General features: G+C 48.7%; 1 protein-coding gene across 1 annotated transcript; it reads right to left on the bottom strand.

Annotated features, from left to right (window-relative positions):
- Positions 1–16198: 16198 nt before the first annotated feature.
- SAMD10 (sterile alpha motif domain containing 10) lies at positions 16199–47307 on the bottom strand. The gene is made up of 6 exons (XM_070956508.1): positions 47177–47307; positions 45381–45472; positions 38757–38941; positions 31762–31930; positions 19814–19954; positions 16199–16308 (listed from the first exon to the last, which is right to left on the bottom strand). The coding sequence occupies exons 1-6, from the start codon at positions 47305–47307 to the stop codon at positions 16199–16201; spliced, it is 828 nt and encodes a 275-aa protein (XP_070812609.1).
- Positions 47308–55677: the final 8370 nt, after the last annotated feature.

Here is a 55677-nt window from a genome sequence, read left to right as displayed (position 1 = left end):
AGGATTTGATTTTCAAATGTTTTCCGGCTGCAGAACCAATTAAAAAATAAATCCCAAGAGACAAAACTTTAATGATAGAAAATTTAAATCTTCCTTTTCAGCTTTGGTTTCCTACAGAACTCCATTAACTTCTCATGCGAACCCAGTTTAAAACACCCTGATGTAGATCCTGCATGTTGAAGATATATTACAAATACAGATAGTCCTCGACTTACGACCATAAGTGAGCCCAATATGTCTGTTGCTAAGCAGTGAATTTTTCCCTGTTTTACAACCTTGTTCAGTGAATTTTTCCCTGTTTTACAACCTTTCTGGCCACAGTTGTCAAGGGAATCAGTGCAGTTGTTAAGTTAGTAACACGGTTGTTAAGCGAATCTGTCTTCCCCATTGATGTTGCTCGTCAGAAAGTCGCAAAAGGGGATCACATGATCTGGGGGACACCGCAAACCGTCATAAATATGAGTCAGTTGCCAAGGGTCCACATTTTGACGACATGACCTTTGAGGATGTTGCGTTGGCCGTGAAGTGTGAAAAAACAGTCATCCGTCACTTTCCTCAGTGCCCTTGTAAACTTTGAACGGTCACTAAATGAGCTGTTGTAAGTCGAGGACTACCTGTCTAAATGTAAGAAAGGCAGGATTGGAAGAGAAGAGTTAAATGCAGGGGTGGGCTGCTGGGGGTTCGTAAGGGTTCAGGAGAACCTCTAGCTAAAATTCTGCACAGCTTGGAGAATCTCCAAATCCCACTCCTGGCTGGCCCCGCCCACCCCTCCCCTCCCAGGAGTCCCCACGTGGCCCGTTTTGGATGCAGGTAAGGGCAGGGTGCGCACGGAGGCTCAGGGTGGGTGAAAAACAGGCCTACCGGAACTTCTGGAAAGCCGGAAATGGGTCCATTTCTGGCCTCCAGAGGGCCTCGGGAGCCTGGGGAGGCCGTTTTCGCCCTCCCCGGAACCTGAAGGAAAGCCTCCGGAGCCCGGGGAGGGCAAAAAGCCCCACCCCCCCCGCCATGGTGCAGGAAGCTGACTAGGCCACACCAGGGGTGGGTTCTAACCGGCTTTACTACCGGTTCTCTTTGTGTGCGTGCTTTGTGCGCGATCGCCTCTTCGGGCTCGATCGCCACGCGCATGCTCAGTTCGCTCACAGGCACACCAAACGAGCGCTTCGCGCAAGCGCGTTGCAAATCTGCCCAGCTGAGGTGCGGCAATCCACTCTGCCGCGCCTCTCAGCTGGGCGAAAACAGCAGAAATACAAGGTCAGAATAACGCAGGGGCGGGCGGGAGGGCCCAACTCCCGAAGAAAGAGAACCGGTTCGGTGATGTAATAGCGTCACTGCTACCGGCTCACGCGAACCGGGAGGAACCCACCACTGGGCCACACCCACCATGGCCACCCACCATGGCCATGCCTACCGAGCAACCGGGCAGAGAACCCCTTGCTTAAATTTTTGAAGCCCACCCCTGGTTAAATGCTAATCATTTACTATTTACTAATCCTGCTCGGCAGACGCTGCTCCTTGCAAAACTGAAAGAAAAGGAACGTTGAGGAGCTCATTAGAAAAGTCAACATGGAAAATCTGGGTTAATGCAGAAGAATAAAAAGAGGACAAAGATAACGTCAACCAGCAAAGCTCCCTGGGCTGACCGCCAATCACAAAAGAGTGAGACTGGCTGGTAATTTAATTTAATGGGCCCAGGAACAGATGGAAAGAGAGAGACAGGCAGGCGTGCTGGAGATTGCAGGTAGAGAGGACAACAATAACAGGCATGAAGGAGACTTCAAGGAAGACAAAGTGTGGACTAATTAAAGGAAGTGATAATGTAGGCTGGAAAAGGTACAAAAAGCAAAAGAAAGGCTCTCTTTGAATGATAGATCAGAGCCAGCTCCTATGACAAGCAAGAAGAACTGATCAATCTGTGCTATATGCCATGTTTCCCAACCTTGGCTCTTTTTGTGAGGACTTCAACCCCCAGAATTCCCCACCATCAATTGATGGGAGGAATTCTGGGAGGAAATCCACTACATGCTGATGGGGAATTCTGGGAATTGAAGTCTACTACATGCTGATGGGGGAATTCTGGGAGTTGAAGTCTACTACATGCTGATGGGGGAATTCTGGGAGTTGAAGTCTACTACATGCTGATGGGGGAATTCTGGGAGTTGAAGTCTACTACATGCTGATGGGGGAATTCTGGGAGTTGAAGTCTACTACATGCTGATGGGGGAATTCTGGGAGTTGAAGTCTACTACATGCTGATGGGGAATTCTGGGAGTTGAAGTCTACTACATGCTGATGGGGGAATTCTGGGAGTTGAAGTCTACTACATGCTGATGGGGGAATTCTGGGAATTGAAGTCTACTACATGCTGATGGGGGAATTCTGGGAGTTGAAGTCCACTACATGCTGATGGGGAATTCTGGGAGTTGAAGTCACTACATGCTGATGGGGGAATTCTGGGAATTGAAGTCACTACATGCTGATGGGGGAATTCTGGGAGTTGAAGTCACTACATGCTGATGGGGAATTCTGGGAGTTGAAGTCACTACATGCTGATGGGGGAATTCTGGGAGTTGAAGTCACTACATGCTGATGGGGAATTCTGGGAGTTGAAATCCACTATATGCTGATGGGGGAATTCTGGGAATTGAAATCCACTACATGCTGATGGGGAATTCTGGGAATTGAAATCCACTACATGCTGATGGGGAATTCTGGGAATTGAAGTCACTACATGCTGATGGGGAATTCTGGGAGTTGAAGTCACTATATGCTGATGGGGAATTCTGGGAGTTGAAGTCCACTACATGCTGATGGGGAATTCTGGGAGTTGAAGTCACTACATGCTGATGGGGAATTCTGGGAGTTGAAGTCTACAACATGCTGATGGGGGAATTCTGGGAGTTGAAGTCTACTACATGCTGATGGGGGAATTCTGGGAGTTGAAATCCACTACATGCCGATGGGGAATTCTGGGAGTTGAAATCCACTATATGCTGATGGGGAAATTCTGGGAGTTGAAATCCACTACATGCTGATGGGGAAATTCTGGGAGTTGAAATCCACTACATGCTGATGGGGAAGTTCTGGGAGTTGAAATCCACTACATGCTGATGGGGAAATTCTGGGAGTTGAAATCCACTACATGCTGATGGGGAAATTCTGGGAGTTGAAATCCACTACATGCTGATGGGGAAATTCTGGGACTTGAAATCCAGTATTTGCTGATGGGGAAATTCTGGGAGTTGAAATCCACTACATGCTGATGGGGGAAATCTGGGAGTTGAAATCCACTACATGCTGATGGGGAAGTTCTGGGAGTTGAAATCCAGTATTTGCTGATGGGGAAATTCTGGGAGTTGAAATCCACTACATGCTGATGGGGGAATTCTGGGAGTTGAAATCCACTACATGCTGATGGGGGAATTCTGGGAGTTGAAATCCACTACATGCTGATGGGGAAATTCTGGGAGTTGAAATCCACTACATGCTGATGGGGAATTCTGGGAGTTGAAATCCAGTATTTGCTGATGGGGAAATTCTGGGAGTTGAAATCCACTATATGCTGATGGGGAAATTCTGGGAGTTGAAATCCACTACATGCTGATGGGGAAATTCTGGGAGTTGAAATCCACTACATGCTGATGGGGAATTCTGGGAGTTGAAATCCAGTATTTGCTGATGGGGAAATTCTGGGAGTTGAAATCCACTACATGCTGATGGGGGAATTCTGGGAGTTGAAATCCACTACATGCTGATGGGGAAGTTCTGGGAGTTGAAATCCACTATATGCTGATGGGGAAATTCTGGGAGTTGAAATCCACTACATGCTGATGGGGAAATTCTGGGAGTTGAAATCCACTACATGCTGATGGGGAAATTCTGGGAGTTGAAATCCACTACATGCTGATGGGGAATTCTGGGAGCTGAAATCCAGTATTTGCTGATGGGGAAATTCTGGGAGTTGAAATCCACTATATGCTGATGGGGAAATTCTGGGAGTTGAAATCCACTACATGCTGATGGGGGAATTCTGGGAGTTGAAATCCACTACATGCTGATGGGGGAATTCTGGGAGTTGAAATCCACTACATGCTGATGGGGAAATTCTGGGAGTTGAAATCCACTACATGCTGATGGGGAATTCTGGGAGTTGAAATCCAGTATTTGCTGATGGGGAAATTCTGGGAGTTGAAATCCACTACATGCTGATGGGGGAATTCTGGGAGTTGAAATCCACTACATGCTGATGGGGAAATTCTGGGACTTGAAATCCACTATATGCTGATGGGGAAATTCTGGGAGTTGAAATCCACTACATGCTGATGGGGGAATTCTGGGAGTTGAAATCCACTACATGCTGATGGGGAATTCTGGGAGTTGAAATCCAGTATTTGCTGATGGGGAAATTCTGGGAGTTGAAATCCACTATATGCTGATGGGGAAATTCTGGGAGTTGAAATCCACTACATGCTGATGGGGGAATTCTGGGAGTTGAAATCCACTACATGCTGATGGGGAAATTCTGGGAGTTGAAATCCACTACATGCTGATGGGGAATTCTGGGAGTTGAAATCCAGTATTTGCTGATGGGGAATTCTGGGAGTTGAAATCCACTACTTGCTGATGGGGAAATTCTGGGAGTTGAAATCCACTACATGCTGATGGGGGAATTCTGGGAGTTGAAATCCACTACATGATGATGGGGGAATTCTGGGAGTTGAAATCCACTACATGCTGATGGGGAAATTGTGGGAGTTGAAATCCACTACATGCTGATGGGGAAATTCTGGGAGTTGAAATCCACTACATGCTGATGGGGAATTCTGGGAGTTGAAATCCAGTATTTGCTGATGGGGAATTCTGGGAGTTGAAATCCACTACTTGCTGATGGGGAAATTCTGGGAGTTGAAATCCACTATATGCTGATGGGGAAATTCTGGGAGTTGAAATCCACTACATGCTGATGGGGAAATTCTGGGAGTTGAAATCCACTACATGCTGATGGGGAATTCTGGGAGTTGAAATCCAGTATTTGCTGATGGGGAATTCTGGGAGTTGAAATCCACTACTTGCTGATGGGGAAATTCTGGGAGTTGAAATCCACTACATGCTGATGGGGGAATTCTGGGACTTGAAATCCAGTATTTGCTGATGGGGGAATTCTGGGAGTTGAAATCCACTACATGCTGATGGGGGAATTCTGGGAGTTGAAATCCACTACATGCTGATGGGGAAATTCTGGGAGTTGAAATCCACTACATGCTGATGGGGAATTCTGGGAGTTGAAATCCAGTATTTGCTGATGGGGAATTCTGGGAGTTGAAATCCACTACTTGCTGATGGGGAAATTCTGGGAGTTGAAATCCACTATATGCTGATGGGGGAATTCTGGGAGTTGAAATCCACTACATGCTGATGGGGAAATTCTGGGAGTTGAAATCCACTACATGCTGATGGGGGAATTCTGGGAGTTGAAATCCACTACATGCTGATGGGGAATTCTGGGACTTGAAATCCACTATATGCTGATGGGGAAATTCTGGGAGTTGAAATCCACTACATGCTGATGGGGAATTCTGGGAGTTGAAATCCACTACATGCTGATGGGGAATTCTGGGACTTGAAATCCACTATATGCTGATGGGGAAATTCTGGGAGTTGAAATCCACTACATGCTGATGGGGGAATTCTGGGAGTTGAAATCCACTACTTGCTGATGGGGAAATTCTGGGAGTTGAAATCCACTATATGCTGATGGGGAAATTCTGGGAGTTGAAATCCACTACATGCTGATGGGGAAATTCTGGGAGTTGAAATCCACTACATGCTGATGGGGAATTCTGGGAGTTGAAATCCAGTATTTGCTGATGGGGAATTCTGGGAGTTGAAATCCACTACTTGCTGATGGGGAAATTCTGGGAGTTGAAATCCACTACATGCTGATGGGGGAATTCTGGGACTTGAAATCCAGTATTTGCTGATGGGGGAATTCTGGGAGTTGAAATCCACTACATGCTGATGGGGGAATTCTGGGAGTTGAAATCCACTACATGCTGATGGGGAAATTCTGGGAGTTGAAATCCACTACATGCTGATGGGGAATTCTGGGAGTTGAAATCCAGTATTTGCTGATGGGGAATTCTGGGAGTTGAAATCCACTACTTGCTGATGGGGGAATTCTGGGAGTTGAAATCCACTACATGCTGATGGGGGAATTCTGGGAGTTGAAATCCACTACATGATGATGGGGGAATTCTGGGAGTTGAAATCCACTACATGCTGATGGGGAAATTGTGGGAGTTGAAATCCACTACATGCTGATGGGGGAATTCTGGGAGTTGAAATCCACTACTTGCTGATGGGGGAATTCTGGGAGTTGAAATCCACTACATGCTGATGGGGAAATTCTGGGAGTTGAAATCCACTACATGCTGATGGGGGAATTCTGGGAGTTGAAATCCACTACATGCTGATGGGGAATTCTGGGACTTGAAATCCACTATATGCTGATGGGGAAATTCTGGGAGTTGAAATCCACTACATGCTGATGGGGGAATTCTGGGAGTTGAAATCCACTACATGCTGATGGGGAATTCTGGGACTTGAAATCCACTATATGCTGATGGGGGAATTCTGGGAGTTGAAATCCTGTATTTGCTGATGGGGGAATTCTGGGAGTTGAAATCCACTACATGCTGATGGGGAAATTCTGGGAGTTGAAATCCACTACATGCTGATGGGGAATTCTGGGAGTTGAAATCCAGTATTTGCTGATGGGGGAATTCTGGGAGTTGAAATCCACTATATGCTGATGGGGAATTCTGGGACTTGAAATCCAGTATTTGCTGATGGGGGAATTCTGGGACTTGAAATCCAGTATTTGCTGATGGGGGAATTCTGGGAGTTGAAATCCACTACATGCTGATGGGGGAATTCTGGGAGTTGAAATCCACTACATGCTGATGGGGAATTCTGGGAGTTGAAATCCAGTATTTGCTGATGGGGAAATTCTGGGAGTTGAAATCCACTACATGCTGATGGGGGAATTCTGGGAGTTGAAATCCACTACATGCTGATGGGGGAATTCTGGGAGTTGAAATCCACTACATGCTGATGGGGAATTCTGGGACTTGAAATCCAGTATTTGCTGATGGGGGAATTCTGGGAGTTGAAATCCACTATATGCTGATGGGGAATTCTGGGAGTTGAAATCCAGTATTTGCTGATGGGGGAATTCTGGGAGTTGAAATCCAGTACATGCTGATGGGAAATTCTGAGAGCTGATGTCCACACACCTTAAAATTGCCGAGGATATAAAGACAAGCTGCTCTCTTGAGATCATAATAAAAATCAGAACAGATGCCCAGTTATTGGGAATGGACGATGGGCTTGAAAAAGAACAATAAGGCTGGGCAGTCAAGAGACATATAAACAAGGAGGAGTCAGCAGACAGAAATTGCTGGAATGTTCTTGGAATTGCTATGATTGTCCGCAAGGAGAGGTGGAAATGGCAGACATCTGTCCGTATTGTCTCCAAGGATTGGACCCGATTTGATGGCCCTTAATAATAAGGCTAAAGTGGAAATTAAACCGAGAGCCGTCCTCCTCACATATTATTTCCAATTTTTTTGTTTTTATATATTTATGAATATGCCACATTGTTCAGTCCGGAAATCCTCTAAACCTGTGATGGTGAACTTATGGCACGCGTGCCACAGGTGGCACATGTAGCCATATTGGTGGGCACGCCAGCTGATTTTCGGGCCTTCAAGGCCCACTGGAAGTTGGCAAATGAGCTTTTTCCGGCCTACAGAGGGCCTCTGGTGGATGGGGTGGGGAAGGCCATTTTCGCCCTCCCCATGCTCCTAGAAGGGCTCTGGAGGCTGGGAAGAGAGAAAACCATGCCATCACATGCCAGGAGCGGGGGGGGGGGGGGTGTCGTATAAAATTATGGGTGTGGGCACGCATGCGCACAACCTTCCCCCCCCCAGCTCCTGACACACGATGGCAAAAAGTTTAGCCATCACTGCTCTAAGCGATGTGGAAATATGAATTTGGATGTCTTTGTGTGGTTTGCAGTTTTGCACTGTGCGTTGTATCTCAGTGCAACGTGTACCCCCATTGTTTAATGGTTGTAAGAGCAAAGCCAAGAATGAGAGTCGTATCGGTGGTGCGGAAGAAATGCATTTCCTCCCCGGAGGGAATTTCTTGCACAATAGACAGCTAGTAAACACACGGCCATCTTTGTTTTCTCCGAAAAGGGCTCCTGCGGAGATGTTTTCGCTGCTTTTCAGCATAAAACCAAATAAAAGAAAAATTCTACAGAGACGAACAGAGCAAACATTGCCCCAGCTGTTTAGGGACTCTTCAGACAGACGTCAAGTGATGTTTTTAGGGGGAGGGAAAAAACAGGCAAAACTGGATTTCGCAATCCTTGTTGGTGGGCTATTTATAAATCCTTACGATTTATATTGCTATTGTTTCCTGATTGCTTATTTGTACCCTATGACTATCATTAAGTATTGTACCTTATGATTCTTGATGAACGTATCTTTTCTTTTATGTACACTGAGAGCGTATGCACCAAGACAAATTCCTTGTGTGTCCAATCACACTTGGCCAATAAAATTCTATTCTATTCTATTCTATTCTATTCTATTCTATTCTATTCTATTCTATTCTATTCTATTCTATTCTATTCTATCCCATCCCATCCCATCCCATCCCATCCCATTCTATTCTAATTTCAACAGCCTCATCTCATTTCCTCTTTCCAAGGAAGCAGGAATTGGTTTTTTTGACAAAAGGGATTAAGAGGTTTGGTTCGATCAGAAGAGAGCTGGAAGGGACCTTGGAGATCTTCTAGTCCAGCCCCTCGCTCAAGCAGGAGACCCTACCCTGTTTCCCCCAAAATAAGACATCCCCTGATAATAAGCCCAATTGGGCTTTTGAGCGCATGGCAATAAGGCCAAGCGCTTATTTCAGGGTTCAAAAAAAATATAAGACAGGGTCTTATTTTCGGGGAAACACAGTATAACCGTGATGGCGAAACCTATGGCACGCGTGCCGGAAGTGGCACGTAGAGCCATCTCTCCGGGCACGTGAGCCATCGCCCGATGTTCTTTCGGATTCCAGCACGCCAGACAGCGGGTTTTCACGCACGTGGGAGCGCCGGAAACCGGAAAAGCAGCAGTCCGGTGTACATGCGCGTACCAGGAAGATGATCTACTGTTTTCCATTGTGTGCATGTGCACCAGCCAGCTGGTCTTCGCGCGTGCATGCGTGCCAGAAACCAGAAGACCAGGTGGCCAAGTGTGCATGCGCACGCCGGAAACTGAAAGAACATCTTCACAGCACGCGCATGCACTCCGGGCAGCTGCTATTCCGCTTTCTGGCACTCACGCGCCCCCCCTTCCCCTATTTCAGAACTCAGTGCCGAAAAGGTTCACCAACACTGCCCTATATCATTTCAGAGACGGGACTGTCCAGTTTCTTTTAATTTTTCTTTTAGCCTCATGAAACAATGAGTCTCCTTAGAGGGAAAAAAGGACATTCCCCGTATAGCATTGTGATAGGTTGGGGAAAATTTGGAGTGTGCCGGAGTGCGAATACAGACAGGTTGGGATCTCATTAAATTAGCCGTGCAATTCCAGGCCTGGTCTGGAAACGATATTTTCCTGGAAAGAGATGCGGCTGCTTTAATGAATCACCAATAGGTACTATCCATGTCCGAGACTGACCCATTATGTGTAGGCCAGATGTCAGTGCAGTAATGGGCCCACCCGCAGTACAGGTAGTCCTCAACTTACGACCACAACTGAGCCCAAAATTTTGAATTCTAAGCAGGTGAGTTTTGCTCCATTTGACAACCTTTTTTTGCCGCAGTTGTTAAGCGAATCGCTCCAGTTGTTAAGCGAATCATACAGTCATTAAGCGAATCTGGCTTCCCACATTGACTTTGCTTGTCGGAAGTCGATGGGGAAGGGTGCAAATCAGAGGTGGGATTCACTTACCTTCCCTACTGGTTCGCAAATGTGAGCGCATGTACTCGCTCGCTTTGCTTGCACGTGCCACCTCTGCACATGCCCTTGAAGTGATGTCCCGGTGCCTGGAGGCCATGCGGATCTGGATGGGGAGGAACAGGCTCAGGCTCAACCCATCCAAGACCGAGTGGCTGTGGTTTCCGACGTCCCGATATAGTCAGTTGACGCCATCACTGACTATTGGGGGCGAATCATTGGCCCCCACGGAGAGGGCTCGCAACTTGGGCGTCCTCCTGGATTCACGGCTGTCTTTAGAAGAGCACTTGACGGCCGTGACCGGGAGGATTTTTTATCAGGTTCGCCTGATTCGCCAGTTGCGTCCCTTTCTGGATCGGGACTCGTTATGCACGGTCACTCATGCTCTTGTCACCTCCCGCCTGGACTATTGTAATGCTCTCTACATGGGGCTCCCCTTGAGGAGCACCCGGAGGCTCCAACTGGCGCAGAGTGCGGCCGCGCGGGTGGTAATGGGAGTGACATGGCGCTCCCATGTAACACCTCTCCTGCGCGAGTTGCACTGGCTCCCGGTGGTCTTCCGGGTGCGCTTCAAGGTTTTGGTTACCACCTTTAAAGCGCTCCATGGCTTAGGACCTGGTTACCTACGGGACCGCCTACTACCACCAATAGCCTCCCACCGGCCAGTACGCTCTCATAGAGAGGGACTCCTCCGGGTGCCATCAGCCAAACAGTGTCAACTGGCGGCCCCTAGGGGGAGAGCCTTCTCTGTGGGGGCACCTACCATCTGGAATGAGCTCCCCCCGGAGATACGGAGGATCCCAGATCTGCGCACCTTCCGCCGCGCTGTGAAGACCTTTTTATTCCATCAGGCGGGCTTGGCCTAATCTCTTCCCTTTTTTAAATATGTAAATTTTAATCTGTTTTTAAATTATCGGGGTGTTTTAATCTGGCTGGGCCAAAATGATTTAATTTGATTTTATCTGGTTTTTAAATTTTTTGTATCTATGTATTTTATTGTTTGGCTGTTCACCGCCCTGAGTCCTTCGGGAGTAGGGCGGTATACAAATCAAATAAACTAACTAAACTAACATTACGTCTGGGCGGGTGGGCGGAGCCTCCCGCAGTCGCAGCTACCAGTTCGCGCGATCCGGACAGAACCGGCTGAATCCCACCACTAGTGCAAATGGTGATCAGATGACCCCTGGGACTGTGCAACAGTCATAAATACATGCCAAGCGCCCAAATTTTGATCACGTGACTGTGGGGATACTGCCACGGTCGTAAGTGCAAAAAAAAAATGGTCATAAGTCACTTTTTCCAGTACCGTTGTAACTTTGAACTGTCACTAAACGAATGGTTGTAAATTGAGGACTACCTATACTCTGGATCAAGAACATCCAACAGTTTCTGGTTGTGCCATTCCCCAGAAATACCCTAGAAATACAGCTCCTAGGGATGATCCTGCATAGATTCCCATTGCAGTAGTCAAGACTTAATACAACATTTTGAGACAAATTGTTATATATGAAATGTGTAAAATTAAAGGTAAATTGATAAAGTCTAAGATTTAAAGATTTGATGAAGGGGTCTAGAGATTAAGAAATATGGATAGAATTTTGACTTATAAATTGAAATAAAAAATAGAGCTGTAATCAACTTGAAACTAAGATGTGTGGTGATAAAACTGAAGGTAAATAATCAGATTAAGAGATTAGAATATTTTTTAAACTTTATGTTTTGATATTGATGCCAAAAGGTGTAATGAAGGGAGCTTGGGAAAGAACCAGATATAATTGAATTTATAAATGGATATAAAAATGAATTAAGCATTTTTTTTGGAAATTAAATTGGTGGTGATATAATAGAATGGTTCTGATTAAGATATTAGAATTTATGTTAATTTTTTTTTTAATTTTCTGATCTTTAATTTAAAAGATGTAATGGGAAATTGTGAATGGAGCTTTTTAAAATTTAAGCGATTGTACCTATCTATGACCGGATCGAAACTTCGCTCTTGAAAGATATATTTTATGTTTATGTTGGAAAAAAAATTAAAAAATATTTTTTTTAAAAAAAAGACTTAATACAACAAATGTTTCAAAGAACAGCTGGGAGGACACAATGGTGCTTTACATTTTAAAGAACAGTTTCTTTTAATTATTTATATTAGTGTCAAGTACAAAAAATCAACCAAATGAACAAAAAAAGTGCTTCGTTTTTTGTTTTTTTTTAAGCCCCCAATTCCAGGAACAAATCCAGCTCCTTTTCCCTTTCTTCCCGCAGCGGCTTGCCCCCCCACCCCCCGAAATGACACTCACTTTTACACAAACAAGACAACATACACTTGAGATGCCTACACTTCACTACAATTTTATCGTTGTGGCCTCTTTTGAAAGATTCTGGAAACGGTCCTTTGCAGACGTGACGAGATCTTCCTCGCTTTCTCTGCCAAATCTGCATTTCCTGGCATTATGGACTTCTTATTTAAACCGGGGTTACCTTTGTGGGGTGTATACATGCACAGAGGAAGCCCCTCGTAACTCAAAAACCTCAAAAGCAACAGGGGGGAAGTTCAAGAAATCCGATTTTCTTTGAGACTCAAACCATTTCCCAACTTTTCTTCAGATTGGTCCACCCAAGCCCTCGCCTTTTAGGGTGTGTGCACCTGTACAGGTAGCCCTCGACGTACGACCACAATTGAGCCCAAATGTTCCGTGGCTAAGCAAGACCGTTGTTAAGGGAGCTTTGCCTCGTTTTACAACCTTTCTTTCTTGCCACGGGTTGTTAAGTGAAACGCTGCGGTCGTTCCGTTAGTGAACATGGTTGTTACGCGAATCTTCCCCATCGATCACGTAATCACAGGATACTGCAGCCATCGTAAATATGAGGACTTAGAAACAATAGATGGAAACTAATCAAGGAGAGAAGCAACCTGGAATTGAGGAGAAACTTCCTAACTTCCTAGCGGAATGGCTTGCCCCCAGAAATTGTGGGGGCTCCATCAGTGGAGGTTTTTAAGAAGAGACTGGACAGCCATTTGTTTGAAATGATATAGGGCAGTGATGGGTGACCTTTTTGTCATCGAGTGCCAGGAGAGGGGAGTGGGGGAGGTTCGCGCGCGGCGCGTGCCCACACCCATAATTCTATGCGTCCCATCCTGCACATGCGCGCACAACCCCACCTCCTCCCCCGCTCCTGGTACGCGATGGCCCGGTAGGCCCGTTTTTCTTTCTCACCTGGCTCCAGATCCTCTCTATGCATCTGGGGAGGGCGAAAACAGCCTTCGCCATCCCCTCGGAGGCCTTCCGGAGGCCTGAAATGGCCCATTTCCCAACTCCCGGTTGGACAGGAAGTGACGTTTTTTGGTGTCCCCAGCCTCCAGAGACTCTCAAGGAGTCTCTCTAGGGGTCTCTGGAGGCTGGGGACAGCAAAAAAAGTCACTTCCTGTCCAACCAGAAGTTGAGAAATGGGCCGTTTCAGGCCTCCGGAGGGCCTCCAAGGGGATGGGGAAGGCTGTTTTCGCCCTCCCCAGATGCATAGAGAGGATCTGGAGCCAGGTGAGAAAGAAAAATGGGCCTTCCCCACCCACCCTCCCAGGCCCTCTGGAGGCAGGAAACAGCCCGTTTCCCTACTTCTGGTGGGCCCAGAAGGCCCGAAAATCAGGTGGCCGGCACACGCATGCGCGCCAGAGCTGAGCTAGCATGCCCACTGATATGGCTACGCATGCCACCTTGGCCCGTGTGCCATAGGTTTGCCATCCCTGATATAGGGCCTCCTGCTTGAGCAGAGGGCTGGACTAGAAGACCTCCAAGGTCCCTTCCAGCTCTATTCTGATTGATTGACTACCTGTAGGTGTCTGCATAAGGAATTAATCACTAAATTAATTAATTAATTAATTATGATTAATTAATCATAAAACGTATGTTTTATCCCAGCAGTGCGCATACATTTGGGCTGGTGTGAGTGCAGAAGGAAAAAGATAGGCGACAGGATTGTTTTGGAGAACTGAGGCAGAAGCCCACCCAACAGTTCTACTATAGGTGGTCCTCCACTTACAACAGTTCATTTAGCGACCGTTCAAAGTTACAACGGCCCTGAAAAAAGTGACTGGCGACTGTGTTTCACACTTACAACCATTAGGGCATCCCCGTGGTCACGTGATCAAAAGTCAGATGCATGGCAACTGACTCATACTTATGACGGTCGCAGTGTCCCGGGTTCACGTGATCCCATTCTGTGACCTTCTGACCAGCAAAGTCAACGGGGAAGCCAGATTCACTTAACAACCGCGTTACTAACTTAACAACTGCAGAGTGGTTCGCTTAACACCTGTGGCAAGGAAGGTCGTACAATGGGGCAAAATTCCCTTCACAACTGTCTCGCTCAGCAACAGAAATTTTGGGCTCAGTTGTGGTCGTAAGTCGAGGACTACTTACACTTACAATGTCTACTCCTAGACATCATACTCTTATTATGGTGTGTGAGAAAGACCTTAGAAGGAGGCAGGAGATGCTGCCCAAATAAGTCCCTTCCAACTCTGTTATTCTATTCTATATATATATGATTCTCACAATACACTGAACCATCGTATGCTCAGGTAGAGTGGATTTTCAGTTTAACCACCAAATGATCTAACCGAGGTTATTCCCAACCAATCCTAGCCTCCTATTGTGGCCCGTATGTGGCCTGTACAGCTAATAGCTGATTCAGACAGCGAGGAGGCTGGTGTGGTGCTGCGCCAGCAGCCTGTGCAGCTGGCACTTGAGTCGGACAGTGAGGAGGCTGGAGAAGATGTGGTGCCAGAGGCAGGGATTCAGCCAGGGCCTTCAGAACCTCCAGAAGCTCCCATAAGTGAAGAGGATGAAGAGGAGGAGCATCTTCTCGATGCACGGGCGCACAGAGCTGCCAAAAGGCAGGAGTGGCTCCTCAGGAGGAGGTCTCCTCGAGAGTAAGGCTTGGGGCTAATTGGCCACTCCCTTATAGCCTATTTAAGGAGCAACACCAACTGAACCAATTTGCAGGGAACAACTTTGTTCACATACCTTCGTGTCTTGTCTTGCTTATCTTATCAGCTTCCTGCAAATTGCTTCTGAGCATTCTGCCAACCACAGTAAGCTTTCAGTTATTATTCTTTGAATTCTTGGAGGCTGTTAATACAGTTAATTAACAGCCGTTGTTGTAAAAGACTGATTTATTTAGTAAACCAAGGTTTGAACGGACTTTGTATGTGCTGCGTTCTTTGGGGTCCGTAGCTGGGGCAGAACAGCCTCTGGCATTTTGAACTGATCGGGATCGTTGTGTCTTGTGAATGCAGCCGTACTCTCTCTCGTGATCTTCAACCCTACCGTGATTTGGGGCCGAGATTCTACCCTATTCCCTGCAATTTAATCCTTTTATTTAAAAGCATCCGGGGATTGACTCTGCAGTTCATCACATGTTAAGCAGGCATGCTAGTCCTGATCCTTCAAAGATGGCTCAGTGTCTAAGAGTCCTTCAAAGATGGCTCAGTGGCTAAGACACTGAGCTTGTCGATGAGAAAGGTCGGCAGTTCGGCAGTTCGAATGCCTAGTATAGGTCTCCTGCGTGAGCAGGGGGTTGGACTAGATGACCTCCAAGGTACCTTCCAACTCTGAATATTTATATGTGTAGGGAAATCACATTGGGACACACACACTTTCCCAGGATCCATCCAATGGTGGAATGGACACCCCTTCCCCCATTCCACCCCCCCAACCCCCCAAAGGCCCCTCCCCCATGCATCTGTTTCTCCCAGAGTAGCAACATGAAGCATTCCGGGCTCATCACTCTTATATCCTCCATAATAAGGAAGTGGGAGCATCGTGGTCCAAGATTGCCTCCTTGCAACGTTTGCCAACTGGCCCATTTTTTTAAAAACAACTTCGGCGCTCAGATCCGATTGGAGAAGGAGGTCCAGGCTGGAATTGCTTCACCTGATTGCACTCGTCCATCGTAAAATGCTGATTTTGAACCCACGGCCCCCTTTGCCAGGGGGCTCAAGTCTCTCTGCCTGTTGGGATCCACTCCTCGATCAGTCTGGGAAAGCCGATCTCTGCCCAGCTCAGAGATCGGAGTTACAATGTGAATCCCGGGTTATTTGCAAACTCGGTTGCTTGGCCAAGGCTTGGGTGTCCTCCCAGCGGGACATCCTGAGAAGTTTCTTCCGGCAAGCCAACTTTTGCTCAAGGGGAAAATTTCACGCTGCAATCGGACGTCGCCAACTTGTACTTGATTAGTCCTGAGGATGGAGTGTTGGCGGGTCGGGATTTCTCAACCAGAGGAGAGCTGGTCTCTACATGGACAAGGAGGGGTTAAAAGAGAGGAGGGAGGGGAGGAGATTGGGAGCACACCATACACCCCAAAGGAGACAGTTTCTGGAGTCGGTCCCGGTTCTAAACTCCCCAGCATGCGACTGAGCTGGCCATGCGCACAAGTCCGTACCATCCGGCACAACGAACAGCTCAGGGATACGTCAGGAGGGGTTAGGAGATACTTCCAAAAGAGGCTGGACAGGGACACGGGATGGGGGGGAGGACAGGGGTGGGGGGTTAAGGTGGAAAAAAGAAGAACAAAAGGAATAAGTACAGAAGAAGCTGCAGCGACAGACCAAGGCATGCAAAAGAGACACACGAGGGGTGGGGTGTGTGGGGCACCGTATTTCTTGCAATGTTAGGGGGCAGAACATCATGTGCCAGAAGCAAAACGACAGGTCAGCTGTGGGATAGATCTTCCTCGGGCCGGCCATTCCTGCAGGAATGGGGTACAGGTAGTCCTCGACTTACAACCACAATGGAGCCTGGGACGTACGTTGCGTTAAGCCAGGAATTTCGTTAAGGGAGTATTTTGCCCCCATTTCACGACTTTTCTTGCCACGGCTGTTTAGTGAATCGCCGCACGTTGTTAAATCAGTAGCGATAAGTTGTTAAGCGGATCTGGCTTCTCCGTGGACTCTGCTTGTCAGGAGGTCGCAAAAGGGGATCCGCGTGACATCCCAGCCCAGGACATTGCAACCGTCATAAATACGAGGCAGTTGCCGAACGTATCCGAATGTAAATCGTGGGACCGCGTGGGAATGCTGCAACGGTCGTAAGTGTGAACAACAGTCGTCAGTCCCTTTTTTTCCAGGGCCGTTGCAACTTGGAACGGTCAGTAAACGAAGTGTTGTAAGTCGAGGACTAAATGTACTTGGCCAAGGAAGTTAAACAGGAGCTCTCTGAGGTCCTGGACCAGCTTTCCCAACCTGGAGGATTGGCCCGACGAGTATCGATTTTCAACTCCCAGGGTTCCCTGCAAGGGCATGCGGCCTGAGGAATTCTGGGAAACGAAGTCCACTATCGTACTTCTCCCCTTGGTGACGCACAGCTCCATCCGGTGAGCTTTCCGAGCTGGGCGGCCAAAGAACTTTGAAGAAGGAGATCGATGCTGAGGCAATGGGGGGGACCAGCCAAACGGAAGCAGAAATGTGGGGAGCAGACGCCGAGGAGTGGGGGAACAGGAAGGAAAAATGGGGGAGGACAAGGAGCAAAGGAGGGAGAGATGGAGGTGGAGCAGAGAAACAGAGAAGGCAGCAGAGTTAAAGAGAGAAAAGTGTAGGGCAGCTGCCCCTAACTTTTCAGTGGGGCTGGTTTTCCCACAATGTTATAGTTTGCGAAGGATGAAGGGATTGCCCGCTTTCAAGTTAGATGTGGTTTGCCTTTGGACAGGAGACCACAAGGAAATCCCAATCAGCTTGGACAGGAGACCATGAGGAAATTCCCAGTTAAGATTGGGAAGTCAAAGACCCACCCGGGAAGCGGGGGTGGGCATGGCCAACCACTTCTGTGGTGCTGTTAAGAAAACTCTTATCGACTCAAGTCAAGCTCAACTCAAAGACTTTATTAAGTCCAACCACATCTGGAGGACGCTGCGTTGGGGAAGACCCTCCTACGAAAACACCATTCTTTCTTCTCTCCTGTTCTCTTTTAGGGACTGCTTTAGTGAGTTGCTACCTGTTACGCAACTCCCATCCCAAACCTCCCCATGAATTCTGTAGATAGATACGTTATACTCAGCTGGATCGGCTACCTCAGGGGTGTCAAACTCAATTTCATTGAGGGCCGCATCAGGGCTGTGTTTGACCTTGGGGGGGGGCCTCGGGTGTGTGTGGCCAGGGTGGGCATGGTTGACGTCACTCGTGTCGGGGGCACCTGTGGTGGCCCAAATGCTCTGCCAGCGAAAACGGACTCCTGATCTCCGTTTTCAGCTGGGACGGACTCCTGGAACCCTCTGTTGTGGCCCGCCAGCGGCCAATGGAGCTGGCAGCAGAGTCGGAGAGTGAGGAGGCTGGGGAGGTACTTGGGCCAGTCCTGGGGGCTGGTGAGTGCTCTGTATCGGAGGCAGAGAGGGGGCCAAGGCCATCTGATAGTTATGTGCAGCCTCCAGAGTCTGACAGCAGTGAGGCAGAAGAACAGCGGGAGCCTGTTCCCAGTGTGCCCATCCGCAGAGCTGCCGGACAACAAGAACAATGAAGAAAACAGGGTCGACTTGGGAGTAAGGCTTGGAGATGATTGGCCCTTTCCATAAGATATAAAAGAAGAGCGAAAGGGATGTGAGCTTTTGCAGGAAGCAATTAGTTCATCTGGCTGATTCAAGATTTGAAAATTCTGTTTGTGACTCTGTGCCAAGTTTGGCCTTGCTCTGCGTCTGGAAATTATTTATTTATTTATTTATTTATTTATTTATTTATTTATTTATTTATTTAATATAATTTGTATGCCGCCCTATCTCCGTAGGACTCAGGGCAGCTCACAACAAACCCAATAAAACATAAAATACATAAATATGCATACATAAAATACATAAATGTATAAATATATAATGTAAACATAGATTAAAACCCATTAAAATAATCAAAACCCCCTCAGTCCAGGCTGGGCGATGTGAACAGCCATGTTTTTAATTCACGGCGGAAGGTGCGAAGGTCAGGAGCCAACCGAAGCCCCAGGGGGAGTTGATTCCAAAGAGTGGGCGCGCCCACAGAGAAAGCTCTACCCCTAGGGGCTACCAGCCGACATTGTCTAGGGGACGGCACCCGGAGAAGGCCCTCCCTGTGAGAATGCACCGGGCATTGGGCAGCGTTCCACGTGAGATAAGGTGGGTGTTGATAACCGTCCTCTGAAAGACTGTTTATCAAGCCTTGCGGACTGTAAATGAAAGTAATTTACAGTCATATAAATAAAAGAGGTTTTGCGGGACTAAGATTGTGCTTTATACTTTCTAAGGAAGCCTAGGTCAGAAAAACCTTCTGTCGGTGAAAATAGAGCCCGGGAGGGACACGTGCGACCCTCCCGAGCTCCGTTTTCGCTGGCAGAGACACGATGGGCCAGGTCCTTTGTTAGTTCCAGGGCAGCCCCACTGGGCAGATTTAAGCACCCTGCAGGCCGGATTTGGCCCGTGGGCCTTGAGTTTGACACCCCTGGGCTACCTGATTCGTCTAGTTCAGCAGTCTTGTTTTCTAAGTCAATGTTTCTCAGCCTTGGCAAACTGACAATATGTGGATTCCCAGGACTTTACCTGGTTGTGTGTGAGTGGATTATTCGTGCCACTGAAGAGTTACAAAAATGTAAATCTAAAATAAACCAGGCAGGTAAAAGGGGAGAGAAAGAATGCGGTTTGCAACATCTGGGGAAAATGAGAAGCCATGGTCGCAACTAATCAGGGCAGGGAATGGCAGGATTATTAGCTCCATCTGTTGAATTTCTGCCCTGATGATTTTAAAGGTGGGCCTGAAGTCAGACATCTCTTTCTGGTTGTCCTACCTTGACTGAGAAGCTGTAAGTTGCGGACTTCCTCCCGCACCTGAAGCTGCAGCACCTGTTGGAGCACTTCCTGTCGCTGAGACTCCTGGATAATCCCCATACGCTGCAGCTTCTCCCCGTTCAACCGCAAGAGGGCCCGGCCTGCCAAAAAGGAAGCAAAATAATGGCTCTTCACACAACTCTTCCACCCCGCTCAAAGAAAGCTCTTGTTTGGTGTAGTCGATAAGGCTGTGAGTTCTAGTTCTGCCTTAGACAAGAAAGCTGGCTGGGTGACTTTGGGCCAATCCCCAGGAGATGGTGAGTTCTAGTCCCACCTTAGCCATGAAAGCCAGCTGGGTGACTCTGGACCAATCCCCAGGAGATGGTGAGTTCTAGTCCCGCCTTAGCCATGAAAGCCAGCTGGGTGACTCTGGACCAATCCCCAGGAGATGGTGAGTTCTAGTCCCGCCTTAGCCATGAAAGCCAGCTGGGTGACTCTGGGCCAATCACCAGGAGACGGTGAGTTCTAGTCCCACCTTAGCCATGAAAGCCGGCTGGGTGACTCTGGGCCAATCACCAGGAGACTGGAAGTTCTAGTCCCGCTTTAGGCCTGAAAACCAGCTGGGTGGCTTTGGACCAATCCCCAGGAGATGGTGAGTTCTAGTCCCGCCTTAGCCATGAAAGCCAGCTGGGTGACTCTGGACCAATCCCCAGGAGATGGTGAGTTCTAGTCCCGCCTTAGCCATGAAAGCCAGCTGGGTGACTCTGGACCAATCCCCAGGAGATGGTGAGTTCTAGTCCCGCCTTAGCCATGAAAGCCAGCTGGGTGACTCTGGGCCAATCACCAGGAGACGGTGAGTTCTAGTCCCACCTTAGCCATGAAAGCCGGCTGGGTGACTCTGGGCCAATCACCAGGAGACTGGAAGTTCTAGTCCCGCTTTAGGCCTGAAAACCAGCTGGGTGGCTTTGGACCAATCCCCAGGAGATGGTGAGTTCTAGTCCCGCCTTAGCCATGAAAGCCGGCTGGGTGACTCTGGGCCAATCACCAGGAGACTGGAAGTTCTAGTCCCGCTTTAGGCCTGAAAACCAGCTGGGTGGCTTTGGACCAATCCCCAGGAGATGGTGAGTTCTAGTCCCGCCTTAGCCATGAAAGCCAGCTGGGTGACTCTGGGCCAATCACCAGGAGACTGGAAGTTCTAGTCCCGCTTTAGGCCTGAAAACCAGCTGGGTGGCTTTGGACCAATCCCCAGGAGATGGTGAGTTCTAGTCCCGCCTTAGCCATGAAAGCCAGCTGGGTGACTTTGGGCCAATCACCAGGAGACTGGAAGTTCTAGTCCCGCTTTAGGCCTGAAAACCAGCTGGGTGACTCTGGGCCAATCACCAGGAGATGGTGAGTTCTAGTCCCGCCTTAGCCATGAAAGCCAGCTGGGTGACTTTGGGCCAATCCCCAGGAGATGGTGAGTTCTAGTCCCACCTTAGCCATGAAAGCCGGCTGGGTGACTTTGGGCCAATCCCCAGGAGACTGGAAGTTCTAGTCCCGCTTTAGGCCTGAAAACCAGCTGGGTGGCTTTGGGCCAATCCCCAGGAGATGGTGAGTTCTAGTCCCGCCTTAGCCATGAAAGCCAGCTGGGTGACTCTGGGCCAATCACCAGGAGACTGGAAGTTCTAGTCCCGCTTTAGGCCTGAAAACCAGCTGGGTGACTCTGGGCCAATCACCAGGAGACGGTGAGTTCTAGTCCCACCTTAGCCATGAAAGCCGGCTGGGTGACTTTGGGCCAATCCCCAGGAGACGGTGAGTTCTAGTCCCCCCTTAGCCGTGAAAGCCAGCTGGGTGACTCTGGGCCAATCACCAGGTGACGGTGAGTTCTAGTCCCGCCTTAGACATGAAAGCCAGCTGGGTGACTTTGGGCCAATCCCCAGGAGATGGTGAGTTCTAGACCCGCCTTAGCCATGAAAGCCGGCTGGGTGACTTTGGGCCAATCCCCAGGAGACTGGAAGTTCTAGTCCCGCTTTAGGCCTGAAAACCAGCTGGGTGACTCTGGGCCAATCACCAGGAGACGGTGAGTTCTAGTCCCACCTTAGACATGAAAGCCGGCTGGGTGACTTTGGGCCAATCCCCAGGAGACGGTGAGTTCTAGTCCCACCTTAGCCATGAAAGCCGGCTGGGTGACTTTGGGCCAATCCCCAGGAGACTGGAAGTTCTAGTCCCGCTTTAGGCCTGAAAACCAGCTGGGTGACTCTGGGCCAATCACCAGGAGACGGTGAGTTCTAGTCCCACCTTAGCCATGAAAGCCGGCTGGGTGACTTTGGGCCAATCCCCAGGAGACGGTGAGTTCTAGTCCCCCCTTAGCCGTGAAAGCCAGCTGGGTGACTCTGGGCCAATCACCAGGTGACGGTGAGTTCTAGTCCCGCCTTAGACATGAAAGCCAGCTGGGTGACTTTGGGCCAATCCCCAGGAGATGGTGAGTTCTAGTCCCGCCTTAGCCATGAAAGCCGGCTGGGTGACTTTGGGCCAATCCCCAGGAGACTGGAAGTTCTAGTCCCGCTTTAGGCCTGAAAACCAGCTGGGTGACTCTGGGCCAATCACCAGGAGACGGTGAGTTCTAGTCCCACCTTAGACATGAAAGCCGGCTGGGTGACTTTGGGCCAATCCCCAGGAGACGGTGAGTTCTAGTCCCGCCTTAGACATGAAAGCCAGCTGGGTGACTTTGGGCCAATCCCCAGGAGATGGTGAGTTCTAGTCCCGCCTTAGCCGTGAAAGCCAGCTGGGTGACTTTGGGCCAATCCCCAGGAGACTGGAAGTTCTAGTCCCGCTTTAGGCCTGAAAACCAGCTGGGTGACTCTGGGCCAATCACCAGGAGACGGTGAGTTCTAGTCCCACCTTAGACATGAAAGCCGGCTGGGTGACTTTGGGCCAATCCCCAGGAGACGGTGAGTTCTAGTCCCACCTTAGCCATGAAAGCCGGCTGGGTGACTTTGGGCCAATCCCCAGGAGACTGGAAGTTCTAGTCCCGCTTTAGGCCTGAAAACCAGCTGGGTGACTCTGGGCCAATCACCAGGAGACGGTGAGTTCTAGTCCCACCTTAGCCATGAAAGCCGGCTGGGTGACTTTGGGCCAATCCCCAGGAGATGGTGAGTTCTAGTCCCGCCTTAGACATGAAAGCCAGCTGGGTGACTTTGGGCCAATCCCCAGGAGATGGTGAGTTCTAGTCCCCCCTTAGCCGTGAAAGCCAGCTGGGTGACTCTGGGCCAATCACCAGGAGACGGTGAGTTCTAGTCCCACCTTAGCCATGAAAGCCGGCTGGGTGACTCTGGGCCAATCACCAGGAGACTGGAAGTTCTAGTCCCGCTTTAGGCCTGAAAACCAGCTGGGTGGCTTTGGACCAATCCCCAGGAGATGGTGAGTTCTAGTCCCGCCTTAGCCATGAAAGCCAGCTGGGTGACTCTGGGCCAATCACCAGGAGACTGGAAGTTCTAGTCCCGCTTTAGGCCTGAAAACCAGCTGGGTGGCTTTGGACCAATCCCCAGGAGATGGTGAGTTCTAGTCCCGCCTTAGCCATGAAAGCCAGCTGGGTGACTCTGGGCCAATCACCAGGAGACTGGAAGTTCTAGTCCCGCTTTAGGCCTGAAAACCAGCTGGGTGACTCTGGGCCAATCACCAGGAGACGGTGAGTTCTAGTCCCACCTTAGCCATGAAAGCCGGCTGGGTGACTTTGGGCCAATCACCAGGTGACGGTGAGTTCTAGTCCCGCCTTAGACATGAAAGCCAGCTGGGTGACTTTGGGCCAATCACCAGGAGACGGTGAGTTCTAGTCCCCCCTTAGCCGTGAAAGCCAGCTGGGTGACTCTGGGCCAATCACCAGGTGACGGTGAGTTCTAGTCCCGCCTTAGACATGAAAGCCAGCTGGGTGACTTTGGGCCAATCCCCAGGAGATGGTGAGTTCTAGTCCCCCCTTAGCCGTGAAAGCCAGCTGGGTGACTCTGGGCCAATCACCAGGAGACTGGAAGTTCTAGTCCCGCTTTAGGCCTGAAAACCAGCTGGGTGGCTTTGGGCCAATCCCCAGGAGATGGTGAGTTCTAGTCCCGCCTTAGCCATGAAAGCCAGCTGGGTGACTTTGGGCCAATCACCAGGAGACTGGAAGTTCTAGTCCCGCTTTAGGCCTGAAAACCAGCTGGGTGGCTTTGGGCCAATCCCCAGGAGATGGTGAGTTCTAGTCCCACCTTAGCCATGAAAGCCGGCTGGGTGACTTTGGGCCAATCCCCAGGAGACGGTGAGTTCTAGTCCCACCTTAGCCATGAAAGCCGGCTGGGTGACTTTGGGCCAATCCCCAGGAGACTGGAAGTTCTAGTCCCGCTTTAGGCCTGAAAACCAGCTGGGTGGCTTTGGGCCAATCCCCAGGAGATGGTGAGTTCTAGTCCCACCTTAGCCATGAAAGCCAGCTGGGTGACTCTGGGCCAATCACCAGGAGACTGGAAGTTCTAGTCCCGCTTTAGGCCTGAAAACCAGCTGGGTGACTCTGGGCCAATCACCAGGAGACGGTGAGTTCTAGTCCCGCCTTAGCCATGAAAGCCAGCTGGGTGACTTTGGGCCAATCCCCAGGAGATGGTGAGTTCTAGTCCCACCTTAGCCATGAAAGCCGGCTGGGTGACTTTGGGCCAATCCCCAGGAGACGGTGAGTTCTAGTCCCACCTTAGCCATGAAAGCCGGCTGGGTGACTTTGGGCCAATCCCCAGGAGACTGGAAGTTCTAGTCCCGCTTTAGGCCTGAAAACCAGCTGGGTGGCTTTGGGCCAATCCCCAGGAGATGGTGAGTTCTAGTCCCACCTTAGCCATGAAAGCCAGCTGGGTGACTCTGGGCCAATCACCAGGAGACTGGAAGTTCTAGTCCCGCTTTAGGCCTGAAAACCAGCTGGGTGACTCTGGGCCAATCACCAGGAGACGGTGAGTTCTAGTCCCGCCTTAGCCATGAAAGCCAGCTGGGTGGCTTTGGGCCAATCCCCAGGAGATGGTGAGTTCTAGTCCCACCTTAGCCATGAAAGCCGGCTGGGTGACTTTGGGCCAATCCCCAGGAGACGGTGAGTTCTAGTCCCACCTTAGCCATGAAAGCCGGCTGGGTGACTTTGGGCCAATCCCCAGGAGACTGGAAGTTCTAGTCCCGCTTTAGGCCTGAAAACCAGCTGGGTGGCTTTGGGCCAATCCCCAGGAGATGGTGAGTTCTAGTCCCACCTTAGCCATGAAAGCCAGCTGGGTGACTCTGGGCCAATCACCAGGAGACTGGAAGTTCTAGTCCCGCTTTAGGCCTGAAAACCAGCTGGGTGACTCTGGGCCAATCACCAGGAGATGGTGAGTTCTAGTCCCGCCTTAGCCATGAAAGCCAGCTGGGTGACTTTGGGCCAATCACCAGGAGATGGTGAGTTCTAGTCCCGCCTTAGCCATGAAAGCCAGCTGGGTGACTTTGGGCCAATCACCAGGAGATGGTGAGTTCTAGTCCCGCCTTAGCCATGAAAGCCAGCTGGGTGACTTTGGGCCAATCACCAGGAGATGGTGAGTTCTAGTCCCGCCTTAGCCATGAAAACCAGCTGGGTGGCTTTGGACCAATCCCCAGGAGATGGTGAGTTCTAGTCCCGCCTTAGCCATGAAAGCCAGCTGGGTGACTCTGGGCCAATCACCAGGAGACTGGAAGTTCTAGTCCCGCTTTAGGCCTGAAAACCAGCTGGGTGACTCTGGGCCAATCACCAGGAGACGGTGAGTTCTAGTCCCACCTTAGCCATGAAAGCCGGCTGGGTGACTTTGGGCCAATCCCCAGGAGACGGTGAGTTCTAGTCCCCCCTTAGCCGTGAAAGCCAGCTGGGTGACTCTGGGCCAATCACCAGGAGACTGGAAGTTCTAGTCCCGCTTTAGGCCTGAAAACCAGCTGGGTGACTCTGGGCCAATCACCAGGAGACGGTGAGTTCTAGTCCCACCTTAGCCATGAAAGCCGGCTGGGTGACTTTGGGCCAATCCCCAGGAGACGGTGAGTTCTAGTCCCACCTTAGCCATGAAAGCCGGCTGGGTGACTTTGGGCCAATCCCCAGGAGACTGGAAGTTCTAGTCCCGCTTTAGGCCTGAAAACCAGCTGGGTGACTCTGGGCCAATCACCAGGAGACGGTGAGTTCTAGTCCCACCTTAGCCATGAAAGCCGGCTGGGTGACTTTGGGCCAATCCCCAGGAGATGGTGAGTTCTAGTCCCGCCTTAGACATGAAAGCCAGCTGGGTGACTTTGGGCCAATCCCCAGGAGATGGTGAGTTCTAGTCCCCCCTTAGCCGTGAAAGCCAGCTGGGTGACTCTGGGCCAATCACCAGGAGACTGGAAGTTCTAGTCCCGCTTTAGGCCTGAAAACCAGCTGGGTGGCTTTGGGCCAATCCCCAGGAGACGGTGAGTTCTAGTCCCACCTTAGCCATGAAAGCCGGCTGGGTGACTTTGGGCCAATCCCCAGGAGACTGGAAGTTCTAGTCCCGCTTTAGGCCTGAAAACCAGCTGGGTGACTCTGGCCCAATCCCCAGGAGATGGTGAGTTCTAGTCCCGCCTTAGCCATGAAAGCCAGCTGGGTGACTCTGGGCCAATCACCAGGAGACGGTGAGTTCTAGTCCCGCCTTAGACATGAAAACCAGCTGGGTGACTCTGGGCCAATCCCCAGGAGACGGTGAGTTCTAGTCCCGCCTTAGCCATGAAAGCCAGCTGGGTGACTCTGGGCCAATCACCAGGAGACGGTGAGTTCTAGTCCCGCCTTAGCCGTGAAAGCCAGCTGGGTGACTCTGGGCCAATCACCAGGAGATGGTGAGTTCTAGTCCCCCCTTAGCCATGAAAGCCAGCTGGGTGACTCTGGGCCAATCACCAGGAGATGGTGAGTTCTAGTCCCGCCTTAGCCGTGAAAGCCAGCTGGGTGACTCTGGGCCAATCACCAGGAGATGGTGAGTTCTAGTCCCCCCTTAGCCATGAAAGCCAGCTGGGTGACTCTGGGCCAATCACCAGGAGATGGTGAGTTCTAGTCCCCCCTTAGCCATGAAAGCCAGCTGGGTGACTCTGGGCCAATCACCAGGAGATGGTGAGTTCTAGTCCCGCCTTAGCCATGAAAGCCAGCTGGGTGACTCTGGGCCAATCACCAGGAGATGGTGAGTTCTAGTCCCCCCTTAGCCATGAAAGCCAGCTGGGTGACTCTGGGCCAATCACCAGGAGATGGTGAGTTCTAGTCCCGCCTTAGCCGTGAAAGCCAGCTGGGTGACTCTGGGCCAATCACCAGGAGATGGTGAGTTCTAGTCCCCCCTTAGCCATGAAAGCCAGCTGGGTGACTCTGGGCCAATCACCAGGAGATGGTGAGTTCTAGTCCCCCCTTAGCCATGAAAGCCAGCTGGGTGACTCTGGGCCAATCACCAGGAGATGGTGAGTTCTAGTCCCCCCTTAGCCATGAAAGCCAGCTGGGTGACTCTGGGCCAATCACCAGGAGATGGTGAGTTCTAGTCCCGCCTTAGCCGTGAAAGCCAGCTGGGTGACTCTGGGCCAATCCCCAGGAGACGGTGAGTTCTAGTCCCGCCTTAGCCGTGAAAGCCAGCTGGGTGACTCTGGGCCAATCCCCAGGAGACGGTGAGTTCTAGTCCCGCCTTAGCCATGAAAGCCAGCTGGGTGACTCTGGGCCAATCACCAGGAGACGGTGAGTTCTAGTCCCCCCTTAGCCGTGAAAGCCAGCTGGGTGACTCTGGCCCAATCCCCAGGAGACGGTGAGTTCTAGTCCCGCCTTAGCCATGAAAGCCAGCTGGGTGACTCTGGGCCAATCACCAGGAGACGGTGAGTTCTAGTCCCCCCTTAGCCGTGAAAGCCAGCTGGGTGACTCTGGGCCAATCCCCAGGAGATGGTGAGTTCTAGTCCCCCCTTAGCCATGAAAGCCAGCTGGGTGACTCTGGGCCAATCACCAGGAGACGGTGAGTTCTAGTCCCGCCTTAGCCGTGAAAGCCAGCTGGTGACTCTGGCCCAATCCCCAGGAGACGGTGAGTTCTAGTTCCGCCTTAGGCATGAAAGCCAGCTGGGTGACTCTGGGCCAATCACCAGGAGACGGTGAGTTCTAGTCCCGCCTTAGCCATGAAAGCCAGCTGGGTGACTCTGGGCCAATCACCAGGAGACGGTGAGTTCTAGTCCCGCCTTAGCCATGAAAGCCAGCTGGGTGACTCTGGGCCAATCCCCAGGGGATGGTGAGTTCTAGTCCCGCCTTAGACATGAAAGCCAGCTGGGTGACTTTGGGCCAATCCCCAGGAGACTGGAAGTTCTAGTCCCGCCTTAGCCATGAAAGCTGGCTGGATGACTCTGGGCCAATCACCAGGACACTTTGATTTATTTATTTTCATCAATTTACATGTACACTTCTAAGCAACATTCCAATGTATAGTTTGCTTGATCGCGGTGTTTGATCAAGCGACCATGGGGACGCTGCAATGGTGGTACGTCTGAAAAAAAAGTCACTTTTTTCGGTGCCGTTGCAACTTGGAACGGTCACAAAATGAACTTATCTGAGGCTTATCTGTGTTTTGAAAAGCAAATGTGGGGGTCTCTTTGGAGGCGGTTCAACCAGTGGTGAAATCCAATTTTTTTTACTACCGGTTCTGTGGGCGTGGCAGGGGAAGGATACTGCAAAATCTCCATTCCCACCCCACTCCAAGGGAAGGATACTGCAAAATCCCCATTCCCTTCTCACTCCTGAGGGAAGGATACTGCAAAATCTCCATTCCCACCCCACTCGGGGGCCAGCCAGAGGTGGTATTTGCCGGTTCTCCAAACTACTCAAAATTTCCGCTACCGGTTCGCCCGAACCTTTCAGAACCTGCTGGATTTCACCCTTGGCTTCAACGGCTCGTTCTTGATAGCCCTTTGTTCCCTCCCACAGAGCAACTCTGTCCAGACGGATGACTTCTCGTAGGAATTCATTTCCTAAGGCCAGATCATTCTAAGGCCAGCTTTTATCTTCCATCCAAACTCATTTTGTGGGACCGCCTTGGCAGACGGAGGGGCAATCTCCTGCGCATCCCCCCAAGGAAGGCACTGGAGTTTCCCATCATGCCTCGCTTCTCGTCGCTAGGGGCCGTCGGCACAGCGGCCTTATAACATCTCCCGTTTTTCCACTTCCTCTGTGTCCAATTAGAGAAGCTTTCTTTATTTCCAGCAGAAGGAATCGAGTGAGTGGTTCCATTAGGGGTTTATGATTGTGGCCCCTGGGGCAATGAAGCTCTCATTCTTCGTGAATGCGGGGGGGGGAAAGTTTTAAGAAATGATAATAAAAGAGCCACTCACACACAGACATATGCAACAAAGGCATTACGCCTCACCCAAAGATAACCTTCCATATTGATTTCTCATCTCATCTGCTATATTTGTTTTCCTGCCATTCTGGAAACACACAGAGTGGGGAAGGTAGAGGATAACCTATATTTAATTCTGGGCCATCCTAACTGAATGAATGAAAACCAACCAACCAGCCAATGAAAATAAAATGGGAAAGTCAGAAACAAAACAAACTGAACTACAGTCATCCTGGAGGCCAGACAAGGAAGAATGGATGGAAACTGAAGAAGGAGAGATTCAACCTGGAAATAAGGAGAAATTTTCTGACAGTGAGAAACAATCAACCCATGGAACAGAAGTTGCCTTTGGAAGTTTGTGGGAGCTTCATCACTGGAAGCTTTCAAGAAGAGACTGGACTGCCGTCTGTTAGAAATGGTGTAGAGCCGTGATGGCGAATCTGTGGCACGTGTACCTGAACACGGAGCCATGTCGCCTGGCATGTGCGGCATCGCCCGTTCCTTTTCTGGGTTCCCGGCACGCATGTGCACGCGAGGATCAGTCGGCCTTCGTGCGTGCGGCAGTGCCGAAAACTGGAAGCGCTGCTCTTCCATTTTCCTGCGTGAGCATGTGCGCCAGCCAGCTAATTGTCGTGCACGCATGGACACCAGAAACCTGGAAGACTAGCTGGCTGGCACGCATGCGTACACTGGAAACCGGAAGTTAATTTTCAGATGCACACATGCATCCTGGGTAGCTCCTCTTCCGGGTTGTGGCCCAGACCAGGGTGTACGTGCTCCCTTTTCGGCAATTGGTGCCGAAAAGGTTTGCCATCACTGGTGTAGAGTCTCCTGCTTGGGCAGGGGGTTGGACTAAATGACCTACAAGGTCCCTTCCAACTCTGTTAATCTGTATCTTGATCTATATCCTGGCCAAGGATCACAGGACCTATTGATTGTCCATGGCTGTGCTATTCTTCAACGAACACAGTGGTGGGTTGCTCCCGGTTCGCACCGGTTCGCAAGAACCGGTAGTAAAAAATTTTAGTAGTTCGGAGAACCAGTAATAACATTGGCTGGCCAAGGCCCCGAACCGGTCCCCAGCCCGGTCGCCGCTTGCTTACCCCACCCACCTCATCAGAGGCTTTTTTTAAAAAAAAAACTTTTAAAAGCATTTTTTCTACAACCTCTTCGGCTGAAAAAATGCTTTTAAAAGTAAAAAAAAAAAGCCTCTGATGATTGCACGGCTCAGCTGGGATCTTCAGAGGCTTCTGAAAACATTTTTTCTGCAACCTCTTCAGCCAAGGAGGTTGTAGGAAAAAAAAATCCCTTTAAAAGCCTCTGGCGATCCCAGCAGATTTGCCTGATTGTCAGAAGCTTCTAAAAGCATGTTTTCCTGCAACCTCTTCAGCCAAGGAGGTTGTAGGGGAAAAAAAATCCCTTTAAAAGCCTCTGGCGATCCCAGCAGATTTGCCTGATTGCCAGAAGCTTCTCAAAGGATGTTTTCCTGCAACCTCTTCAACCAAGGAGGTTGTAGGGAAAAAAAATCCCTTTAAAAGCCTCTGGCGATCCCAGCAGATTTGCCTGATTGTCAGAAGCTTCTAAAAGCATGTTTTCCTGCAACCTCTTCAGCCAAGGAGGTTGTAGGAAAAAAAAATCCCTTTAAAAGCCTCTGGCGATCCCAGCAGATTTGCCTGATTGTCAGAAGCTTCTAAAAGCATGTTTTCCTGCAACCTCTTCAGCCAAGGAGGTTGTAGGGGAAAAAAAATCCCTTTAAAAGCCTCTGGCGATCCCAGCAGATTTGCCTGATTGCCAGAAGCTTCTCAAAGGATGTTTTCCTGCAACCTCTTCAACCAAGGAGGTTGTAGGGAAAAAAAATCCCTTTAAAAGCCTCTGGCGATCCCAGCAGATTTGCCTGATTGTCAGAAGCTTCTAAAAGCATGTTTTCCTGCAACCTCTTCAGCCAAGGAGGTTGTAGGAAAAAAAAAATCCCTTTAAAAGCCTCTGGCGATCCCAGCAGATTTGCCTGATTGCCAGAAGCTTCTCAAAGGATGTTTTCCTGCAACCTCTTCAGCCAAGGAGGTTGTAGGGAAAAAAAATCCCTTTAAAAGCCTCTGGCGATCCCAGCAGATTTGCCTGATTGTCAGAAGCTTCTAAAAGCATGTTTTCCTGCAACCTCTTCAGCCAAGGAGGTTGTAGGAAAAAAAAAATCCCTTTAAAAGCCTCTGGCGATCCCAGCAGATTTGCCTGATTGTCAGAAGCTTCTAAAAACATGTTTTCCTGCAACCTCTTCAGCCAAGGAGGTTGTAGGGAAAAAAAAATCCCTTTAAAAGCCTCTGGCGATCCCAGCAGATTTGCCTGATTGTCAGAAGCTTCTAAAAGCATGTTTTCCTGCAACCTCTTCAGCCAAGGAGGTTGTAGGGAAAAAAAAATCCCTTTAAAAGCCTCTGGCAATCCTAGATGACTTGCCTGATCGTCAGAGGCTTCTAAAAGCATTTTTTCCTGCAACCTCTTAAGGTTGTAGAAATAATGCTTTTAAAAGTAAAAAAAAAAAAAACCACGCCCACCCAGTCACATTACCCCACAGGCCCACAAAATAAGCCACACCCACAGAACCGGTAGTAAAAAATTTTAGAACCCACCCCTTGCCCTGACGGATTGCCTACCTGTGATGGCGTGGTGTGAGAAGGCCTCCACGTAGATGAGATAATTGTGTGGGCAATGCTTCTTCAGCCATTTGCAGACATCCTGCTGAGTCCATAGCACCACCGGCTTGGTAAGGCTCCCTAAGGTAGGACTGGTGTGGTAGATCCCGTAGTGTTCATAAGTCCGGCTCTAATACGATCAAGGAAGGAAGAAAAGTGCAAAGAACGGCATTACGGAGCATAGAATTTGCAGCGTTACAAAACTGGAGTTTTGAAGAACTTGGCACCAACGTTTATTCCTAAAAAGAACATTTATGCATCAATTTATTCCTGAATAAAACTTAAAAAAAAAAAAAGTCAGCAAGTTGTGAACGCTCCAACACCGGAGGTTTTGAAGAAGAGATTGGGACAACCGTTTGTTTGAAATGGCTTAGGGTTTCCTGCTTGAGCAGGGGGTTGGACTAGATGACCTCCAAGGTCCCTTCCAATTTGGTTAATCTGTAATCAGTTTCTGGTTTGACAAATTGTACAAAACTAGAAAGTGGGTTGATTCAGGTTAAGTGGGTAGTGTGTAATACATTCCCAGGATAATAAGGCTAAATTTTAGCCTATAGTCCTTTCATTATCTTTCTTGCTCTTCTTCATGCTCTTCCTAGAGTCTCAACGTTTTCCCTGTATTATGGTGACCAAAACCGGATGCTTATTATCCGGAGTAAGCAATAAGGAAAAAAATGTAAAGGAGATTGGAGCTAAGGAAAAAGGAAAGCAAAATCCATCAGCTACTGTACAGGTGAAGACAAAAAACCTTGCCCCAGTCACACAAATGAAGCTGTCGCCTTGTTTATACACACATTGCAAGGACAAAGGGAGCAGAGCCTCCGTTGTTTGATTGCAAAGATCATTTTGACATGTTTTTTGACTCCTTATGGGGAGATCCCAGACTAAATACAATTAGGACCGGCTACAAAATTGTTAAACAAAGCAGTCACTAAGTGGAACCAGGACTGTGCTTATGACCTTCCTTCCTTCCTTCCTTCCTTCCTTCCTTCCTTCCTTCCTTCCTTCCTTTCCTTCCTTCTTCCTTCCTTCCTTTCCTTCTTTCTTTCCTTCCTTCTTTCCTTCCTTCCTTTCCTTCTTTCCTTCTTTCCTTCCCTTCCTTCCTTCTTCCTTCCTTCTTTTCTTCCTTTCCTTTCCTTCTTTCTTTCCTTCCTTCCTTCTTTCCTTCCTTCCTTTCCTTCTTTCCTTCCTTCCTTCCCTTCCTTGCTTCTTTCCTTCCTTGCTTCTTTCCTTCCTTCCTTCCTTCCTTCCTTCCTTCCTTCCTTCCTTCCTTCCTTCCTTCCTTCTTCCCTTCCCTTCCCTTCCCTTCCCTTCCCTTCCCTTCCCTTCCTTATATTTTCCCTTTGTTTTATAGACGGTCACTAAGGCTGATGAGGATGCTGCAACGATTGTAAGAGAAAGTAGTAACTGCCGTTGTAACCGAACATTCGCTAAATGGGTGGTCGTAAATTGAGGACTCCCTGTAGGCTAAGTGGGTTGAGTACAATTAATTTCACAGACTTGGAAGACATTAAGTTTGGCAGGGGCCCAGCTTAAAGCATTGCCAACAAATGCCAAACTCGTTTCTGTTGGAAGACATTTCTTCAAAAGTTCTGCATAGCTGCAGTGGCGTGGAGAAGGGAGGAAACCGGATGACACGCGAGTGACAATGTCATTATGCAAAATGTTGTAACTCAAGTGAATTGCAAGCCTTTAAGTCACCTTCTCATTCATGGCTGTTGCGGATTTTGTTTTTGTTGTCGCTGTGAAGCTGCAGTGAGTCTTAGGATAGTTATTGCTTTGTGGGTGTTTTTTTTTTTTTTTCAAATGCATTTTTCCTGTGTTAAACCAATTAACAAAACAAAAAGCAGATTTACATGAAATGGAGATAACAACACAGCTTCAAACTTCATTATAATCATAATTTTAGCAAGGAGACCGGAGTAATTATGCTATAAAAAGGCAACTAAAACAGTAGGGGCTTCCTATATAGCCGGGGCGGGAAATTATCGCCCCTTTAGGACCTGTGGACTTCAACTCCCAGAATTCCTGAGCTAGCATGGCTGGCTCAGCATGGCTGGCTCAGGAATTCTGGGAGTTGAAGTCCACAAGTTGTAAAGATGCCATAGTTGGCCACCCCTGCTATGGGGGATTCTGGGAGTTGAAGTCCACACTTATTGAAGTTGCCAAGTTTGCTCTAAAGTCTCCTTCAACAACCACCTCCAATTCAAATGTTGACAGAAAACACATATCAACAGCCCACTGCTGGCGATTGGTGCCGACCAGTGTGCTCGTTGCCTTTAATTAATGCCCATTTCCAAAATGTCCATCAGTTTTCAAAATGTAACAGATTCCAAATGCTGCGGATACAGACAAAAGAAACCTACTGTTAGGAAATGGCTATTGTCTAACTAGTTGGTCAGGCAATATATAAACTATCAATACATGTTTGTCAAAAGGTATTATATTGCTTTAAGACTGTATTGCAACATCCTGTATCCTGATTGGCTAAGCTCTGTAGCCAATGTACTTAAGGGGAAGCCTGAATCATGGCTTGTGGACACTACACCATTTTATCTCCTTATTTGCTGTTGCTCTCTACCTGTTCTCTCTGTATGATCACTGTTTGATCATCGCTACTTGTTGCTTTCTACTATTTATTGAATGTTTTATATTGAACTTGTTCCTGTTTGAAACTCAAGAAGAACTGTTTTATTGTGTAATGACAACAACTGGTAAGAAGACTTTGTACTTGGAATATCCCTGAATTGATATTTTAACTATCGTCTTATCTGTGTATGACTTGGATTGTTATTGGGCTTTGCTTTATTTTTGTTTTCTAAAAAGTAAAAGACTACCAAAGCTCAGTGTGTCAGTATATTAACTGTGGTTATTCACTCTCAGCCGCTTTCATGTGCATACTCAAGGAGTACTCTGCTCAATGACCCATAACATCGCTTATGAGCCAAGAATATCCTTAACAGCTACGTATCTTTCATTCACAGCCAAAGGATTCAAGTCATGCGAAGGATCCTATTGCTGTAACCCCAGAATCTAACCCTAATAGGACAAGACCAAACTACATGAGTTTGGAATGGGCCGTTCAGGCTCCCACCCTTGGTCCCGCCTCTTTTGCTTCCAGCCTCCCACCTCAGCCCATTTACAGCCAGCTTTCCTCCTCCACTGGCCCTTCTCCAGTCATTCACCCTGGCCAATGGCCGTCCGACCCTCTGCCCCGTACCCTTCGGCATGGCCCATTCGTCGAGACACTGTTTGTCCCTGGTGGTGCCATAGTGCTTCTGCCTGCCAGCGTGTGATGGGCGATAGGCGATCGCAGGGGCTGTGGGGCTATGGGGGAGGTGCAGCATTCGAATGGCGCTGGACACAGCTTCAGGCACAAGGGAAAGCGGCTTCTGGCATGGGGGCGACGCAGTAGCTGAACATCAGAGCAGAGGTGAAATCCAGCAGGTTCTGACAGGTTCTGGAGAACCAGTAGGGGAAATTTTCAGCAGTTCGGAGAACTGGTAGCGCACATTTTGAGCAGTTCGGAGAACTGGCAAATGCCACCTCCATTCCCATCCCAGAGTGGGGTGGGAATGGAGATTTTGCAATATCCTTTCCCTGGAGTGGGGAGGGAATGGGGATTTTGAAATATCCTTCCCCGAGAAATGGGGAGGAAATGGGGATTTTGCAGTATTCTTCCCCGAGAAATGGGGAGGGAATGGGGATTTTGCAATATCCTTCCCCTGGAGTGGGGAGGGAATGGGGATTTTGCAGTATCCTTCCCCTAGGAGTGGGGAGGGAATGGGGATTTTGCAGTATCCTTCCCCTAGGAGTGGGGAGGGAATGGGGATTTTGCAGTATCCTTCCCCTAGGAGTGGTGAGGGAATGGGGATTTTGCAGTATCCTTCCCCTAGGAGTGGGGAGGGAATGGGGATTTTGCAGTATCCTTCCCCAGGAGTGGGGAGGGAATGGGGATTTTGCAGTATCCTTCCCCAGGAGTGGGGAGGGAATGGGGATTTTGCAGTATCCTTCCTCTGGAGTGGGGAGGGAATGGGGATTTTGAATGCGCAGGGCAGGGCACATAGAATTATTGGTGTGGGCACGCGCACATGCGACCCTCCCCCGCACCTCTCTCTCCTGGCACACGATGGCAAAAAGGTTAGCCATCACTGTCCTAGGCCCCATGAGTTAATCTTCCAATCTCAGAATGGCATCTCTTAAAAAGAAAGACAATTTTAACTAATTCAACATTTTTACTAGCGAGCGTACATGCGTCGTTACGGTTGCTGCTCGCCTCATTTTGAGGTTGTTAAGAGATTTATTCTTAACTATTAATTGGAATCTGATTTTTGGTAGCTTTACCGGTAGTCCTCATTTAGCGACGGCCGCCTTTCGCAGCTGTTCAGTTACGATGGTGCTGGAAAAGTAATTTTATGACCAATCCTTGCACTTATGATTTTTGCAGATTTGCAAAGCAAAGGAAAACTGAAGGTAAGATCAGAAGCACAGATGTGGTCTCACTTAGTGATGGCTTCGCTTAACGTGGCTGGTCCCAATTGTGGTTACTAAACAAGGACTAACTTAATCCATTATTCTCCATCCAATACTATTAAATCATTCTTTTTTTTTCCTCCTTTGTCTGCTGATAACTTTTCCCTTTAAATCTTGGCCACTCACAGCAGGCTGGATCTAACTAATCCTGATAAGTAAAACTGGAGGAAAATGAAGTTTGCACGGACGGCGTTCAGGATTTATTTCCAAAGGCAAATTGGAAACTGATTTAAACAATCTGTGCCCAAGAGTGACAGCATCTTTTCCTGAAAAATGCTGAGCCCACAGAAAATGGCATTATCCAGAATTCCTTTGTCACCAAGTTATAAGTAGCCAGCAATTCACTAGCAATTTCCTAGAGACAGATACGTTTTTTGGGTTTTTTTGCAAATTGGCAAAATGTCTGAATTCGTTTCTCTTCTCTCCCTAGTTATTTCAAACCAGCCTATGTTGGCATTAATATGAACCTATGAATGGAGGCGGTAAAAACTGGCACTCGGACACAATTTTCAAAGTCAGTGTTTCTCAAACTTGGTGCCTTTAAGACAGGGGTCTCCAAACTTGGCAACTTTAAGACTTGTGGACTTCAACTCCCAGAAGCTTTGCTGGCTGAGGAATTCTGGGAGTTGAAGTCCACAAGTCTTAAAGTTGCCAAGTTTGGAGACCCCTGCTTTAAGAGGTGTGGGCTTCAAATCCCAGAAGGCTCCAGCCAGCCATGTTGGCTACCCCAGGGGTCCCCAACCATCTCCAGGGCCAGGCCTTGAGCCATTTGGAACTGGGCCATGGAAGTGGCGGGCGAGCATACAGACTTGCGTGAACAATGGGTGAGCACATGCACATGGCATGTGCTCCATTTGTGCAAGTGGCTGTTACGCGTGCCCACCAGTCGCACAAATGGAGCTTGCCCACCGCTCACACGGAACCATCCCTGCCCTCCAAGTTGCCAGTCTGCAAAGATGAAAACACTGGGGAACTCTGCGCTAGGCTATTACAGGCAGTCTTTGACTTACAACCATTTGTTTAGCGTTGGAGTAACAACCACACTGTAAAAAAAGTCTTACAACCAGTCCTTGCACTTACAACTGTTAGAGCATCCCTACAGTTATACGATCAAAATTTAGGTGTTCCGCTGGGTGTAATATTACGGTGGCGCAGTGGTTAAAATGCAGTATTGCAGGCTGACTCTGCCGACTGCCAGCAGTTCGATCCTGACCGGCTCAAGGTTGACTCGGCCTTCCATCCTTCCGAGGTCGGTAAAATGAGGAACTTGATTGTTGGGGGCAAGAGGCTGACCCTGTAAAACTGTTCAGAGAGGTGGCGCAGTGGTTAGGGTGCAGTACTGCAGCTACTTCAGCTGACTGCTAGTTCAGCAGATCAGCGGATCAAATCTCACCAGGCTCAAGGTTGACTCAGCCTTCCATCCTTCCGAGGTGGGTAAAATGAGGATCCAGATTGTTGGGGGCAATATGCTATTTAGTATACTGTTGATTGTTGTAAGCCGCCTAGAGTCCTCGGAGAGTGGGCGGCATAGAAATATGAATAATAAAATAAAATAAATAATAATCTACACAAGGGGTATCAAAATCAAGGCCTGTGGACCGATTCCGGCCCGCAGCGGTGTTTAGATCTTGCCTGCGGGGCGCCCCTTTGAAACAGCGAAAGACACGCGACCCTCCCGACCTCTGTTTTTGGCTGCGACGGCCTCTTGTAGCCCTCTGCCAGTGAAAACAGAGCTTGAGTGGGCCACGCATGACTCTCCGTTTTCGTTGGCAGAGTGCTCGGGCCGCCACAGGCGCCCCCGACACAAGTGACGTCGAGCTGGCCACACCCACCCCGGCAGTGGCGAAATGTAAAATTTGTTACTACCGGTTCTGTGGGCGTGGCTTGGTGGTGGGGGTAATGTGACTGGGTGGGCGTGACCAACTTTCTTTTCTTTTTTTACTTTTAAAAGCATTTTTTTCTACAACCTCTTCGGCCGAAGAGGTTGTAAAAAAATGCTTTTAAGAGGCTCTGACGATCAGGCAACTCAGCTGGGATCGTCAGAGGCTTTTAAATTCAGGGAGTTGAAGTCCACAAGTCTTCAAGTTGCCAAGGTTGGAGACCCCTGGTCTATGGCACCATGTGGCCTGGTTAGTAGACTTGCACAAAAATCGATCCTGAAAAGATGGTTGCCGTAAAAGTCACACCGCCAGGTGCCTCCGACGTTTCCAGGCCTTACGACATCAGCAGCTCCATAGCTTTCACTGCTGTCCTTTATTTATTTATTCGTTTATGTGGGGGCAATAAGCTGATTTTGTATAAATATACAAAAGGATGAAGGCTATTGCTTAATGCATTGTAAACCGCCCTGAGTCTCCGGAGAAGGGCGGCATATAAATCAAATTTAAAAAAATAAAATTATCGAGAGATGCCCGGTATCATCCTACCTGGGAGTTCTCGGTCCCCGGTTGCTGAAGGAGCTTTACGGGTCTCCCTCCGGCTGTCCTTTGGCTTCGCCCGTCGTGCCAGGTGAGATTGCCGCCTGAATTCCTTTGTAGGCGGTAACTGAGATTCTCGGCCGATACGGTGTGCTCCAAAAGGTTCGGGCAGAAGCCAAAGTGAGTAGCAGCCACTGTGGAGCAGAGAAAATGCAAACTTAAATGCTCAGCTTCTAGGTACTGGTCGCTCCCCACATTGCACAGGAAAAAAAAACCCAAATATTTTATTGGGTGTCGGGTTTAAGGTGCTGGAGTAGAATCCAGGAGATGGTGAATTCTAGTCTCATTTTAGGCATGAAAGCTGGCTCAGTGACTTTGGGCCAATCACCAGGAGACGGTGAGTTCTAGTTCTGCCTTAGGCATGTGGCTCAGTGACTTTGGGCCAATCACCAGGAGACGGTGAGTTCTAGTTCTGCCTTAGGCATGTGGCTCAGTGACTTTGGGGCAATCACCAGGAGACGGTGAGTTCTAGTCCTGCTTGCAGCATGTGGCTCGGTGCCTTTGAGCCAATCACCAGGAGACAATGACTTCTAATTCTACCTTAGGCATGAAAGCTGGCTTGGTGACTTTGGGCCAACCACCAGGAGACAGTGAGTTCTAGTTCTGCCTGAGGCATGAAAGCCGGCTGGGTGACTTTGAGCCAACCATCAGGAGACAGTGAGTTCTAGTCTCATCTTAGGCATGAAAGCCGGCTGGGTGAGTTTGAGCCAACCATCAGGAGACAGTAAATTCTAGTTCTGCCTGAGGCATGAAAGCTGGCTTGGTGACTTTGGGCCAACCACCAGGAGACAGTGAGTTCTAGTTCTGCCTGAGGCATGAAAGCCGGCTGGGTGACTTTGAGCCAACTACCAGGAGACAGTGAGTTCTAGTCTCATCTTAGTCATGAAAGCCGGCTCAGTGACTTTGTGCCAATCACCAGGAGACGGTGAGTTCTAGTCCTGCCTGAGGCATGAAAGCTGGCTGGGAGACTTTGGCCCAATCCCTTCCTCTCAGCCCAACCCACCTCACAGGGTTGTTGTTTGGAGGAAAAGAGGAAAAGGAAGGACTATTACGAATATTCACCACCTCGAGTTAATAATAAAAGTGGGATCAAACCCTAATTAATATGTAAAGGATAATAATACACCTGGTTAAGTGTTGTCCACTCAGAGACCCAATGGGGCTTCTCTCCCCTTTTGAGGTCTGAACCCTGTTTGCTTCCACCGTTCACTTTGGAGACCCCGAGAGGTCACCGATGAATGGCAGAAGCTTGGCAAGGACGCCTGCCGGTTTTAGACGCTGACGGGAAAAATGTCTAAGACAGAAACTCCCTCTGTGCGATCAATAACACAACATAGGCAATTTTTATTTTTATTTTTTTTGCTGCAGACTTAAAGTAACCCGATGTCAGGTTTCAGGGTCCTCTTCTTTTTCAAGGACCCAGAGACACACAAACACACACACACAAACACACACTTCCTTCTTTTGTTTCGGCAGAGAACCCAACAAAGCGGGCAGTGTCATGGAGAAGATTTACTCACTTCAGAGCAATTAAATCCAAGGGCCAGAGATGGCCAGGCGCTCAGGCCTTCTGGCAATTTCGAGATAGGCTGAACAGCCGGCCGTCTGTGCCAGATGCTGACAAATTATTCACCCCGATGTGTGAGATTTATGCCGTATTTTGGCAGTGCTGGGCCTCTCCTTTCAAATAAATCTGTATCGCTTGTTCACCGGGCTTGAATGATGCAGAAGCCTGTCTGCCCGGGGCAGCTGAATATACACAGCTGGGGAACTGAAGCCCACAAAAAGGAACATCTGTTTATTTATCGGCTGCACCAAAAGGATCGTTCCCTCTTGTCTACGTTCACACAACACTCCGGATTCTAAACCCAGGTCAACAAATCAGAAATGGCGTTCGCTTAGCTTGCAATGCACAAGCAGCTTACTTAGTGGCCTCAAAAACCAGGAGATGGTGAGTTCTAGTCCTGCCTTAGGCATGAAAGCTGGATAGGTGACTTTGGGCCAATCACCAGGAGACGGTGAATTCTAGTCTCCCACCTTAGGCATGAAAGCTGTCTGGGTGACTTCGGGATTCTGCTATCAATAACTTTGGGATTCTGTATCATATCATATATCATGTATTATCATATATCATCTATCTGTCTATCTATCTATCTATCTATCTATCTATCTATCTATCTATCTTATATCATATATCATACCATTATTAGGTTTTTATCCCGTTCTTATTACTTTAAATGTAACTCAAGAGAGTGAACATACCTATTACTCCTCCCTCCTCCTATTTTCCCCACAACAACCCTGTGAGGTGAAATAGGCTGAGAGAGAGAGAGAGGGAGAGAGGAACTGGCTCAAAGGAGCCTTGGTAGTACAGTGGTCTAAAGCACCCTGTTATTAAGACCAGCTGCCTGCAATTACTGCAGGTTCGAATCTCGCCAGGCTCAAGGTTGACTCAGCCTTCCATCCTTTCTAAGGTAGGTAAATTGAGGACCCAGATTGTGGAGGCAATAAGCTGACTTTGTATAAATATACAAAAGGATGAAGGCTATTGTTTAGCACATTGTAAGCCGCCCTGAGTCTCCGGAGAAGGGCGGCATATAAATCAAATTAAAAAAAAAAAAAGTAGCCAAGTTAGCTTTCCTGGCTAAGGCAAAACTAGAACTCACTGTTTCCCATTTTCTAGCATGATGCCTTCACCACTACTACACCTCTATCTCTATCTCTGTCTCTATCTCTGTCTCTGTCTATCCAGGAGTGGGCTGCTGGGGGTTCGCAGGGGTTCGGGAGAACCTCTAGCTAAAATTCTGTGCAGTTCGGAGAACCCCCAAATCCCTCTCCTGGCTGGCCCCTCCCACCTCGCCCCTCCCAGGAGGCCCCACGCGGCCCCCACGCATGGAGGCTCAGGGAGGGTGAAAAACGGGCCTACCAGAAGTTCAGGAAGGCTAGAAACAGGCCCATTTCTGGCCAGAGGGCCTCCAGAGCCTGGGGAGGCCGTTTTCACCCTCCCAGAGGCTCAAAGAAAGCCTCCGGAGTCCGGGGAGGGCAAAAACACCCCCCACCCACCATGGTGCAGGAGGCCGACTAGGCCATGCCCACCATGGCCATGCCCACCCAGCAACCAGGCAGAGAACCCCTGGCTAAAATTTTTGAAGCCCACCCCGTATGTATCTTTCTCTCTCTCTCTCTCTCTCTGCTTTCTATTCTAATGGAATTCTGTTTGTTCTTTCATGCTTAAAAATCAGAACTTCATTCAATGAGAGAGATCCCAGGACCTCATAGGTTGTGTAATTAGAAACTTTGGATCTAACAAAGATTAGATATCCTACACTGGTACCCTAGCTCCATTTTCTGCAGTGATGACCCACTAGCTGAGCTTAAGCTACAGGATTCCTTGCCTCAGGATGCTATACTCATGGTTTTTCACTAACCAGTTCCTTGATCCAGTGTCCCAGGTAACCATGGGTTCTCCATGGAAATGCAAGTTTGGAAGTGTTCAATCATGCCAATCTTATGCTCAGGATCAGAGATCTTTTGAGGGCCAGAAGTCAACATCTTGTAGATCTTCAAAGCTCTATCAGAAATGTACCAGTTTTTTAAAAAAAACATTCCTAGGGGGTTAAAAGGTAAAGGTTCCCCTCGCACATATGTGCTAGCTGTTCCCAACTCTAGGGGGCGGTGCTCATCTCCATTTCAAAGCCAAAGAGCCAGCGCTGTCCGAAGGCGTCTCCGTGGTCATGTGGCCGGCATGGCTAAACACCAAAGGTGCATGGAACGCTGTTACCTTCCCACCAAAGGTGGTGTTTATTTTTCTACTCCCATTTTTTACGTGCTTTCGAACTGCTAGGTTGGCAGAAGCTGAGACAAGTAACGGGAGCTCACCCCGTTTCGTGGCGCTAGGGATTCGAACCGCTGAACTGCCGACCTTTCGTTCGACAAGCTCAGCGTCTCAGCCACTGAGTCACCACGTCCTTAGGGGGTTACTTTCCGCCGTGCCCTTAAAACTTTCTTTTTCCAGCAAGCCGGGCTGGCTTAACATATTTTTAAATATTTTTAATTGGTTTGTCATTTTAAATTGGGGCCAAATTCATATATATTCTTTTGTTTTTAATGTTTGTATTGTATGTTTTTATCTGGCTGTACACCGCCCTGAGTCCCTCGGGAGAAGGCGCGGTATATAAATTTGAAATAAAATAAAATAAAATAAATATATCCTTAACTCAACCAGTTCCACTAATACGACTTTTATAATGTCAAGATTCACACGGAGGACCTTTGTAATACAGGTCAAAAAAGGGAAACATCTTCACAAGAGCTTCCAATGTTTGCTTCCTTAAAGGAAAAAAAAGTACTGTATCTGGTCACTGATCCTGACAAAACAAAAATGAATCATTGCAATGAACAGATAGATCAGGGCCCCGACTTAAAATTTGTTTCCCCCACTCTGGAATATATGCATTCAGGAACACAATTCATTTTTTGTGAGTCTTCTCAGGCCATAAAATCCCTTTTGCAGGAGCCATTGTGAGACCTCTCATGCGAAGGCAGCCTTTTTGAAAGCGGGCGAGAAAAATATAAATAGATGGCTAGATATGACCTATCTGGATTAACAAAGCCCGATGAAAAATACATTTTTTTATCTCTGCGTTTCGCAGTAATAAGCCTATCCATCATCTTGAGATCGGAGGAGCTCTTGGGCGCTCTCTGTAGTTCTGCGACCGTGGCAAGAGTGGAAAAAAAAAAGTCTTTAATTCAACATTTTAATAGGTTTTAAATACTCCAGTTGGAGAACAAGCTGGGGTTTTCCCTTCTCTATCTTCCTGATGAGAAGGCGGCTGGTTCAGAATTTCTCACATATCAATTCAGGATATTTCAGTACAGGTGCTCCTCGTCTTATAAACATTCGTTTAGCGACCATTCAAAGTTACGTCACTGAAAAATAGCGGCTTAAGCCTGGTTCTCGCACTTAACAACTGTTTCAGCATCCCCCGTGGCCACCTGATCAACGGACATGTATTTATGACATCTGCACCGTCCCAGGATCACTTGATCAGCATTTGTGATCTTCCCAGCTGGATTCCGACAAGCAAAGTCGATGGGGGAAGCCAGCTCCTCTTAATGACCACATGACTCACTTAACAACTGCAGTGATTCGCGTTACGGCTGCAGCAAAATTGGGTGTGTGTGTGACTCACTTAACTGCTGCCTTGCTTAGTAACAGAATTTCTGGTTCCAACTGTGGTCTTAAGTCGAGGATTACCTGCATTGTATGGGTTAGACAGCTTCCCATTTTGTGGTGGTTTTAAGGACTGATCCCTGGCTGGAATGGCTAACTCAAAGTTGAAAGTTGGTGCCATAAATGGGCTACGGTGTGGTCCCACTATCAGCACACACAGGGGTGGGTTCTAAATTTTTTTACTACCGGTTCTGTGGGCGTGGCTTATTTTGTGGGCATGGCTTGATGGTCATGTGACAATTATTTAGGATTTAGCAGAGGTACTGGTCTACCAGGCTTTTAACTGCTTGCAGAGCTGTACAAGTCTACTCATTTGTTTTTGCAGGCACTGACTTATTCATGTATTTTTGCAGGCACTGATCTACTCATGTATTTTTGCAGGCACTGGTCTACCCATTTATATTTGCAGACACTGATCTACTGATGTATTTTTGCAGGCACTGATCTACTCATGTATTTTTGCAGGCACTGGTCTACCCATTTATTTTTGCAGGCACTGATCTACTCATGTATTTTTGCAGGCACTGGTCTACCCATTTATTTTTGCAGACACTGATCTACTGATGTATTTTTGCAGGCACTGGTCTACCCATTTATTTTTGCAGGCACTGATCTACTGATGTATTTTTGCAGGCACTGATCTACTCATGTATTTTTGCAGGCACTGGTCTACCCATTTATTTTTGCAGGCACTGATCTACTGATGTATTTTTGCAGGCACTGGTCTACCCATTTATTTTTGCAGGCACTGATCTACTGATGTATTTTTGCAGGCACTGATCTACTGATGTATTTTTGCAGGCACTGATCTACTCATGTATTTTTACAGGCACTGGTCTACCCATTTATTTTTGCAGGCACTGATCTACTGATGTATTTTTGCAGGCACTGAGCTACTCATGTATTTTTGCAGGCACTGGTCTACTCATTTGTTTTCTTTTAACACTGATCAGCTGTAGGGCGGCCCTTTGAAGCCCCGCGGCAAGAATTTAAACAGTTTTTTTCCCTCTAGCCATCAGCTGGGACTCAGGAGGCAGCAATAGATTGGGGGTGGGGCCAAATAAAAGGTAAGAATAACAGAGGGGGTGGGTGGGTGGGGCACGGGGGGCGGGGGGTGGCAGAACTGGTTCGGTGATGTTATATCGTCACCGCTACTGGCTAGGGAGAACTGGGCCGAACCGGGAGGAACCCACCACTGAGCACACTGGATACCCTGGCAAAACATCTGGGATGTCAGTTAGAAAATCTGGCAGCTGTCAACACCATTGGCATTGACATATTCACCATCAGTCAATTGCAAAAAGGCAGCTTTGCTTGGAATAGCTTACAACCTGTGATACCTTTAACACCATCAAACAACCACATCCCAGGTTCTTGGAAAGCATTCAATACGTAGACATAAATGCCAAATCTGCTCTGAATATCTGGCTGACTGTGACAATGAACCAGAATAACAGAATACTAGAGTGGGAAGGGACCCTGGAGGTCTTCTAGTCCAACCCCCTGCTCAGGCAGGAAACCCTATACCAGTGATGGCAAACCTTTTTTGCGGGTGGAGTGCGGGATGGGGGGTGTCACGGGCGCATGTGTCCACACTATAATGCAATGTCCCCCCCGTGCTGCCCGGTCCTCAGCACATGCGACCACGCCCCTCCACGCATGACTCCCCCGCGCCCCATTTTGGGCCTAGCAGGCCTCCCTAAAGCCTCCAGAGGCCAGAAACATCCTGTTTCCAGACTTCCGGTAGGCCTGTTTTTTGCCCTCCCCAGGCTCCGGGGGCTTTCCTGGAGCCTGGGGAGGGCGAAAACAGCCTCCCCTGGTGGTCAGAAACGGGCGGTTTCTGGACTTCCAGGAGATCCGTTTTTCATCCCCCCACAGCCTCCGCACAAGCCCTGTACTTACCTGGCATCCAAAACAGGCCACGTGGAGACTCCTGGGAGGGAAGGGGTGGCATGGGCAGGGCCAGCCGAAAATAAACTGGTTGGTACACACACAGGTGTGGTGGAGGTGACCTAGAGCAATGGCTCGCCTGCCCTGCAGAGATGGCTCTGCGTGCCACCTGTGGCACACGTGCCATAGGTTTGCCATCACGGCCCTATACCATTTCAGACAAATGCTTGTCCAGTCTCTTCTTAAAAACCTCAAATTACTACTACTACTGCTAATAATAATAATTTCAGTTGCACTCAAGAGACAGCCAGTTTGGTCTAGTGGTTAAAGCATTAGACTATAAACCGGGTTCTACTCCTGCCTTGGGGAAGAAAGTTAAATGATTTTGGACCAATCACCAGGAGACTGTGAGTTCTAATCTGGCCAGCTGGGTGACTTTGGGCCAGTCACTCTCTCTCTCAGCCCAACCCACCTCACAGGATTGTTGTTGTGGGGAAACTAGGAGGAGGAAAGTGTGTTGGATATATGAGTTATTTGTAAAAATAATCAAGGCAGGATATCCAATGAAAGAACAAACAAAGGAATAAACAAAGGAATGAACAAACAAAGGAATGAACGAATTTACACAACCCGTTTCCCCTGGTTCCTAGGGCCACACAGGATTGGATATGGCAGAGCTGCATCCAGACACACAGCAGTCCAAATATTTGCCTTGGTGGAGCAGCGGACTAAAGTGCTGTTAAAGTAGCACTTAGCTGCCAGCTGCCTGCAATTACTGCGAGTTCAAATCTCACCAGGCTCAAGGTTGACTCAGCCTTCCATCCTTCCGAGATAGGTAAAATGAGGACCCGGATTGTGGGGGCAATAAGCTGACTTTGTATAAAAAAGAACACCGCTTTGGGGGGGGGGGGCGAAAGCCCTACTAAGCAGGTATATAGAAAAGTATGAAGGCTATTGCTTAATGCATTGTAAGCCACCCTGAGTCTCCGGAGAAGGGCGGCATATAAATCGAACCAATAAATAAACAAATAAATACACAGAGATAGTATATGTGACTTGGGAACGCAGCTGTGATAGTTTCCGAGATCTCACTGTTATAGTGGAAGCTTTTTTTCTGGGTTCAGTGATCCTGAAGGAAAACCTGGCTGCTTTCATAAGTTGCAAACGGGTGCAGTGCTTGAATTCCCAAGGGTTCCCAGCCCCTGCTTCCAAAAACAAAAAACCCCGAAACATTGCCCAATCCTACATTTTCCTTAATTCCTCTAAAGCAGGGCTGTCAAACTCGATTTCATTGAGGGCCACACTGGGGTTGTGTTTGACCTTGGTGGGGGGCAGGGGGGCGTGACCAGGGGGCGTGACCATCTCGATGTCATTCATGTCGGGGGCGCCTGTGGCGGCCCGAGCGCTCTGCCAGCGAAAACGCGCTCCGTAGCTCCGTTTTCGGCTGCAATGGCCTCCTGCAACCCTCTGCCAGTGAAAATGCAGCTGGGGAGGGCCGCACACAGCCCTCCCTAGCTCCATTTTCACTGGGAGAGGCACCGCGTGCCAGTCCTTCACTGTTTCCAGGGCAGCCCCGCAGGCCAGATCTAAGCACCCTGTGGGGCGGATCCAGCCTTGAGTTTGACACTCCTGCTCTAGAGGAAGTCCTTGACTTACAACAGTTCATTTAGTGACTACTCAAAGTTACAGCACTGAAAAAAAGTGACTTCTAACCGTTTTGCACACTTGCGACCATTACAGTATCCCCCGTGGTTCACAGGATCAAAATTGAGATGCTTGACAATTGACTCCTACTGGTATCTATGATGGTTGTAGCGTCATTTGATCACCTACCGTGACCTTCTGACCTTCCCCGTCAACGGGGAAGCTAGTTCCACTTAATCACCGTGTTATTAACTTAACAACGGCAGTGATTGACTTAACAACTGCGATAAGGAAGGTGGTAAAATGGAGCAAAATTGCCTTAACAGCTGTCTGACTTAGCAACAGAAATGTTGGCTCAATTGCGGTCATAAGTCGAGAACTCTGTATATTTTGGGGGAGGTTGCGCAATATGTTGGTTCCTACATAGCAGGCTACTTCTGCTGACTGCCAGCAGTTTGGCAGTTCAAATCCCGCCAGGCTCAAGGTTGACTCAGCCTTCCCTCCTTCCGAGGTCATTAAAATGAGGACCCAGATTGTTGGGGGCCAGAGGCTGACTCTGTAAACCGCTTAGAGAGGGCTGTAAAGCACTGTGAAGCGGTATATAAGTGTAAGTGCTATTGCTATTGCTATTGCTATTGCTATTGCCTTCCTTCCTTCCTTCCTTCCTTCCTTCCTTCCTTCCTTCCTTCCTTCCTTCCTTCCTTCCTTCCCTGTTAGAATGCAGCATTGCAGGCTAACTCTGCCCACTGCCATGAGTTCAAACCTGATCGGCTCAAGGTTGACTCAGCGTTCTATTCTTCCAAGGTCGTTAAAATGAGGACTCAGATTGTTGGGGACAAGAGGCTGACACTGTAAACCGCTTAGAGAGGGCTGGAAAGCACTGTGAAGCGGTATATAAGTCTAAGTGCTGTCCCTCCCTCCCTCCCTCCCTCCCTCCCTCCCTTCCTTCCTTCCTTCCTGTAACACTTGAAGCCATCCGGAAATCCATAGAACAAGGTTCAAACGAATCGAGTTTAGCTCAGCTTAGCGATGTCACTGATGGGTTGGTTGGTTCACTGAAATGCAGACCGATGGGCAGTCTTGCAATGGAGTGTGAGAAAGGAAAAATTGGGGGGTGGGGTGGGGTGGGGCCTGTGAGCAGCTAGAGTGCCAATATTGGTGTGCATGGCACCGTTTGCAGTTTTGCATGTCTTTCTCTTCCCTGCTTTGTGCGTTTTGCTCACCCGGTTTTCTCCAGATTTTCCTTTTTGCCCCTTTCCCCTGCCCTCCGCTTCTAGGAAACGGTTCCAGCCTATGATTAAAAGAAGGATTAATTCTCTTCGCCCCGTCCCCCGCTGGCCATAGAAACCCCCCTTCCCGCTCTGCTTTCTTTCCCTTTGTGTTCTGCTGCGATAATCTCTCCTCTCCCAACCGTGCTTTGATTAACCTCCGAGGGGAAAGGATGCAAATGGGCAAATGAAAAAATTCCTAGAAAACAAGCTTCCTTCTCCAAAGAGCCAGACGTCTAAAGCGGCCCACCGCCTCCCCCTCTCAGGACCTATTAACCCTGTGTCAAGTGGGGATTTCCAGAGACACACGCAGCCACTCAAATGGCGAGCCGGCAGCCTCAGGCTCCGCAGCATCCGACGCAAATTCCCCGAATCTGTAGTGAAAAGGCTGGTAAAAAAGGTATTGATAGAGTCAGGTTGTCTAAGTGGTTAAAGGCAACAGGCTAGAAACTGGGAGAGGATGAGTTCTAGTCCTGCCTTAGGCATCAAAAGCCAGATGGGTGACTTTGCATCAATCATTGGGAGACGGTGAGTTCTAGTCCTGCCTTAGGCATGAAAAGTGCCTGGGTGACTTTGGGCCAATCGCCAGGAGACAGTGAATTCTAGTCCCACCTGAGGCATGAAAGCTGCCTGGGTGACTTTTGGCCAATCACCAGGAGATGGTGAGTTCTAGTCCCATCTGAGGCATGAAAGCTATCTGGTGACTTTGGGCCAATCACCAGGAGACGGTGAGTTCTAGTCCCACCTGAAGCATGAAAGCTGCCTGGGTGATTTTTCGCCAATCGCCAGGAGACAGTGAATTCTAGTCCCACCTGAGGCATGAAAGCTATCTGGTGACTTTGGGCCAATTGCCAGGAGACAGTGAATTCTAGTCCCACCTGAGGAATGAAAGCTGCCTGGGTGACTTTTGGCCAATCACCAGGAGACGGTGAGTTCTAGTCCCACCTGAAGCATGAAAGCTGCCTGGGTGATTTTTCGCCAATCGCCAGGAGACAGTGAATTCTAGTCCCACCTGAGGCATGAAAGCTATCTGGTGACTTTGGGCCAATTGCCAGGAGACAGTGAATTCTAGTCCCACCTGAGGAATGAAAGCTGCCTGGGTGACTTTTGGCCAATCACCAGGAGATGGTGAGTTCTAGTCCCATCTGAGGCATGAAAGCTATCTGGTGACTTTGGGCCAATCACCAGGAGACGGTGAGTTCTAGTCCCACCTGAAGCATGAAAGCTGCCTGGGTGATTTTTCGCCAATCGCCAGGAGACAGTGAATTCTAGTCCCACCTGAGGCATGAAAGCTATCTGGTGACTTTGGGCCAATCGCCAGGAGATGGTGAATTCTAGTCCTACCTGAGGCGTGAAAGCTGCCTGGGTGACTTTTGGTCAATCGCCAGGAGATGGTGAGTTCTAGTCCCACCTGAAGCATGAAAGCTGCCTGGGTGACTTTTGGCCAATCACCAGGAGACGGTGAGTTCTAGTCCCACCTGAGGCATGAAAGCTATCTGGTGACTTTGGGCCAATCACCAGGAGATGGTGAATTCTAGTCCTACCTGAGGCGTGAAAGCTGCCTGGGTGACTTTTGGTCAATCGCCAGGAGATGGTGAGTTCTAGTCCCACCTGAAGCATGAAAGCTGCCTGGGTGACTTTTGGCCAATCACCAGGAGACGGTGAGTTCTAGTCCCACCTGAAGCATGAAAGCTGCCTGGGTGATTTTTCGCCAATCGCCAGGAGACAGTGAATTCTAGTCCCACCTGAGGCATGAAAGCTGCCTGGGTGACTTTTGGTCAATCGCCAGGAGATGGTGAGTTCTAGTTCTTCCTTAGGCATGAAAGCTGGTTGGGTAATCTTGGGCCAATCACCAGGAGACAGTGAGTTCTAGTCCCATTTTAGGCATGAAAGCTGGGTGGGTGACTTTGGGCCAATCACCAGGAGACGGTGAGTTCTAATCCTGCCTTAGGCACGAAAGACAATTGAGCCAATCATTCTCTCTCATCCCAAGCCATCTCACAGTTGTTGTTGTGGGGAAAATAGAAGGAGCACAGAATATTGTGTATGTTCACAGCCTTGAATTATTTGCACATATACAAACAAATGCAAACAAACAAAGAGGAGTGGGGAGGAGGAGGCAGATTTTAGTCCCTCCGGACTACAGGTAGTCCTCCACTTACAGCAGTTCATTTAGTGACCATCCAAAGTTACAACGGCACTGAAAAAAGGGACTTAGGACCGCTTTTCACACTTAACGACCATTGCAGTGTTTCCCCATGGTCACTTGATTAAAATTTGGACACTTGGTGACAGTCTCATATTTATGACATTCGCAGTGTCCAGAGGTCACTTGATTCCCTTTTGCGACCTTCTGACCAAGCAACGTCAATTTGGAAACCAGATTCACTTAACAACCGGGTTACTATTTGAACAATTGCAGGGATTCACTTAACAACGGTGGCAAAGAAGACTGTAAAATGGGGCAAAACTCCCTTAGCACCTGAAATCTTGGGTTCAATTGCGGTTGTAGGTTGAGGGCTACTTGTAGTGTTATTCAAACAGGGCCAATTTAAGAGGTGTGGACTTCAATTCCCAGAATTCCCCAACCAGCTGGCTGGGGAATTCTGGGAGTTGAAGTCCACGAGTCTTAAAGTTGCCAAGGTTGGACTGGCTGGGGAATTCTGGGAGTTGAAGTCCACCTATCTTAAACCTGCTACAATTGAGAAGCACCGTTCTAGATATGTCCCATCTTCATTTTCACAGATCAAGGCACGCAAGAGAAGGAATGGAAGCAGAGGTGGATTCCACATATTTTTACCGCCGGTTTGCCCCCGCGCGCGCGTGCCCCTTCCACGCATGCACCCGGCCTTCCGCGCATACGCTTTGCTCTCTCGCGGCTTGCACGCATGCACACGGCTTAGAAAACATGGCTAAATAGGATGGCATAGCACCGGGGCAGGTGCGCGGTCACCACTACCAATTCGCTCGAACTGGCCTGAACCGGCCCAATACCACCTCTGGATGGAAGGCATCTTGGAATCAAAGCATGCTGACTGCTTTGTCGTCGGGCAGAAAACCAATTCTTCTTTTTTTAAAAAAAAAAAAGAAAAAAGCTGGAAATGGATTAATTGTTTATCTGCAGGCAGATTGCTTACGGATTTGCCGTTCTTTCCAGCGGTTGGTTAACCAACTGATTTAATGTAAATATGTATATGGGAGAGAGGAAAAGAAAAAAAAAACCCTTGCAGGCAGATTTTTCTGCCTTCCTCTTTATCGCTATTCATCATGCGATTATCTTCAAGCTTTCCCGCTATCCTCAGAGGTCCTGTATAAAATCCATTTTACAGTCTGCACATGGCCAATTCACCCTGGATCTCTCCAAAGATTAATTTTCCACGGGACGCTGACTGATGAGCCAGAGAAGCACACTTTAACCTAATGTGGGATAAGATGCAAGCCCGCATCGTCGGGTTTAATGCAGCGATTCTTTTAATCTTCTCTTTCATAAAATAAATACGCCTAGCTTTTTCCTAGCTGTTCCTCTTGGGGCTTGGTTTCCAGATTCTCTTATCAACCTGGTAAATGTCTATGGACATTCTCAGTCATGGTGGTCCCAAAACAAGGCTCCATACCCATTTGGACCAGGGGTGGGTTCTAATTTTTTTTACTACCGGTTCTGTGGGCGTGGCTTATTTTGTGGGTGTGGCTTGGAGGTCATGTGACTAGGTGGGCGTGGCCAGCTGGTCAGAGTCATTTCTGGAAGGTCCTCGCACTTACGACCAGTCCTCGCACTTACGACCCGACTCATTTGTTTGCTTTTAACACTGATCAGCTGTAGGACGGCCCTTTGAAGCCCTGCGGCAAGAGTTTAAACAGTTTTTTTTCCCTCTAATCATCAGCTGGGACTCAGGAGGCAGCAATAGATTGGGGGTGGGGCCAAATAAAAGGTAAGAATAACGTGGGGGAGTGGGGGGGTGGGAGGGAGAACCGGTTTGGTGACATCATATCGTCACCGCTACTGGCTCGGCCGAACCGGACTGAACCGGGAGGAACCCACCACTGATTTGGACCACTCAGGTGACCCTGAGGACACAGATAAACCTCCAAGTGGCCTCAACAACTCCCCAAAAGGATGCAAATGACCAGCTGTCTACAAGGAATATACTGTTGCACTCCGCCAGCAGCTTGCAGAGCTAGCAGCAGAGTCGGACAGTGAGGTGGCTGGGGAGGAACATGGGTCAGTCCTGGAGTCTGGGGAAGGCCCGAACGAGGGCTCTGGGTCGGAGGCAGAGATGGGGCCAGGGCCACCTGGGAGTGATGCGCGGACTCCGGAGCCTCCAGAGTCGGATATCAGAGAGGCAGAGGAATAGGAGGAGCCTGTTCCTAGTGCGCGCATGCGCGGAGCTGCCAGAAGGCAAAAACAGTTAAAACAAAAGGGACAACTCGGGAGTAAGGCCTAGAGATGATTGACCCCTCCCGTAAGGCTTAAAAGAGAAGCAAAGGCACGTGGGCTCTTTGCAGGAAAGCAACGTTGTAAATTCTGTTCCCGGTTGGCATCTCTGTTTGATTCTGGACTCCGTGTGGCTTTGCCAAGTAGGTCTTTGGCAGAGTGTCGAGGGAGATAAAGGTTGGTGATTATCCTGAAGGACTTTTTGCAACTAATTGGGACTCAGCTGTGAATGAACGTAATTCACAGCTGTTGCAATAAAAGAGGTTTTTGGGGACTACTTGTGTGTTTTAATGACTTAATACATCTTCCTTTACCCACCAATCCAGTCAGAGCTGAAGAAGCTTCTTGGATGAGAAGCAAAACGTCTTCAAAGAAAAAAACCCCAGAAAGTCCAGTTGCCTCTGGGTGCTTTTTTCAAGAGGCAACTGGACTTTCTGGTTTTTCTTTTGAAGATGTTTTGCTTCTCATCCAAGAAGCTTCTTCAACTCTGACTGGATGGAGAGGAATGGAAGGATTTATACCCCTTGCAGACTGCTGGTCATGTCAACCCTGAAGCTGACCTGATTGAAGCCATTTTGGAAACTTCAGTGTTGCCATACTGGAGCTGAGGGATGGGGATGGGGGAATAGAGATAGCTGGGGTTTTGTAGCCAAAACAAAAGACTTTCTCCTGGGAACCAAGGACATTCTCAGACCTGGTCTGAGAGAAGAGGAGTGACGTTACCAGCAGGGTGGATTTGATTTAAATCGAGTTGATTTAAATCTCAATTTAAATCACGATTTAAATCACTAGTAAAAAGGCTTGATTTAAATCAACTCGATTTAAATCATAATTTTTAAAGAGCAACTGTCATCTCTGCTACTCCTTTGACCCACTGTTGACTCACCGATAGTCCCAGTGTTGCAGAATATACAGCCTTGTGCTACGTAACTAAGCTCCATTTCATGCTGAATAAACTAAATTATTTATGTATCTTAAATAGAAAACTATCTTACGATAGATTTTTACCCCAAAAGTTTTTTATTAAAATAAATTCGATTTAAATAAAAAAAAATCCGATTTAAATAAAAAAAATCCGATTTAAATCAAAAAAATCTGATTTTTTTGATTTTTTTAAAAAAATCATTGATTTTTATCCACCCTGGTTACCAGGCAACCAGAGGGCACCTTAATTGGAACATGTGTCTGATTGTTTGGGGAAAGGGAAAAAATTTGTATTTTTAATTAGGTGAAAACTACAGGAACCTTCAGAGTTATGCCAATATGGCACCCAGTGATGGCTAACCATTTTGCCATTGTGTGCCAGGAGCAGAGGGGGCGGGGGGGGTCGTGTGCACACGTGCCCACACCCATAATTCTATGTGCCCCACCCCCGCGCATGCATCTGGGACCCCCCCTGCTCCCCTCCGCTCCTGGCACGTGGATGGCACGGTGGCCTGGTAGGCCCATTTTTCTCTCTCCCCAGGCTCCAGAGCCTTTTTAGGAGCTTGGGGAGTGCGAAAACGGCCTTCCCCACACACACCCGGAGGCCCTCCGGAGGCCAGAAATGGCATGTTTGCCAATTTCCAGTCTCACCGGAAGTTGGCAAACAGACTGTTTCCGGCCTCCAAAGGGCCTCCGGGGGGCAGGGGGGGAGACCGTTTTCACCCTCTCCAAGCTCCTAGAAAGGCTCTGGAGCCTGGGGAGAGAGAAAAACGGTCCTTCCCCACTACCACCCCCTGGAGGGCCCTCCGGAGGCAGGAAACAGCCTGTTTCCCTACTTCCAGTAGGCCTGAAAATCAGCTGGCCGGCACGCACATGCACACCGGAGCTGAGCTCGCGTGCCCCCCAATATAGCTAAGCATGCCACCTGTAGCCATCATGGTGATATACCCAATAAGACAGTGAGAACAATTAATCAGTGGAACTACTTGCCTCCAGAAGTTGTGAATGCTCCAAGAAGACTGGAAGTTATTAAGAAGATGTTGGATAACCATTTGTCTGAAGTGGTGTAGGGTTTCCTGCCTAAGCAGGGGGTTGGACTAGAAGACCTCCAAGGTCCCTTCCAACTCTGTTTATTCTATTTCTATTCTATTTTATTTTTCTGAGGCCCTTGAGATGAAGCAGAAGAGGACGGGCTGAAATGTTTGGCCCTGTTTACACAGACACACACACACACAAGACATATACACACGCATAGCAGTTGCAAGCCCAAAGCCACGGCAAGAGAGTTGCCATTTTGACTTTTGGGACTTTTTTCTCCAGGCAGCCTAAACAAGGACTTGCATGAAAAGGAATAACCGAATGCATCTATTTTCGGTCTGGTTTTAAATTGTACCCTTCCCGCTGCCAATTTTTTGCTGGAAGGATTGTTGCGGAGTGCTGGTGGTGGGGTTTTCTAAAAAATTTTTTTTAAAAAACAAC

The sequence above is a fragment of the Pituophis catenifer genome, unplaced genomic scaffold (assembly GCF_029215685.1).
Source record: "Pituophis catenifer annectens isolate HBS135680 unplaced genomic scaffold, rPitCat1.0.hap2 SCAF_45, whole genome shotgun sequence".
In the NCBI taxonomy this organism is placed as follows: domain Eukaryota; kingdom Metazoa; phylum Chordata; class Lepidosauria; order Squamata; family Colubridae; genus Pituophis; species Pituophis catenifer.
The sequence above is the reverse complement of the archived record's forward strand: the minus strand, read 5'-3'. Positions and strand labels throughout refer to the sequence as shown.

What these genes read in the sequence shown, in the direction of transcription:
- SAMD10 (XM_070956508.1), bottom strand. Translation starts at nt 47,307, where the DNA reads ATGAATGACATCGAGATGGTCACGCCCCCTGGTCACGCCCCCCTGCCC. An exon ending in CGGGGACCGAGAACTCCCAG is followed by an intron (nt 31,931 to 38,756) that starts GTAGGATGATAC and finishes TGATCGTATTAG; the next exon opens with AGCCGGACTTATGAACACTA. An exon ending in CTTACAGCTTCTCAGTCAAG is followed by an intron (nt 16,309 to 19,813) that starts GTAGGACAACCA and finishes TTGTCCATGTAG; the next exon opens with AGACCAGCTCTCCTCTGGTT.